This window comes from Silurus meridionalis, chromosome 18 (assembly GCF_014805685.1).
Source record: "Silurus meridionalis isolate SWU-2019-XX chromosome 18, ASM1480568v1, whole genome shotgun sequence".
Taxonomy (NCBI): domain Eukaryota; kingdom Metazoa; phylum Chordata; class Actinopteri; order Siluriformes; family Siluridae; genus Silurus; species Silurus meridionalis.
Genome location: NC_060901.1, coordinates 7,247,757 through 7,319,845, shown reverse-complemented (window position 1 = coordinate 7,319,845; position 72,089 = coordinate 7,247,757). Strand labels below are relative to the sequence as shown.

At 37.8% G+C, this 72,089-nt stretch overlaps 1 protein-coding gene across 3 annotated transcripts; it reads right to left on the bottom strand.

Moving 5' to 3' along the window:
• Nucleotides 1–33,238: 33,238 nt before the first annotated feature.
• Nucleotides 33,239–60,991, bottom strand: net1 (neuroepithelial cell transforming 1). 3 transcript variants are annotated; one of them, XM_046874206.1, is made up of 11 exons: nt 60,724–60,991; nt 51,095–51,161; nt 46,032–46,091; nt 36,983–37,258; nt 36,442–36,504; nt 36,233–36,329; nt 36,064–36,140; nt 35,724–35,981; nt 35,456–35,626; nt 35,141–35,327; nt 33,239–35,041 (listed from the first exon to the last, which is right to left on the bottom strand). In XM_046874206.1, the coding sequence occupies exons 1-11, from the start codon at nt 60,879–60,881 to the stop codon at nt 34,668–34,670; spliced, it is 1,788 nt and encodes a 595-aa protein (XP_046730162.1). In that variant the 5' UTR covers nt 60,882–60,991; the 3' UTR covers nt 33,239–34,667. The 3 variants fall into 3 exon arrangements, with proteins under 3 accessions (XP_046730162.1, XP_046730161.1, XP_046730163.1); XM_046874205.1 differs by lacking the exon at nt 60,724–60,991 and adding an exon at nt 58,711–58,978; XM_046874207.1 differs by lacking the exons at nt 46,032–46,091; nt 51,095–51,161; nt 60,724–60,991 and adding an exon at nt 39,550–39,870.
• Nucleotides 60,992–72,089: the final 11,098 nt, after the last annotated feature.

Sequence of the window (72,089 nt, the reverse complement as noted above, 5' to 3'; positions counted from 1 at the left end):
TGCAGCACAAAAGATTCTTTGAACAGCAGCCCAGAGGTTTAGACCTTTACTTTCAAGGCTAATGAACCTCCATGAATAAGTGCTTGTGCAAAGGGTTGTTGCAAGGACATAGAAGGAGAGAGTTAGACTGAGACCGAGAGACAGAATGCTGAGGGTTTATAGTTCTACTCGACTCAAAAATAGGTTTGGCGCAAAAAAAGACTTTTTTGCCCAGGGGTTTTTTTTTGCCAAGTCCAGATCGATTTACTGTAGACTTAAAAACAACAACATAAAATTATACGGTCTAAAGTTTGATAGAAAGGAAGGAAAACTCTTGAAGTCTGAGAGCTGCTCTCCTGACATGCTCTGGTTTCTGTTTGAGAACCAGCAAAAAAAAAAGCCCACCTCACTCTGCTTGACTGAGTGTGTACCCTAAAATAAACCAGGCTTCATGGGTGGCTCTGTGAAATCCCAGTTTGCTGTCCTTCCTCAGCATTACAGCCAAAAAGCTAACACTTCCTATGAATCCAGTTATAATGCATTTATAACATTTTCTAAAGCATACGTAATAATATACCATTGTTTATATACCATGAGCATGCATGTTTACTTTAGTTAGTTGTTATATCTAATAAATAAAAAAATAGATGTATAATTAGTTTTTGATTAAGTATGTAGTCATTGTCTAGTGGTTAGGATGAGGTCACAGCTGCGGCCCGGGTTCGATCCCCGTTCAGGGAACCAACCCCAGCCATTAGGGTTGCACAAGCCTTAGTGCCGGTCCCAAGCCCGGATAAATGGGGAGGGTTGCGTTAGGAAGGGCATCCAGCGTAAAAATATGCCAAATCAAACATGCGGATGGTCCGCTGTGGGCGACCCCTAATGGGAGAAGCTGAAAGTTTTTTATGTTGTCATATAGAATGTCTGGAATACATTTTTTTATAAATATGAAAACATTGCATGATTGCCTGTATTGAATATATGAATTCATAAAGTCAGATTGCACAGCAAATGTTATTAGTATGTTAATTATAACAGTTGTAGCTCAGTGATGAAGGCTTTGGTTACTGATTGGAATGGCCATCAGTCCATGCCCCAGTATCGGCAAGCTGCTACTCTTGGGACGGTGAGCAAGGCCCTTAACCCTCTGTGCTCGAGGGGCACTGTATCATGGCTGACCCTGTTCCCTGGCCCCAGCTTCCTGTCATTGCTGGGATATGCAAAGAAAGAATTTCACTGTGTTGTAATGTACAAGTGACTTATAAAAAGCAACTTTACCTTTGTATCTTAAATACTGTAACTTGGATTTTGGTCTAGCATGTTATATATATATATTTTTTTTATTTATTATTATTATTCAACAATGTACATAGTCAACAATGTACAAGTAGATAAGAAATATAACATGAAATGCAACCCACACTATACAGAGAAACAGTTACCAACCCAAAGTTAGTTAAATAAATAATCATAACTGTTTACAGATGTTTAACATTGTGGAACATCCACAGAACCCTGTTATCACTTTGTCCTTATGCCCTTTGTTTCTTTGAAGCTGATGAAAGACATTCTTTTAATTCTCATATTATTAGAATTATTGTGAACTCACCTTTGTAGTCTAAGTCCTTGGGAATTACTTATTAAATATAGAAACAATAATGCGTTAGAAAAAAGTGCCTTCAAATAAACCCCTAAGTCAGACTTTGTGTTACTAAGGTTGAAGTTGAAACCTCTGGCCTATTTCAAGTCAAGTGAAGTGGCCTTATTGTCATTTCAACCATATACAGTTGGAACAGTACACAGTAAAATGAAAACAGCATTCCTCGAAGACCATGGTGCTGCATAAACCTACACAGACCCACATGAGACTACACAGACCTACACAAGACTGTATAATGTGCACGTGTACAAGCAGTGCAAGTCTGTACAATAATTACTGAAACGTGACAATAAGTACGGTGAAGGAAAGTACAGCACACACCAGTACACAGTTCCAGTGTGAAATAAAATACAAAGATTTTATTCTGTAATAATAAATGCTGTAAATGTAAAAAGAAAAAAAAAATCAAAAACAAACCACAGCATACTAGTTAGCAACAAAAAATGTAGGTGGTCTGTATGGCATTGTATTTACAATGTTTAAGCAAACAAAAAAATGTAGGACAAAGATTAAGTGTGATCAGGTCAGGTGATTATAATCACCCTACATGGCATGATTCCCAATTTCTCTCGTTTCCAGCTTTCTGATTCTTCTGCATCCTTTTGGCGCATCACTGAGTCTGAGTCACTGGCTGGACTATTTAGGGTAAACAAATTGTGAGTGACCGGTTTAGCCATGTTGGGTAAACACTGAGTAAGAGACTGAGGCCGAGGGGGAGAGTGAGGTGGTTGAATGCAGGCAACAATAGTAGGTGTCAAAAAATGGCACCAGAGAAGCCTTGCTTGAAATAGAGCCTGAAAACTGATCCACACCTTTTCAAATGGTGCAAAGCAAATCGCACAAGCTGGAAAGAGACCCCTGGCAGACAGGTCATTATCCTTTTTGTCACTTATCAATGATGGATAAATGGTATCTATTTCAAATAGTGCGCTATAACTTCATCAAGTGCCCTCTATAAATAGATGGGCTTCAAACTTTGCCCAACACCAAGGATTATAATTATTTATTTATTTATTTTATGAGAAAAGAGTAAAGAATACGATTCTGTTTTACACCATAACCCAAAAAATCTTTACTAAAATATTCTTGCTATATATAGAAAATAAAATCCTTGGAGATAACAGTACAGGATTATCAGTGAAGCTACTGTATATACACACAAACAAATAAATAAAAAAAACTCATTTAACACCATGAACCATGGTACCACATAAGGCAGGGAAATTAGATGCACCTTTTGGCTCCCTACTAGACTCTTTCAAGCAGAGAGAAAGTCAAAGCAAAAGCAGACCTTCACTCACAGGTCTAAAAAACAACAGAAGCAGAAGACTTTTTGATTCCGAGTTGTTTCTGGGTCACTGGCCTGCTGGTTTTAAAGTGATTAGCCTCTGACCCTGAGAGATAAGAGGGACACTGTCACAGTTTGAAAACACAAACAGGACAGAAGATCGTGATGAATCATCTTTCTTAGTTCTGACTTGTTGATATGCATTTAGGAAAGACACAACAACAAGAAGTCACGGGTGACTATTGGATTTTCTCTGTGATTAGAGAAACAGCATGAAGTAAGAAATCTAAACAATTGGCTCAAATTATTTCTCATGTCAGTCCTTTATTTCAACCTGCAGTTAGGTTCAATTTATATGTGAAAGCATAAAAATTGTTTAGAGGATTTGTTTTTGCACAACATACAGGCAATAAACTGTATTCTGATTCGACATGCAAAAATGGAAATGCCTATTTGGTCAGATACAACCCCATGAAATGTGCTTTAAAAGCATTACAAAGTAAAATAAAGCTTGGAAAGAAGTCATAGTGAGTGAATCTACCCTCTAAATGATCTTACACTGCTAATCTGTTAATCCACTGTACAAACTACAAGCGTCATGAGCGACTTGTGAACACAGGATTAGACAGCCTGAGGCAAAAAGCTTAAAAAGCTTGACTATAAATATAATAGCATAAGAGTTTCATAAAATCCACAAAATCTGCAGATCTTTTCTGACCAGAGAACTCATTGCTCACTGAATTTAGAATTTAAATATCACAGAATCACATCAATAGATATCGTTTTGACACAAGCAGACTTTCAAATCCACCCATAAGCAACTCACAAGGTTGTACTTTCACCAAAACTGAATTGTGTGCAAGCTTTTGAATTATTGTTGTGCGGCACTAAGACACTGGTTTATATTTAAATGTTGCTACTACTATATTTATAAATGATTTAAAACTTTCTGATCATGACATGATGCCCAGATGAGCTTTATGTAAAAATACATATACACTTCAGTACTATAACCAATTGTGTTGAACTGATGGATTTAGAATGACACAATAATGAGAATCTATTATACTAATGGATCAATACATTTAAAATATGGAAACTGAGACACTTTGTATTAGTTTAATGCCATGTCGACTACACTAGTAACATATAAAAAGTTTTTCCCTTAGAAAAGTGCTAAAAGCCTCAGGACAAATAGTACAGATTATTTTAGGCTACACTATGAAAATTATGAATCTATTAAATTCTAAGCTCTGCATAAATGCTCAGTTACTGGTCATGGCTTCTGTTATACATTAAGCAGATGCTCTTTTTCTTTTTTCAGCACAGGTGTTGAAATTCTCATCCGTCATAATAGCAATGATGTTGTCTTCTAAGCATGCAGTAGACTAAACGGAGCAACAGAGAAATTTTAATACGATTGCATCATTAATACATCCGCAAATGTTCCCTGTTATATTTATAAAGAATTCCTGTACACCTAGAAATTTGTGCAGTTATTCAGTCAATCATGTGGCATGTCAGTGTTATGCATAAAACCATGCAGAATCAGATCAACACCTTGTTGATAATAGAGGAATATGGCCAGACTGTATTGAGCTGACAGGAAAACTAAACTTATATAAGCAATCTTTACCACCATAGTGAGCAGAAAAGCATCTCAGAATGCACAACATGCAACAACCTTGAGGTAGATGAGCTACGACAGCAGAAAAGTACAGTCAGGTCCATAATTATTGGGACATCGACACAATTCTAACATTTTTGGCTCTATACACCACCACAATGGATTTGAGTCACAAGTTGTGCTTTAACTGCAGACTGTCAGCTTTAATGTGAGGGCATTTACATCCAAATCCGGTGAACGGTGTAGGAATTACAACAGTTTGCATATGTGCCTCCCACTTTTTAGGGGACCAAAATTAATGGGCCAACTGGCTTCGCAGCTCTTCCATGGCTAGGTGTGTGTTATTGCCTCATTATACCAATTACAATTAAAAGATAAAAGGGTCCAGAGTTAATTTCAAGTGTGCTATTTGCATTTGGAATCTGTTGCTGTCAACTCTCCAAGATGAGATCCAAAGCGCCGTCACTAACAGTGAAGCAAGCCATCATTAGACTGAAAAAACAAAATAAACCCATCAGAGAGATAGCAAAACATTAGGCGTGGCCAAAACAACTGTTTGGAACATTCTTAAAAAGAATTAATGCACCGGTGAGCTCAGGTACACCAAAAGACCCGGAAGACCACGGAAAACAACTGTGGTGGATGACCGAAGAATTATTTTCCTGGTGAAGAAAACACCCTTCACAACAGTTGTCCAGATCAAGAACACTCTCCAGGAGGTAGGTGTATGTGTGTCAAAGTCAACAATCAAGAGAAGACTTCACCAGCGTGAATACAGAGGGTTCACCACAAGATGTAAACCATTGGTGAGCCTCAAAAACAGGAGGGCCAGATTAGAGTTTGCCAAACAACATCTAAAAAAGCCTCCACATTTCTGAAACAACATCCTATGGACAGATGAGACCAAGATCAACTTGTACCAGAGTGATGGGAAGAGAAGAGTATGGAGAAGGAAAGGAACTGCTCATGACCCTAAGCGTAACACCTCATCAGTAAAGCATGGTTGTAGTAGTGTCATGGCGTGGGCATGTATGGCTGCCAATGGAACTGGTTCTCTTGTATTTATTGATAATGTGACTGCTGACAAAAGCAGCAGAATGAATTCAGAAGTGTTTCGGGCAATATTATCTGCTCATATTCACCCAAATGCTTCAGAACTCATTGGACAGCACTTCACAGTGCAGATGGACAATGACCCAAAGCATACTGCAAAAGCAACCAAAGAGTTTTTTAAGGGAAAAAAGTGGAATGTTATGCAATGGCCAAGTCAATCACCTGACCTGGATCCGATTGAGCATGCATTTCACTTGCTGAAAACACAACTGAAGGGAAAATGCCCCAAGAACAAGCAGGAACTGAAGACAGTTGCAGTAGAGGCCTGGCAGAGCATCACCAGGGATGAAAACCAGCGTATGGTGATGTCTATGCGTTCCAGACTTCAGGCTGTAATTGACTATAAAGGATTTGCAACCAAGTATAAAAGAATTGAAAGTTTGATTCATAGTTATTATTCTGGCCCATTACTTTTGGTCCCTTAAAAAGTGGGAGGCACATTTGCAAACTGTTGTAATTGCTACACCAGTTACCGGATTTGGATGTAAATGTCTCAAATTAAAGCTGACAGTCTGCAGTTAAAGCACAACTTGTTCGTTTCATTTCAAATCCATTGTGGTGGTGTATAGAGCCAAAAATGTTAGAATTGTGTCGATGTCCCAATATTTATGGACCTGACTGTATATCAGTTTGCACTCATGTAAGGCTGAAACATGCACAGACTCACATACACCAGGCAATGTTATCCTAATCTTCAATTTACCAGTTTTCCTGAACCTGTGTCCACTCAGATTCCTAAAAATTCCATACAAAGCATGACTTGCAAAAAAAATGTATGTTGGCAAAAAACAATCAAAGTTAAATGAAGCACATTTTAGATCGTGATCATGGTCACGTATAACTTACAAGAGAAATCAAATATGCATAAGGCGGTTACTCAAATATACATAAATGTGATAGCACTTGATTGAGCAAAGGTTTGACAAGGCTGTGAACTGGGTGAAAGGCTGCTGACAATGTGTTGTATTAAACATTATGGATTATATAATAAAGTTGATTAAAATAAAAACGTTCTTATAATGAGGAAAAACTAAGTTAAGAAACTGAAAAAGGATTAGAAGAGATGGGCTAAGATGAGAATGACTTTGCTGAGTAATCTGGCAGTATGTGAAGAATGTGAAGAAAGAAAACAACGAGGCTTTTTGATATCTGGATATCACATGCTGCTTGAGAAACATGATATCACAGGCCTTAAAAAAAAGTGTAAGGTGTTAAGTATTATGAAAGAAAGATATGTTCTTGATAAAAATAATGAATTATTTCACATAAAAAATTAATTACTCTCGGTTTCAGTTAAAAGTCAATTAAATTAATCGGTATAATTACATTATATCACTTATCAGTGTTAAGTACACTAAAGAGCCTTTTACAAGGAGACGTTTGGTTCAAACACGGGTCTAATCAGCGTGTTCAGAAAGAGTGTGTGTTTACCGAAATACAAAAGTGTTTTGTGCAAGCAAACATTCACCCACAGGTGAGTGATGTCATCGTTCTCAGTGTGACTATGGTGAATGGGGATTAAGCGTTTTGTCGGTGTGTGTGCTGGTGTGTGACCTCACTGATTGGAGCCATACCTCAGTGCGTATCAGTTGCTCCCTCAGGAGAAAGAAAAATTCCACCTCATCACGCTATAGTGCCATATTTATCCCAAGTGGGGTTTTTCTCACATATTTCTCCAATCACACACACAGAGCACAACAGAATACACCAACATGCCTACTCACACTGTAGCACAAGAAAAACAGTGGAATGGAATGAGAGACACTGAGAAGTCATGTAACACAGATTTAAACACGCATAACCTATAGTAAAAAATATGGCTTATACCACATGGTTCTAAATTCCTGAATCTAATTGGTCAGAATGTATTGATTAAAACATTATTGGCAAATTGCTGTGAAATTAATCTTCAAATATTTTTTAAATAATGCTAGGTTTTATACTTTAATACGTACACCAGGGTACATAAGCCCTTACAATAAATACACACAAAATTATGTCAGTGTCTAGTAGCATTGTTCCTCATACACACAAACACTGTTAAAAAAAGAGTCTGGTACATTAGTGCTTTGTTGGTACCATGCTATGATGTTATTTATATATATATATATATATATATATATATATATATATATATATATATATATATATATATATATATATTTTTTTTTTATTTATTTATTAACCAAACAGCGAAATGGTCATTTTCTGTGTCGCCTTGTTATTGTTGACGAAATTTGAAACCCTTTTGTCAAGCACCCTTTTCGTGAGTAATTGCACTGCCACTAATCTGTTTAAACAGTCAGACAAAGGAACCACATTAATCCAAGCACCTAATGCACGCTGGATTTAACCCTAGGTTTTTGCTGCCTGTTAGGGCCTGTTCTTGTTTTTGAATACACAGTGCACAGTGAAATAAAAAACTTTTAATAGGCTATTTTTCAGAGATGACATAGACAGGGTGTGCAATTGTTGTGATCATGTGACATTAAGACACGTGGACATTGAATTTCCTCCTTATTCTCGTAAGGAGCCTGCATTAAAAGTCAGTGTTTTGCGTGAGTATGTGAGAGTCAGTGTGTCTGCGTGTGTAAAATACCACTCTGTCTAGCAATGACAGACTTCTTCCTTTCGATCTTTCGTTGTTTGTCTGTCATGTAGGTGTGAACGCTGAGTACAACATGAACTGCTCTGTATGAACTTCTCTTGCTCTATCACACCTAGACTCCCACACAAAGCTTATGCACGAAACCAGTCACACATTCTTAGCATCCTTATGAATTCCCACAGACTGAGTGGCTTAATAAATGTTCAGAAGTAAAATTCAGTTAATTTAAGCATATGATCTACTGTAATTTTTTTTTCCGGTTGTCATAAAACATTCCAGAGAATGTTGCTACAAGAAAATAATCACAGTCAATATCAACCTAATTATTTCCCCAACTCAAGAAGTGTTCATTTTCACTCAACAAGTCCCACAGTGGTAAAGTTGAAACTGATTACATTATTACATACAGCTTGTTCAATTTATTTACGAACAACACATTATACTGTTTAAACTGTTATATATATATATATATATATATATATATATATATATATATATATATATATATATATATATATATAAAACAGTGTAAATTAAGTTATAATATTTAATCAACACCTTGGTGCTGAACAAAGTGCAAGAGGCAATGTGCAAAATAGTAATAACATTTGAATTAACATAAAAATAGTAGAATATATAATATTATAAAAAAAAGTAGTGAATTGTAAGAACTTTATTATTCATCTTGAATCGAATAACGCATTCATCGTACAAGTCATTGTAAATTAGAGGTTACTATCAAAATTATAACCTCCTCTATTATAATGAGCACTTTCATATAAACCTGTGATTTTTTTCAGAGTAAGTACAGGATGATTTCTAGTGATTAATGAGTAATACATGTAAAACGAATAACTGAGAAGAAAATCTGATTGAACATTTCAGACCGTGAAGATTATGACTATGAAATGATGGTTCTTTTCTGATTATCTAGTCTTCAGGAACAAAGAGCTAAACTGTAAAATAAACTGAAAGCTTTACAAAGAAATGCGGGCGGATTCACGTCGCCTGTGTTTAGTTATATAGGCTCGTCTATAAGGGAATGTTATGTCTGGTGATTGGAGCTGACAAAAAAAAATCCACCCAACTGGTTCCTTGTTTCAGAAAACCGGTTTTGTTCTAACCAGGTCTTGTTTTTGATGACGTAAGCATGGGTATGAAGGCAAACACCGAAAATGCTGATTGTTGGATGGCAGACAGTAGAAAGATGAACTGATAACATTAAATTGTGTATGCTGGGGCTGAGAGAAAGGGGGATGCGGGGGATGTCCATTTAGATAGAAGGTTAGGTGACTATAGAGAACACATGTTCAGGCTGTGATGTCATGGCGACACTGAGACGAGCTCACTCTGAAATCCAATTGTGGGCTATTGTTGTCTGGGCAGTTAAAAAAAAACATGTACAGTATAAACGTTTTTAAAGAACTTTCTGGCTAGATACAAGCTAAATATGGCTTAATAGTGTCCTAAATTTTGTTCATGATAGTGTGCCACTCTGTTTTTCCACTCTCAACAAGTTCATTTATAGCTGACATGTAGCCTTTAAACCAGAAAGAACTCCAACCTACAATAAGCTTCTGTAATACCTGATATGGCCATGTAATTAAGACTAAGATATCTAGCCATGACCTGAAAAAGAGTACAGACACAAGGCATTTGCAGTTTGTAAAATTAATACAAGCCACATTTTTAAGCTGCAGTACTTATTTATTTATTTTTATTAATAATGGTTAAGTGTGTAAATATGTGTGTACAAGGTGCCCTGCAAGGTGATGTCATGCCCACTGTTCTCAGAATAGACCCTGCATCCACTACAATCCTGACTAGGATAACTATAGATAAGTGAATGTCATACATGTAGAGTCAAGTAACTAAAAAAAAACTGGTATCCAATGGTGCTATTAGTCATTAAAAATCAAATACGGCAGGAGTTGTGCTACACACCATCTAGCATAGGCCGTGTGTCAACACACTCCACCCTTTCACAAGTTTCACAATCTGTTCCCAAAGTAATTATAGTGAAAGACAGGCTTGAGAATGCAAATCAGTTCAGCTTTTTCGAACACACATTTCAAATGACGAAGGAAACAGAATACTGATTGTTCCATATTAATAAAAAATAAAAAAAATACATACACTACAAGCAAGCAGACGAGTTTTGGTTCTCACAGAATTCACTGAGTGAATTTTTTGAGAGGAAACAGAAGTGTTTAAACTAGCTAGCTCATATTTAGTGTTCTAGTAACATTAGCATTAGCAGTTGTTAACATAGCATAAAAAGGGGTGTTGGGCAGCTAACATTTACTTACACTTGCTAACACTCGCTTGGATGCCTCTTTTGTTACACTTGAAAGGTTTTTCTCTTTTGCCAGGTACTCAACAATTTTGAAAATGATGTTGATATGCTCAACAGATTTTATTTCTTATTCTTCTTGTGAATTCTGGATTAGAAGATGATGACAGGAAGCATATAATTACATCCTTAATTTCACAAATGCTTGGGCTGTGCTCCAAACCACATTATGGCAGCCGTTTTAAATAGTGTTCACAGTTACTTTTGTCACTATTATTGATCTGATTCTTTTTCTAATAAACAGAAACAGCATTCGTCTGTCACATATCCAGTTATTAAATTTTTGTTCACATATCTTGGCTTGTTAGGAGGTTGGAGCATCTCCGGAGCAGAGAAGGCTAAGGGCCTTACTAAAGGGCCCAACAATGGAGTCTTAGCAATGCTGGGGCTAGACCCAGGACTTCTGTTGTAACCTAGAGCTTTAACTATTTAGCCATTGCTCTTTTCTCAGTTTTGATAATCTCAACGTTTAGGTTGTAAAAGAATATAAATGCGCAAACCTGCTTTTTCTCAGTCACTCTTTACTACCTTACTTCTATTTCCACTGTGACTCTCTGCTAGCCTATGTTTATCCACTCCACAAATTATATTTAGTAATAACTAGCTCTAACAGAAAGGCTTTGCTCTTCTCCATAAATCACTCACACAATGTACCATAGAATCAGCAAAGTTCAGGGTAACTCTGGATCGCACATCTGCATCTTTCTCTTTTCTTCTCTCTTATTTTCTATCCATTATGCTCCCTTTCCTTAAGGGGAAAACAAAAGAGATAATTATAGGTTTAGTAGGTAAGAAGGAGGTCATGAAAAGGTAGTGGTGCTGACAGCAGGTTCATGTTCTTGTTTCCTGTTGCTGCTTGAAATATGTTGGCAGAGCGATGGTCCTGGGGGTGACAGATGTGAGACATTTTATCACGGTTTGTTTCAACACATCTGTCCTTCATTTGAAAATGACTCAAAGCAGAAATGCAGATGCAGGGACTCTGTTATTTGTTGAAAATAAGTTGCTTTTTTTAATCCATGCAGCTTGTTTGGTTGTACGGCACATTTTGCTTCAAAACATTTGAATCACTTTCTGTATTCTTACTTTTTCTTCTAAGAAATACATTTATTAGAAGGCTGATTCAAAAGTATACACTTTGGAAATAGTTTGCTCTTGTTACTTGTATTCTTGGGTTCTTGTAATGCCTATAAGTCCAAATATTAAATATGATTTTGCTAGCTAACACAATCAATGACATTAAATGAAAGAACCATTAGTAATTCTATTGAATTTGTTTGTGGATGTTTATCAGGTTATATTCATAATGCATTTTTGCATCTAATAAATTTAGATTAATTAAAAACCTATTCAGAATATTTAATTTGAACTCCTTGCAAAGCCACCACAGACTCCTAGTTGAGAAACCATGTTCTAACAACACCTCAGATTACCTCAGACAGTCTTCTTGTACACACATGGCCATATAATATAATTTCTAGTACGGTATTGGAGTACACTCAGTGCTAAGGTTAAGAAAAGTGTACACAGACTGGCAGGAGAAGCTAAAACCATGCTGCTCATGCTGCTCAGCCAGACAGGAAGTGCTTTAATCATGGCTGTTCTGTCAGGCTAAGTCTGAAAGCTGTGTTTTGTCTGAGTGCACTAACACACTCACCAGCTGTTACCACTACAGATGTATCTCAGTGTATAGACATGTGTATGGGTGTGTGCTAAAACATTACAGTAGATTGTTAGAGCAGATATCTCTCTCAAGTGCTTCCTACAGACCACTGTTATGTCTGAAATTAAGATACTCTCAGAGATAAGTGGCATTTATGCCCCTCGAGTGCTGTTAATTTAGCTAAGAAAGTCAAAAATAGTTCATATAAGACGCTTTTTTGTATTCTAAACAAAATAATATGTTTTGCCTTTTCTCAAACATATGCTTGAATGTAATGACAATAAAATAAAATAAAAAAATATACAGAGCCTTTTGATTGGACATATTTAGCAATACTAACTTTTTTCATTAAATAATAATACTGTATGTTAATCTTATTTTATAATTACATTTGATATTGAAAAACAACCTGAAAAGAAAAGTCGGTTCTCTCATATACCCCACCAGGCTCTTTTTTTTTTCTTTTTTTTATTTAGTAAGACAAAAGAAAATGTAGCTTGTTTGACATTCCCATGGCAGAAAACTTTATGGATGTATTACTGTTATAACAAGGGTTACATTGGAACCATTTTCCAAAAATCAATTTCTGCCTACAGAAATCCTTCCCATTTAAATAATTACAAACACTTTATGGACTGGATTCGTACGTGCCTTTTTAACATCCCACTCCACATTTAGTCCCCATTTGCTGATCTAATAATCTCCACTGAGAAGATTTTGCACAAGATTTTAAAGTGCGTTTCTGGGCATTTGTACTCATTCAGCAGAAAGGCTTTAGTAAAGTCATGTTCCATTTTTTCCCAAAGGTGTTCAGTAGGATTGAGGTCAGAGAGCTATAGCAGGCCACCCATTCTCTTCCACTCCAACCCTTGTACACCATTTTATTTAACTGCCTTCAGGCATCTTATGCAGTTGTGTGCATCTAATTTGTGGTAACAGTTTGGGAAAGAACCACATACAGTTAGCTGGAAAAATCAGGTGTCCCAATTTTTCCATATAGTGTATTAACCATACAAATCAATTTATAAGTGATTTATAGAAACACTAATGTTAGAGTGTTTAGCACATTAATTTAAGCACATTAACAAATTAATTTACTTGGCTGAGACTTTATTCTTTAATACCGCCTCCTCTTTTCTCAAATGGCTTCATTTTCTCCCATAGGCAGCTCATAGGTCTCCATGTTGGTTAATTCTTTTAAACAATGAGTATACTTTTCACAGGTATAACTCTGGGTTTAAACCAAATGTAGACAGTCACAACTATAAATAGTTTGAGCAATCCATCTTACAGGACACACCTGGGCAACAAGACACACCTGTCAGTCTTATGTTCCAAGTTTTTTAATGTTTTGATCACTTGATAAATGCATGGGTTCAAACAAATGCTATAATGTTTATATAACACATTGAGACATAAAAATCAAAAAAAGCTGAAACTGTTGAAGTGGTCTGAATATATACATGGATTAAAAGGGAAATCTTCAATATAAGCAGTATTTGGATAGTTATGTTTTTTTAAGAGTAACCAATCCCAGAAGATAAAATAATGTCTTGTTTAACAACGATTACACACAGACTTTGTTCTAAACTGTAGTAAATACTGGTCATTTACGAACATATTTACTGATGTTCAGAATGTTTAAAGAACATTTTAAACACCGACTCACACGTCCATATGTGGATAAAGACAGAGATAAAAGAGGAGTTGTTGACACATCTTTAAAAAATTAGATGAAACCAATGTGATAGTGTTTGCCTCGTCCTATCACACCTATGAACACACAGTGAACAGTAGTCTCTGTGTGTTTGCAGTTATCAGAGCATAGCTAAGCTCAGGGTGAAACAATACCGTACTGTGCCTTTGCTCAGCCTTGAGGGGTGCGACAGTTTGCTCAGTGATACTCAACAAACACTGTGCTGCCATAGAAACATAATCGACATGAACACCCTGAGAGAAAATAACACATTGCAAAAAAAGAAATAAAGACTTGCTAACAAAGTGTAATCATTCTTTACAATACTGAATAACCGACTCATGAGCAATATTGCCAGGACCGACTCTGGACACATTGTGACCTTGACCAGGATTAAGCACTTGATGTAGATATAAGTCAAAAGGCTCTGTATATGTAAGCATATACTATTCTAATGCTTAATATAAGTGGTGGACAGTAATGAAATGAATATGATTTGTTACTGTACTTAAGTAGCTTTTTCGCATATCTGTACTTTACTGTAGTGTTTCCATTTGAGGATACATTTACTTTAAGCTCACTACATTTCAAACATTTCAGTCGTTCTTTTTTATTTATGAGAATAAAAACGTAACTGGTAAAGCACACAGCAAGCCACCAATCAGGGTAGAGTGCACGCTCTGTTTAAACATTTTTTTTATTGCCGCTTGGTGGTATCTACTTATCACGTACATACAGTTCAGCATCAGTTCAACAGCAAGCAAAACATTTTGAGAGGAATAAATAAACAATCATAAATAAACACAACAATAAATGGTGATTGTTGAGTACTCACAATTTGTTCAACTGTTTTGTTCATTCCTATTTAAAATATGAATATTTTGCACATTATTATTTAATTATTATGTGAGTATTATATGTTAGTTTTCCAAACATTATTTTTTCCAGCAATCATTTAATGCAACAACATTTCAACAACAGATTTATCAATAGAGTACATTTACATTTCGTATAAAACCATAATACATTTTTATGCAGTAAAAGTAATTTTCTTTAAACTGGCCTTCAGGTATTATAGTGTTTTATAAGCTTAACAAAAGATATGACAAAAACGTTTTCTTTGATCAGTAGACAACAAGAATGAAAGGCAAAACAGAGCTTTTCCAGCAATCATCTTGTGTTTTAATAGGATATGTTTAAATAATATTAGATTGTGAACAATATTGGAACATATTTGTATAATTGTGTAATAACTGTATTTGGTTCTTCCCTAAATTGTTCCTGTCATTTTTTTTCTAGGAGACACAAACCTGTTCCAGCATGACAATGTGCACAAAGCACAAAGCACAGCTCCATGAAGATATGGTTTACGTAGTTTGGAGTGGAAGATCTTGAATGGCTTGCTATACAGCTTTGACCTCAACCCTACTGAGCACTGACTGCACCTTAGGTATCTTCACAACACCTACATCGGTTCCTAACATCATTATAGCTGAATGAGCAAAAATCTCCACAAAAACACTCCAATGTTCTTGTCTAGTCAATGCTCTTCTCCCCATGTTCCATCTAGTGGAACCTCTTCCCAGAAGAGTGAAGGTTATTAACACAGCAAATAGGGACTAAATGTGGAATGTGATGTTTAAATCACATACAAATCTTATTGTTTAAGTCTCCACAACCTTTTGTCTATAGAGTGTAGTGAGAAATACATTATTATACTAGCAAACTTGTGTTCAGCTACAGCTGTTGGTAATACCGACCTTTATTTAGAGATATTGAACAATATTGTACATATTTTATCATTGTAGTGTAGATTAAGTACTTTGTCTGAACACAAAGGTATTTGTGACATCTGACCACTTATTTTAACATAATTCATTTATATAACCATTTTTAGCTCTATAATTCTTTTGTTTTGTAAAACTGCTTTTAGACAATGTGCATTGTGAAAAGTGCTATAAAAATAAACTTGAACTTGAACTTGAATTACTGAGGTCAGTGTTCTTAGTGTACGTTTTGAGCAAACATGACTGCAGTGAAGTCATTCACAGGTTTTTATGCACTATGCTATGAGTATACAACTTTCATCAACTCTAGCTGGAACGTCAGCTTCCTTATCCAATAAATGTACAGTTTATTTAACATCACTTCTAAGTGTCATAAAGCAGCAGCAGGAAGCAGAACACAGATAAACTGTGCTTCATTCTAATCATGTTTTTCTCTCACTGTAAATTCCAAAGTCATGAATCCATTAGGTGGACTTCCCTTTGAGGGTATGTTGGCATGTGACTGTTCCAGTGATAAGCTGATAGCTGTCCATGTTTAATACGTCATTCTACTACTCTTGGTGTTTGCACTTTATTTTGTACAAACATTAACTTTGACCGCCATTAGTCAGAATTCTAGTTGTTCGTAAGAAATCCTATACGGATGGATATGGATATCCGTTTCTAATTAGAAGTGATAGAATAGTGTAATGAGGTATATTAATGTATGACTGGTTGATTACTTTCTTATAACAGCCTTTATTTAAATGTTTTGTTCTTTTTTTACCGCAGCAGCTTGTCTGTTTTTTATATCTTTACATACCCATTAAAGAATGGCAGAGCATATTTTTGTACTTTTTTAGATACATTTACAGCTGCGAAAAGGCCACAAAAAAGTCACTTATGTAAAAACAAATACAATCTTTGTTGATAAGAAAAGAAATGCCAGCTTCTCATTATACTGAGAAACCAGAAGGCATAAAATCCTCAGCCCTGAAAACTGTTCCACATCAGACCACTTACTGATTGATACTGACACTGGAGACTCCTTACAAAAAGCTTCACCATATCAACCATTTATTTCCTTGTTAAATAACAGCACATTTTTCAGATACGTTTGTTATAAGCTTTTATGACATCTGTCATAAAAGTGCCCATGAATGAACTCTAGAAAAAAAAACGTATTAATCAACACTCTCTGACTAATCAGATACAAGTATTCAGCAGTGCTGTGGTATATGCAATTGTGGAACTACTGGAAAAATGGAATCTTATTGCCAGCATACTGGGTTCTTCTTTTTTATTGGAAAAGTTTGAGGAAATCATGCAACTCCCTGCTTTCAAATGAAACAATAATAAAACCTAATGACCATGACTTCATGTAATAAGTGAAATTAAATTATTCACTAGAAATCATGTTGTTTTATGGACATACCTGACCCCACTGGGTAATTTCTTAATAATCCCACAGTTATGTTCATTTGGCGAGTGGTTTCAGCTGGATGGATGTATTTGATTGGATGGCACCATACCTTCATTGTTCCTCTGAGGAAAAGGTTATTTCTTTTAGGAAAAGCTCTACTGCATCATGTCGAGGAATGTTTTTACACTGAGACGAGACACCCCAGATCTCCATGCTTATTGAAATGGTCTCAGGGGCTGAAATTTCATTCCTATATTGTGTATGTAAGCTGTTAGATCCTCTTAGTGTGAATATAAGCAGATAGAATTATCTGAGCTAAAACTGGAATTGGAGAGTCTACAGTCTGCAGAATGAGGATCAGACAGTGCAATTGTTCCATTACTCAACTTTTTCTTTGTGTCTGTTATTTAGTCCAAGTTGAAGACTGGAAATAGACATACACGTATTTAAACTATAAAACAGAACTGAGACTAATAGATGAGCTGCATAATCAAATCATAACTCGGTGAGAATATGATACTGATGGGCTATTTTTCTCCCTCTTTTGTTGGCTTTGTTGTTTTCGTATTATATTCACTTCACAAAAGTTAAAGACTTTACATGTTCAGTTATTTCTTTTCTTCATTTCATTTATTTTAGCAAGGTAAATGAGATCTTTCTTTCTTTCTTTCTTTCTTTCTTTCTTTCTTTCTTTCTTTCTTTCTTTCTTTCTTTCTTTCTTTCTTTCTTTCTTTCTTTCTTTCTTTCTTCTTTCTTTCTTTCAGAAGAGGCCATGCAGTAGGTAATGGGTTTTTTTTTATGTAGTAGCACTGTAATGCTGCAGAGATTCCATGTGTTCTGGATATTTGGCAAAAGAAACAGGAAAGAAAAATGCAAAACTGATTGTTTTGCACAAAATGTTTTAAACGAGTTAGTTACATAATGATCTCATCTTTTATTCAGTATCACCTCAGGGCTCTCTGTGTTCAGGTGATTTTGGTTATTTCGAGGCGCACTTGGCAAATGTGCGTTTACTTTTTTACATGGACGCATTTCTAACCGATGAATGGGAGATTTTTATGAGTACATTCTGAGCTCTACATGAACATCAGCCAATCTTTTTTTGCTTTCTGCTTCATTTAATTATATACAAAGAACCAAATAAGAAACAGACCAAAACTATCAGTATTGCTAAGATTTTGCATAAATGCACTAATAGACAAAATACAGTGGAACCTCGGGTTACGAGCGCCCCTGGATACGTAAAATTCAGGTTAAGAGTCGCAATTCATAAAAAATGTTGCCTCTAGTTACGTGAAATTTTTTAGGATACGAGCGTTGCGCACGGAAAAATCGCAGGCAGGTTAGTTTTTTTACGTATCGCCACGTGCTCTCGCTGCGCTCTCGTGCAGCACATACACATCCGCTTGTCGCTCTAACAGTGTGGAATTACTGAACTTTAAATACTGTACGTATTCCTATCACCAGGCCGCCAACAAAGTAGCCTGATGCAGAAGGTGGAAAGAAGAAAAAAGTTATCACTGTGGAAATGAAGAAGGAGATAATCGAGAAACACTGCGATGGAAATGCATGTTGTTGATATAGCAAGCCATTATAACAGGTCAACATCCACTATCTGCACAATACTAAAAAATAAGGATAAAATAGTTGATCTAGATACTGCAAGAGGTGTTACGATGAATGTTTCGTTGAAGCAACGTCCACGCGCTCTCGAAGAAGTGGAAAAGTTGCTTCTCATTTGGATAACCGTTTTTTTAAGAAACACTTTTTGGTTGTCCAGAACGACCATCAAGTTTCTATTCATTCTTATGGGAAAATTTGTATCGGGATACGAGCTTTTCAGGTTAAGAGTAAAGTGATGGAACCAATTAAACTCGTAACCCGAGGTTCCACTGTATGTTTTAAACCCATTTTATAACATTTAATTTTAAAGTCAAATAAAGTGGTGAGCATCTTATCCCCCTGCCTACTGACTGTGATACTCTGGGAGTCTGTGAAGCTGAAGTGGAACGTAAAAGTAAGGAGAAATAAACGCTCTGTCATCCATGTTTGTTTGTGGGCTGGCAGCAGCTGGCCTTCTCCACTTGAGTGTTCTAGCTGCTGGGTTTACATTGTGTCAGGCTCAGTGATGGAGGAGGGAATATAAATAGCAGTCCTGAAGAGTGTTAGCTAACTGTTGCTTCTCTGCACTGCCAGGGTTAAGCTGGGCAAAGTCTGCACATTCTCCACTAACAACACTCATCATACACACACTGCAGTGCTGCTAATCATACACACGTCAATATCCCTGTTCATCATACACACTCTTTACTACCCCTGCTCATCATACACACTGTTTTCTACCCCTGCTCATCATACACACTCTTTTCTACCCCTGCCCATTATACACACTCTTTTCTACCCCTGCTCATCATACACACTCTTTACTACCCCTGCTCATCATACACACTGTTTTCTACCCCTGCTCATCATACACACTCTTTACTACCCTTGGTCCTTATCATACACACTCTAATACACACAATAACTGTGTAATACCTCACCATGTTTATCATACACCACCTGCATTATTAAACTTATCATGCAGCTATGATGCTTCCTGCATTCATTTTCATTTTTTATTCTGTAGATTATTAAGGAGTGTCATCTTTCACTTTGACCTTCTATCTAAAATATTATCTATTTTTAAAAAAGGCTTGGAAATGTAGATAGGACCTTTTTTTCTTTATTAATAGATTTATCTATGTTCTTATTTATGTGGCTGGAAAAGAAAACCTCTTCTTTCCTTTTTTAAAGAGGTCATGCTGAAGTTGAGCTGGGCTGAGACATAAGTTTGTGTTAGACATGCTCATCAGCTTGGCTCTGATTTAATCATGACTCAGTGGGTTGAATAAGTTGAGAGCTGCCTAAAGGCCGTGGCTCTGTTCCAGTTTTTAAACCTCTCACACGCAACCATGACCAGACCCTTCATCATTCGCTCAGCGTTACCTGCACGGCCAAGCACGGACAACCTCTGGGAGTGGTAGAAATGTGTGCAAAGATTTCCCACCCTTTAAATTTTTAATGCTGGGTTTGCAGTCTCTAAATCCATCCATCTCTCACTTTTTTCTTAGATCATCCCCTTATCTGTTCTGCTGAGAAAAATAAAGGGAAATCCCAGTAATAAATCCTCTATCTTCCGATTGCTGATATGGAGGCTTCGAATAAAACACTCCCAAAGACCAAAACCTTTAGAGCATAGAAGATAAGGCTACACCAAAATATAATGTCTGCTGCTAGCACATTTCCCTCAAACACACAGACAAAGAAAGACACAAAGTGTAGAATGAGTGAGTCGTCCCCGTCCCCCTCCTCCACACACACACATACACACCGAATCAAACAGGCAAATTTGATGACTCTACACATTTAATGGGTGTAATTATAGTCTTCATAACACAATATACACACACAGAGGTTTTATCCACAGCTGAAACACAGGCACACTCAGTGTTCTGATATGCACGTGTACAGGGCCTGGGGCTGTTGAAACATGCACTATATTTTCACAGGTCTAAAATCCTCAGGTGTGTGTGAGTAAGCCTTCGTATAGTCATGGCCTTATCCATCACTCGGCCTAAATTATCAGTTTATTTCAACATGTGCAAGATGATCTCTTTCTCTGATTCTAGATTATCAGAAAACTACCCACATAAAAAAAAAAAATCCAACATGCTAAATTCCACTAATAAACAAATTTCTAACCCTGTCCATCCTCGTCACTCCCAGTGAAAATCTCAACATCTTCAGCTCTGCTACCTCCACCTCCTCCTCCTTACCTAAACTCCTCCACCTTCACCACCAATTCTCCCTGCAATCGCACCACTCTATTCACCTCCCTCTTATTCACACACATGTACTCTGTCTTACTCCTACTGACTTTCATTCCCCTTCTCTCCAGCATGTACCTCCACCGTTCCAGGCTCTTCTCAACCTGCTTCCAACTCTCACCACAAATCACAATATAATCAGCCATCAACCTGTCCATCACCACTACAAACAGAGAAGAGTTCAGAGCTGATCTTTGATGCAATCCAACCGCCACCTTGAACCAGTCTGTTTGTCGTTCTTACTACACCTTGAACCAGTCTGTCATTCCTACTGCACATATATCTGTGTGCTTTGCTCCAGACTCAAATGGTGGCTGTATGGCAAATCCAGTTTTTCCAAAACCGTAGATAGATAGATTGTTAGCTTTACATTTATATGATACACAGGGTCAGAGCCTCTCCCAGGGAACACACTGCAGGGCACAATTCTGCACACACTCCCATTCAAACACTACAGACAATTTGAAAATACCAATCAGGACTCAAACCTCCCATCCTCAGACATGCAAGGTAAACTGCTAACCACTAAGCCACCATGCCCACAGAGATGAATGTATTAGTTAGTTACAAACAGTAGCAAGATTACTTAATCACAATATCCAAATCCTCTAGAAGATAATTTTAGTATCATGTACATGGGAACTGGTGGCTTAGTGGTTAAGAGTATATATCCCGACATTTCCATGCCATAGTTGGCGCTTATAGCAAGAACTTTAACCCTTAATGTTGTTTAGGATAACAGCTTTATCTAAATGAGTTAGAGAATGGTCTAAACATTCTTCTTCTACCTTCTAAATAGGCAGTTTAATCATTGGCACAAGCCAAAAGACTTCTTTTGGCTCTCCTAATAGGACAAATCATATGTCTAAGCGATGTACTGTGTAATGTGTGGCTTGATTGAGTTAAAAGATTTATATTTGTTTTGCCTTGTTGGAAATATAATGATAAGAGCTCATTCCTTTCCTCTGTCTCTGCAACAATACACACAGTTTCTTTTATTACAAGTGAATTACACTAATTAACCCTATGATTTTTGTGCATATGGTATATACACAGCTTCATGCCAGTTTCAGTTTTGGGATGAAATTATGCCAGGTATTTTCTAGGGTTTCTCCGTAACAGGACAAGTTGCATTTTTTGTTGTATTTAGCCTGGTGATTAAAGTAAGAACTATGATTGTACCATGTGACATAAGTGACAAACACTTGCTAAGTGACAAACACAAGACAAATGCTTATTTTAAAACATGTTAAGCACCAAAACTGATTAAATACTTTTAAGTAAGCAGAAAATTTTCTTAGTATTAGGTTTCTCTATTTGTTCTATGAAAGTATTCAGGTTTGGCTGATGGGGGGGTTTAGCAAATGCTCCTACAGCACTGCTGCAACATATAATTTTTGTAGCATGTACAGCTCAACCTTCTTACAGAATAAATAATCCACTAAATGTAGTAGGAACATTCTTCGTCAGCTGACAACTCGATTTCACAGGCGCCAGTAGGATTTGAGCTGGTTAATGCTCTGGGCTCCTTTCTCTGAATTCTAACTCTTCCAGATAATTTTATGCTTCATTGTCCTCATGGATGATGATGATCCCTGCATCCCTTTGCTTTTACAGTTGTGTCAGGTTTGGAGTGTGGAAAGCTTTGGGCAGGGTGGATCTTGTCTCTGTATTTTGACAAAGAACAGGAGCGTCTGACATGTTAGAGGTTGTAAGAGACACTAAAGAAGACACACAGAGAGAGGATTAAGACCTGCTGAGTCGGCCGTGGAGCAGTGCAGGCTTGTCTTTCAGTGGCCCAGGCAGGTCAGGAACACATAATTGGAGTTTTGGGACGGCATGCTCTCTCTTTCATGCTCTCTGCATGAGGACGCTAGGCTGGAAAAGATTCAGCTTCTCTTTACGGAACAGAGCTTTTCACTGTCTCCAGCAGGGAATACAAAGCTCTAAGAAATGCTTTGAAAAACAATTCAAACCTGCTGCTCGGGAATCCTATAAACGTCCTCCTCAATGTCTTTATTTGAGATTCCGATCTTCCAGGCATGAGATTGTATCTAGACCCAAAATACACTTTTGGTGTATTTAGGAGGAGAGTGTAGACTTAAATAACTTCATACTAAATTGCATGGTCTAATTCTGGAGAAGTGTGGCCATCGTGCATAGAAAAAGAGCCTCTGGCATTGGACTAAGATGCATCTTTCGAGAGGCAGACACTCTGGAGTCAATAGACACTGAGGTCGGTCTCTGGGGTCACAGACAGAACAATGGGACACAGGCTTTGCTGTCAACTTTTAACATCTTAAATAAACATTTTGTTCCTATGAAAAGGAAGAGACTCCTTTACAGGAAAATAACCACCAGGGGTGCATGTGTATATTTTGGACCGTATCCAATCAGTGATCAAACTGTTACTCCACCCAGACAATGGCTTTCCCCTTGTCTTTCTTTCAACACAATGGCAAACCCGAATGCACCATTGCTCCATCATAGATCTTCCTCTCATAGATCTTTATCTCATTCCCCTCTAATGATGAACCTAAGACAATTCAAATGACAGCAGAATTTAAAGGAATTTAAAAGGAAAAACTACAATAGGGAGGATATATTCAAGAATAGGACTGGGTGGTCTGCTAAACAGTCTGGATTGTGACAGAGCTTACTCGCCATTTAGCGGACCTTATGGCGCGTCTCAGATCGCATAACCCTCACTGTGTGTCTTGAGTGTGGGGGTGTGTGTGAAGTTTGAGCCAGAAATGCATTAGGACAGTGCTGTGTATATAAAGATCATGGTATAAACGCTTGCAGCTGTACATCAGAGGCTCGTCTCTGTCTTGTTTATGAGACCTTGGTCCAAACCTGGTTCCTCCTCAAACACACACATACACGGCAATGTTACTGATGCTGGGGTCTTAAATACAGTCAGACACATTAGTACACATACTAGCATAAAGTTCCAGGAGGGACGATGGGTTCAGAAGGAGGTTGAGGATGTCCAAAACATTGTTGCATGGGACAAATATATATAAACCAGTCAGTTTCTGAGTTAATAGCTGGGTGTATTGTAACCTGGTCCAAAGCGGCAATTGAGAAATTGTGTTCAAATAACAGAAACTCTTAAAAATTGAATGAGTAAGAAACAATAAAAACTAGATTGTATAATATAATTTGGGATGTGAGATTTATCAGCATAGTCATGTATTTTTTCAATTATATATAAAATATGGTTACATACAGTATCTTTACTATTCTCATGTTAAATAAGAATATGTTCCTTGTGCTGATTAATTCAGATTAATCCAAAGAGCATAAAAAAACACTAAGATTGTCATTTTTAATCAATCTCTGTGGAAGTTGAGGATGGTGTCCAAAATATGAACATACAAAAAAATGAACACACACATATATATAAACACACTCACTTCCATTTTGTCTCTTTCAGTTCTTGGCTCCATAACAATATCTAAAAGTTTCTTTCAACACGGATTGATTTTTGGACTCGCACAGTAACACAGACTCACGTCCGCATCTTATCAGCACTATCCGGCTCCATCCGGATCAGCCTGCATGCATCTCATTTACAGCAAATCGCTGTTAAGCTTCACAGAGCGATGACACCGCGCACTGAGAGAGAGAGAACACCCCTTGTGTGAATAGCAGTGCTTGATCATGCAGTTTTTATTCTGTGGAACACTGTGTGTTGTACACATTGGCAGCACTTTAGAAACCACAGATGTTGAGCAGACCATTTTCTTTGACACGCACTCTCTTACATCTCGGTGTTGTTTAACACAACTGGAATAGCCATATAATATGTTACATAAGTCCAAATTGGATTTTTACACTAAATGTGTATAACAGATTGAAGGTATTTGCTGCTAAATGATTAGGTCAGAAGGTATTGATTCTTGTTTTTTTTTTACACCAGCAGCTCGCACAAAATTGCTGCCTGTAAGTATGTTGCATGTTAATGCACTTGTTCCGATAATTATTCCTGTAGTATCAGCTCATTAATAGAGACCTTCTATGGTAGAAATTCCACTTAAAGTAGGTTCCAACAATGCGAAGAAAAACATCAAATCATCAATATGGTGAAGTGTTCTGCATGGACATTACTCAACATTACTCAAGGAATCTTAAGTGTCAGCATTTGGGTCTAGAGTTTTCTAGGTTAGGAAAATCTTCAGTACAGAGGAGGTGCTTTCTGGGATCTTATGAATATGACAAATTTGGTTTCTTTTTGGCATTCTCATTTCAAGAGAGAAAAAAAAGCTAAAAACTGTTGATATGTGCTGCAGTGTACACAAAAAAAGAGAATTCAGTCATTTTATAAGCTGGAACTATAGACACTTGTAGTTGTCAATATTATCTGGTTGTGTGTGATTTCTTAGTTGTGGAAAAAGCAGAAGGATACTGAGAGTCTCTATGTAAATGGAGTCTGGTGAAAAGGAAAGTTTCTCTTTCACAAAGATTTTCTTAGATATAAGCAGATACTCATACATTTGGCCTAGTACACACAGTACATGCGTCTCTCTCTCTATTTATCTACTATCTGTATTTTTTATTTTTTTTGACACTGTGGTTTCAATAACATTGATGATAAAGACGGGGAATTCTGTAGGACAGTAATTAACAACAAATCAAAGTGGCCCATGAAGACAGATTATTCTCCTCTCACATAAAATCTATTTTATTATTATTTTTAATTCTTTTGTATTATTCTCTCGTTTTGATTGATTTTATCCAACTCCCACCCACCAGTCAGCTCTCCCCTGGCATCACATGACACCTACCAACCAGAGAGGGTTTGGGCTTCTTGAAGACACCTTAATCTGTGAAAAACATTCATGTCATGCAACACATTCAGACAAAAATTATCTACCCTTTTTAGCATAGATGTGTTTTTAGAAGTCCGTGTTTGGTTTGTGCTGTTGTGATTGAGAGTCTGCTAATCCTTCCCAGAGAACATGGCCTATTTTGACATTTTGGACTCTTTTTGAAACCATTAGCATTTAAAATCTTAATTTTCAGTCGACAGGTTATATATCTCCTGAGGCCCTTACAGTTACATTTAATCCTTCCTGCTGATCTCTTTCTCTCTGTCTCTTTCCTCTCTGTCAAACTGCATACACTCTGTCCTTCACTCTTTGTCTCTGCTCAATTCATAAGGCTTTAAATTCACTAGCCAGCTGAGATAGGCATTTGGGCCTCTGAATTCTTACAATCACTACAATAAATCTACACAACCATTGTTAAAGAAGAGAAGAGGAAAATAACAAAAATATTATTTTGCCATTTTTAAGTGTTTCAAAATATTTTGTATACATGCAAGACTTCTGTTGTACAGTTGTAATTGAAAGCTGTGTGGCGTTCTGTGAAAAAACAGGATTCACTTTTCTTACCCCTGAAACTGTACAGTTTTGCACAGTGTATACCAAATGCAATTTCAAGTAGTGACATTTTTTGCTCATTTGATTATGGTTGCCATTCATTACGGAAATTGAGTCCTTCATAGAGATCAGACATGATGTCAATGAGATCTTGAGTTGGATTTATTTGCTTGTGACCGAATATGGTGCTTGAGGAAGGATCCTTCCAAATTTTGTTCCCAAAATATTAAACAATAGCAGTGTTTAAAGATACAAATACCATTTGGTATTTATTATGTAATAAAACATTCATGGATTGCTGAAAAAAGAATCAACAATGGGGTGGTGTGATTTGGCCTGATGCAATATGGATTTAGTGTTACCACCCTGTTGTTGATTATTTTCCTGTAACAACAGAGCACATGTTTTATTCCTTACAAAACTAATAATCAGGAGATTAATAATAAAAAAAGAGACACTTACAGAGAGACAGGCAGACACATATACAGTGTGTACAAGGCCGACTGCTCCAGGCACTGCACACTGTGTGTGGTACATAGGAGCTTCTTTCTACAGCTGCGAAACAGGAGCAAGGGCAGACACTCGAGCCAAACTCTCCTTATCACCAAACACCAAACCCCACTCACTCAAAACATCTCAGCCTCATGGACCCTACAGGCTTACAGGCAGGAAATGAAAGCTCTGCTTTTGGTTATTAAAAATTGAACAACGAAAGCTAAAAGACGTGCAAAACTGCACGCTCATTTTGTTGATTCTCAGGGCCAGAAAAATAAAGCTTATAATTATACTGAGACATGGGCCAAGAGTATTAGAGGGAGCTTTTGGAATAAGACTGGTACATCACACAGGCCAAGCCGGAGGGTTCACTGAGGTCTGAGTTGATATATGGCTTCCCTGATGGACTGCATATGCCTAGCAGAAATTTATGAACGTGATGGCATTAAAGCAAAACATAGATTTTAGCGGCAATCAATTAGAATCCATTTATAGACTCGTATTTTTACTACTGTTACCAACAACAGGCCGAAGGTGTGGGAACGTAACCTAGGTTTACGTCTCAGTCCACACTTGGAGACTAAACATTAAGAAATCAAGTCACTTTTATAGACTAAGCATTATTATAGCCAGGACCTTTTGTGCTTGGACCACCAACTGATAGCACACTTTAATAACCAAATACAGTACATTCCAATGGCAACATGAACATATTTAGCTCTGTGTGAAGCATTAAGTGGGTGGCAAGATGCTCACACCCCTTTTACTTGTATTTAGCTATATGAGCTAATGTCATGATTGTTTACTAATTTACAATGTAGTAAGTGGTTCAAGGGGCCATCACATTGGTGCAACAGGTAGACAATAGACAGTATTCTTCAGGATCTCTGGTATGAATCTGAGATCTGTACTATCTTTGTGAAGTTTTGCATGTCGTCTGTGTTTATGTGGGTTTCCTCCAGGTTCTCCGGTTTTCTCCCACTGTCTAAAAAACACTTTTGTAGGTGGATTGGCTGCACTGGGGCTTTGAAAAATGTGTAAATGGTTCACCTTGATCTACTGCTAATGATTGTAAAAGTAAGCAGAGAAAATCCATCTTACCCATTGTAAACTCTGCTCACCTGATGATTGGTAAATTTTTGTGGCTCATAGTCCACAGCTTCTTCTTGAAGATTGATGTCATTCTTCCGAGTTCTTGTATATTTTGCCCTAAATCCTAGTTGCCTCTGCTAGGAGGTCATGTTTTGGGTGTAGACAGAGCCTTCAACATGATAATGACCCTAAACAAAGATACCTATCAACACACAGAATGTTTAGAGGAGGAAAGGAAAGGAATTAGTGTTTAACCATGGCTATCTCAGTGTCTGAATTTGAATTAATCTGAAAATCTGGTTTACACAATTTTTTGATAAAGTGTTCAAAATCCTGTAAAAGTGTTTCTAAACTCTTTTGACTTTTTCAGGAAGATATTCAGAAAGCAATCTCTTCCAGTAATCCCACAATTACAGGAAACACCCAGTAATTGTAGAATGCCAATAGTTTTTAAACGTATTGTCTCTTAAAGCTGAGCATTATCACTCTATGTATGTTGTTCTTATATTATTATGAGGTTAATCGCTGGTATTTTTGGAGTTACTTGAATAATTTTTAAATATTTACTTGTAATTAGTACAAAATGACTCGTTTTAGTTCTGCCCAATTACAAGTGGATCACATAATAGCTATTGTCTATAAATAGTGGTCACTTTTTTTAGACTGTAAGATTTTATCCTGATGTTTTGGATATAATTAGATACAGTTAAGGCATAAATAAACAGCTTCCAGTTAATCTAAAATAACCGAATAGGGCAAATAAAAAATTATCTTTTCATTTGTAAATTACAGGCAATAACAGGGGATGGGATACGGGTCAGAGAGGAAAGTGCAAGGAAATTCCTGTATTTGCGGTGTAAGGGCCAAATAAGTGCCGAGAACAAATTGATTCATAACGTCCAAAACATGACATAAAAAAAAAATCATGTCTTTTCCAGTTTTGCAAAGGTTTTGCAATCTGATACGGTGTATGTCATATTTCTTCATCACATTTTGCTTGCCAAAGGTTTGGAGCAGATACATAATATACAAAACATGTTGGATGTCCCTGTTTTTCGCAATTTCTGTCTTAACGTTCTACTTTCTAAGAGTGTAAAAGAACTGGCATGAATACAAACAGTGACAAAAGGGGATCCACAAGCATAAAGTTCTTACTAACAATTTTTAATACAAGATCTAAGTTCACATTAAACATAATGTCTAACCTCCACACAGTGTGTTTTGGAAACTTTTTGCATTTTGCCTCAAAATTTGACCTTGGGAGGGTTAAATGGTAATATCCCTATCCAATATTTATGGTTTAGATCATAAAAGAGAAATCCATCCTTCTTCCCTGCTAATTTATTTACTGGCTGTGTCACCTTAAAGTTAAAAACAAAGTGGACAATCTGTCAATTTGTAAGGATTTGTGTGCGAGAGACAGTGTCTATGAGGGGGAAAACCAGCTGTTAATGCTAGTCATCTTCCATCTCTGATATTCGATGAATGGAAGATGCTATTGTGTCACCTGGCCTACAAATGGAAAGAACAGGAACAAGAGGTGTAATTAAACTGTCAACATATCAAAACTAATATCTTAGTCTTGGCTTGAGGGGGCAAACCAGACATAAAACTGTAAATCTTCTACGATCAAACCAGTTCTTATCTAAGATCTGATCAGGATAAACCTTTTTGAACAGAGGATGTGGTTAAGCAGAAATGCCGGTTTTCATCAGTTGTGCAAGTTTATATTTAATTGTAAAGGGTGTTGTATCGTTAGATTCCTGAAAATGCACATTGAGCATTTCATCTGGATGTATTGTTCATAATGATTCTTTGGGTCCAGATCAGTTTCAATTTGTAAAAGTGGAGATTGAAACACAGCATGTGGTTTCTCCAACACCCATGAAAACTTGACCTGCTGCTCATACTAAATCATATAGTGGCTGTTCACATTCAGAGGAAAGTAAGGGAGGAACTACTTGTACTCCGGGCCTTAACTGTGGCATCATCGAAATTGAACTTGTGATCCTCTTTAGGTAGGGTGAATGATGTCTCTTGCATCATTTCCCAGCCCAGGTCACACTAGGTGGATCCAGAGTCTATTCCAGTTACCCTGGGAATGAGGTGGATGCCAGGCCATCACAAAGCATTGTACACACACACATTTGAACCTAGGTGGGAAATTAGAGTCAGCATTTTACCCTTTGCTTTTATGAGATGTGTTGTTTAAATGTTTGGGAGAGAAGTCACTTCTGAAGTGTCACCTTCTTTCTAGTTGACTTTTAATAAATTCCTATCCCTCCCTTTATCTTTACTAGTTCTATTCTCACAACTCCCTATCTCCTCCCTATTGAATAACCCCTGCCTAAGAATAAGGCCTGTATATCCAGCACAAAGCAGAAGGTTCCTAGAATTCCAGACAAGTTCTTAGAGTTCTTTAGTTCTTAATATATTTTAATAAAATACACATTTAATGAATCAATTAAACTGGTAAATGAATGACTTTGCAAGTCTTAAATGCAAAAGACCCATCAGCTGTGCTTTGGGTAGGGAAGAATCTCTTCCAAAAGTGGTTCTGTTAGGAAAATTCTCTAATATGAGAGAGAGATTCTACCACCCCTATGTTGTAGAAACTTAACGATTCATGTCAAAGGACAAGCTGAAGAACCCTTGAATGTTCTAGTTTTAACCTTTGTATTATATTATTTCAATGTTTAACAAAGGCCACCAGATTATTTTAATCCACCAAGGTATAAATAGGAGGTTCTATGTTTGTTTATTCATTAATTTTTCATTATTTGCTACTTTATACTGATCATTGAATTCATTATCTCTCTGGGTGTTTCGTTTTTTTCCAACAACTAGCTGATGGAATTGCTCATAGAGTTTTCGACTACACAAATTTTCCTTAATGGTTCTTGTAAAAGAGGTTCTAAGTTTCTGCAACAAATGCTTAGGCTTGTTTTTAATTGATTTATGGCTTCAAAAGATTTGACTGGTTCTCCTGTACATCGCTTTAGAATGAATATTTAGGGAGTTCAGAGTGTTACTAATCGTAAAAGCTGACAGGTCTTGACTTTGTCATGTCTTCAGTACTCAGTGTTGTACAATGGCACTCACTGCCAGTTCTGTTTGACTTCCATAACAGATAATACGTTTTTTTTTCTTTGTGCAGGAGACCACAATGGCAAGTGTGTTCATTTATGAAGCTGTCATTGTTGAAAAGCGTCCAGTGCTGGAGCTGTTATTTATTCCAGAATAGATTAGAGCTTCATTAATGTAAAAAGCCTACAGGGGGGGCGGGCATGTGGGCAAAAAAACATGATTGCAGCGTCAAAGAATTCTCTTATTACTGCTCACGACAGACATGAGGCAATTTCCATATAAACTCTTTGGGCCCCTGAAAACCCACCACTGCCAACCTTACAGGGACCAATTAGAGCCAAGCCAGTTGAGCTGCTGACCTCACGGATGTGAATATGTTTACAGCAAAGGGCTTCCAAGCGTCGTTCCAGCGTATGAGCTCATCCGGTTATGGCTAGGCCGAGCTAGAACAGATCACATTCTTCAGGTTGATCGTAAATGTTCACGCATAAAGCCGTGCTGATGGATCACCTTGCGAGTAACAAAACGCTGGGTGCTCGATAGAGCCTGCACCGAGACGGTGGGTCTGAGTGAGTCATGAAACTTGCCATATGTTACAGAGGGGACGGATAGAAGGAGATTAACACCGATTTAAATAGCGCCAGAGAGTAACATCCTGGAAGGAGAGATAAATGAATGAATTTGTTTAATAGACACTTTTTCTTTATACAGCTGCCAGACAGCATACTGTAAGATACTGCAAATGTGTTGAGCTACACAAGAGGAATGTGTAGAGGAATCGCGGTATAATAGATGCTTCAACACCGTGCAAAAAGTGTAATGGCATTTATAGCAAATATTAGAATGAGAGCTCAGCATGCATAATAATCACATTATTTAGTGAGGATGGATTGTAGATTACCGTGCTTTCAAATGATGGCTGGTTCTAAGTCGATGTTTGCTGAAGAACTCAGAACATATCCATTCATCTTTAGCTTTTGAGATAAAACCAAATGTGAATAAATGATTCAAAGTGAACAGGTAATGTGTTTTAAATGGACACATACAGTTACGAATAGGAGATGTTTTCATTTCTTGTCAGAAAGGTTAATGAGTTGACTTTTGGACTTGCATTCCACAAGACAAAGCAAAAACTGTGTTGTGTGACCAGAAGAATTTCTTAAGTGAATGGTTAGGAGAAGTTTGTGGAAAAAACAATGACAGCATTACTTGTTCATTTGCAGCATTCGTTTTTCTTCCTGATCGGGGTCAAAGTGATTTGAACTAGGGTAATATTTTGTGTCTTCTTCTTCTTCTTCCGGCTTTTCCCCTTAGGGGTTGCCACGCGGATCATCCGTCATCATACACCCCCTGTCCTCTACATCAGCCTCTTTCAATCCAACTAGCTGCATGTCTTCCCTCACCAAATCCATAAACCTCCTTCCTATATATAAAAATACAGTAATCCACTGCTTTACCGTGGTTCAAATCTCCCCAGTTTATCATGTAATTGCATTTGCTACAAAACTAATTTGTTTCAAGCAAAAATCTTCGTCAAAATTTACATTTGATTTGCAAGCGAAAATCCGATATACAAGCAACGTTTTTGATTAAAGTTAAACAAAAAGGAGAGTCAAGTGAATTAAAAAAGTTAATCTAAAAAGTGGAAGTTTACTGAGAGCTGCGATTCGGTTGACAGTCTTCCCAAAATCATAATGGAAGGAAAGTCTCCTTCCAAAAAATAATCCTCCTCCATACCTCATCTCAGTCTCAAATCTTCTCAAAAGGTACAGTAAAGTGCACATTTATTTATTTTAAATTGATCAGTTATAATTGTATTACTGTATATTGTACTGTATACTTTTCTATTTATATGAAGATTTGTAGGCGTCTGGAACACAATCTCAATTTACATTATTTCTTAATGGAAAAAAACAAAGTAATCAATAAAAATTTATAAAAATGGGTTGAAATTTCCTCCTCCTTGATTTGATTGTAGGTCATAGATTGTAGACTGGATATGCTGGCTAGACCCCATATCACATCACACCTGGTTCCAAAAGTGGAGATATTCTGGATGTTGGATGTGGGTGTAGGGGCTGCCCTAAGGTGTTTTTTTTTTTTCTTTTCAATAAAGAAAAGGCAAGACCCAGTTTTCAGATGCATATCTTACACAGATCTTTATTGTCCCTTTAACTATGTTCTCTTTATACAGTGAACAAATTTACAAGCTCTCATCAAACATCAACACATTTTTGTCTTTTATACAAACAACTTTTGATGCCTTTTTTTCTACCTAACATTCACTTTTACCTTTCTTTCTACATGCTTTTTATCGTTCCTAGTAAACTACGTTCATTGGCTTTTCACCAATCCATCAGACATTTGTGCTTCGTTCAGGACACTAAGATGGAACACAACCAAAAGCTGTGATGAAGCTCAGTATCAAGAATCAAAGACACAATATTCTCTCACTGCATTTCAAACAAACGCTCTTATAAACAACATATCTAAAGCCCTCTTACAACATGCAAGTTCCTTGCCTGAGATTTCCACAAACTCTTCTATTTATACAAGCATTTACACGCCATTGTACAAGTAATGCTCCATGCAAGATGCTACATTGAAAATGTATCTGGAAGTTAGCTTTCTTAAAAAAAAAAAAAAAAAAAAAAAAAAAGAAAAGAAAAGAAAAAAAAGCCAACATGGCTCAGTTTCAATTTTACATGAGTAAAATAATACCACATATCCTGATCTTTGTGATTAGTAGATCTTAGTGTCTCAAATCACAATTTGACTGATTTCTTTTGGTTTTCAAGAACAAATGGATTTCAATGAATTCTGTTTTGTGTACAATCCATACAGCAAAGTGTCAAGCTGATAAAACATCATACTGATTTAAAAGGATTATGCTGAAATTCAACCCCCTCAGTAGACTTATATTCTGATCATTTCTTTTCTTACAGCTGTTTTTTTCCCCCTTATTGTATTTTTGCATACACAGTTTTTTTCAGCTAAAAGCTACAGTGCTGTTTCTATAAAAAAATAAAAATACAAATAATAATAAAAAAGAGCTACAGTAATTTTCTGATTTCTGGGAATATATATATATATATATATATATATATATATATATATATATATATATATATATATATATATATATATATATATACACACACATACACACACACATACATATACATATATACACATACATATATATATATATATATACATATATAACATTTAATTACAAACCAAGTAATAATAATAGTAATATTATACTAAGAGTAAACAGGGCTTGTGTGGTCATGTTCCGTCTCATACTGGTCACTGAGTGAAAGCGTGTGCATGTGTGTAAAACACTTCTCAACATAACCTTTCCCCTGGTCTGGATTTGCGCCCTGTGGTTCGGTTTCGGAGTGTGTAGGGGGAAATTGAAGGGGATATAGCTGCCATTGAGGACAGTAAAAAAAAAAAAAAAAAAAAAAACACTGCCGTAGAACCTCAGGGTTCCAACACACACACATAAATACAAAGTTTGCTCGGGACAAGCTTATAGTCCATGTAGAGCGCACTCTACACCATGGTTTCCTTCCTCTTGCCCAAAGAGCAGAGTATACGCTTGTCCTTTTTAGATTTTCTTGGCGATCCAGATGATGTCGACGATGAGGATGAGGACGAGGACGATGTCGAGATGGTGGAAGGTGTGGGGCTGGGAGGCTCCTGGCTTTGAGGCTGATTCTCGTCCGTCTCCTCCATGTGGACGATTGCGGAGGCCGTGGAGGAACGGCGATCACAGCAAGTGTCGCTGGAAGCGTCGGTCTGGATAACGGACATGGCACTACGCAGGCAATTGAGCCACTGCTGCTTGTGGAAGATGTCGTTGACTTGAAGCGTGTGTGACTGACCCTGAGTGGCGTCCTGGAAACGCACACGGAAGATGTTCTTGGCTGCAAACAGACAGTGTTGTGTTAAAAAATAATCATGTTTATATCAGTCAATTATTATGTCAGCGCATATAAAACAGAAAAAACACACGCAAAGCTCACCTTTATCCGAGTTGCTGAAAGCCCCCCTGAATGAGCCGCCCATGCGCACGTCTCCGTCCTGCAGGTCCTCCAGGACGAGGTCTTGCACAGGAATGGGCTGCCGGTACACCTGGAAACACTGGCGTTCGTTCCGCATCACGGGTCGCGTGAGGACCAGAACTTCAGTGAACAGGAACACGTGCAGTTTCTACAGAAACATAAGAAGGCTTGGTTTAATGACCGAACGATTCAAGGGCTAAAGTGTAATTCAACAGATTAGATTTGATTAGTGAGCGATAAGCTTTTCTAGTGCAGAGGGAAACGTGCGGGACTCACCGTGCCGCTCTTGTGACGTAGCTCGCCATGGCACAGCAGGCTCTTGCACTGCTCTAAGCGTGGATCTTTCTGCCTGTCGTCTAAGTACTCCAGTTTATCGATGTAGTACTGGCACTCGGACTCGCCTTTCTTCATGTTAATGTCGGTCAGCACACCCTGAATAATTCTGACCTGCAGATGTGAAAGACACAACGTCATTCCAGAGTTCATTTCTCATTTTCAGATAACCTGTGTGTGTTTGGGCGAATCTTTTTCCGAGGATACTCACAGCTTCTTCCAGGCTGCCAGTGTCTGGGTGTTCAGGTGGGGTGTGTCGGAGGATCTCTCTCAACAGGAGCGGGTATTTGACCAGCCGTGAACGGGGGATGTCGAGAAAGCTCCAGAGATCGAGCTTCCTGCTGAAGGGTGACTCAAGACAGCGCTGCAGGAAGTCCTGAACTTTTGGGTCCTGCTTTTTCTGGTCCAGCAGGGCTTTTGCTGCCAGCTGGTTGCTGCAGTATGCTCGGTATGCATTGAGTCTGGGCAGCTGCAAGAGGTAATACAGGGTCATCAATACAGAGTCTCACACACATGATTTTATAAACAAAAAAGGGAATGAGAAATCTTACCCAGTTGACTACAATCTGGCCGATCTCTCGGACTGTCCCGTCAGGGCCGGTCGCTCTGGCCAGCTGTGCCAACAGATCTGATGGAGCAAAGAAGTTGTTAGGTGCACTGAATGTCAGATGCAAAAAACAAAGCCACGGCTAGATGAGAGAAATGGATTTCTGTATTCACCTTCATGAAGTGGGATGTAAGCATCCAGATCTCCGAAGATGGCAGTCAACTCCTCTTCAGACATGATTGATAGTTTTAACATTGGGTCATGGTATGCCTGTAAATAAATAAAAAAAAAGCAGTCTTTGATCAGTCCATGCTAACATTATTCGGTGTTCTGAAAGTACAGTTGCCATTCCCACAAGTGCTAATCCACAATGAGTACCGACCTTGCGGGCAAGCTGAAGGTCCTCAATCAGGTCCTGCTCTCCTCGAGACAGCTCAAATATAGCCTGCGCAATTACAAATCAACACAAGGTGTTACTTTAAAAACATGTGGTACATTTAATGTCAAAACAACCCTAAATGATTCACATGAAACTTTTTTTTCCCTTGCAGATACACAACGTTTGCTTTAATGGCTGACTGGAAAAACTAGAATTCTCCGAGAGGCAAAAGTGCCACAGCACCAGAACTCTATTAGTTTAGTGGGGTGATGCACAGATTTTTTTATTCATTTGAGACTATTTCCAGTCTTCTCAGCCAGAGTACACACCACAATGAATTCAGGAGCCCCAAAAAAAAAAAAAAAAAAAAAACCCCAAGAAAAAAGTAAACCAGAAGAAAAAGAAAAGCATCCAAGCCTAAGGCCCTTAGGGTTTAATAAGTCAGTGCAGTCTGATTTAATAGTGTCTCACTAGGAGACATGGTAAATTTACTCGTCTGGGATGTATGCTGCAATCTGTTTTCTCTAGCTCTTGCTATACGCACCTCTTGTCTTTTTATCTCCTTCATGGAGAAAGCGCCTTTTTGGTGCACGTCCAGAGTTTCAGACCAAAGGGTGCTGTTACGCCGTTTGGGGGGTGTGGGTGCCGCCGCCTTGCTGCCTGCCTTGTGCTGGGGCACGCCCGGAGAGCGCCCGTCGCCCCGCAGTGAAGCCTGCAGAGTCTGACCGAAGCGCCGGACGGCCCCATTCTTCGCGGGAGAGATGAGGTTCGCCAGCGAGGTGACTCGGCCCAGAGGCCGTACGCGCTTAGTACTGGGTTCCTGCACAAGACAGACGGGGGAAAAAAAATTATAAATACATTAACGGTTGACTTGCTTTTGACACAAATACAAAATGAGTCTCTGAAATCGGCAAAAGAAGCCACGACTAGTCACGGGACATGTTCCCCAGAATCCACTAGCTATGAGAGAAGGGGGGAGCAAAAGGGAAGATTATTGAGGGGTGGATTTTGGGTCAGACTGGCTGGCGTTTCCTTGGCTGCAAAACTGCAGAGGCAACAGCTGTTGGACACATCATGCGGGACTCCCCTCAGTATGAAAGAAGTACAATGACCTCTTTCTGCCTGCAGCTATGGAGTTCAAGAGGTCTAGGGGCATGTGTGGAATGTACAAGACCCCTGTCTCAGCTGTCTCACTCTGACACACATTCAAGAAAGTGGTCTCGCACATGTTCTAACTGCCATGTTTATCTATTTTATTCATTTGGTTGTCTTGTCGAATTTATTTTCAAAGGGAATTACGAACTGCTCTGAAAATGTATGTCTGGAGCGAGCAGGGGGAAAAGACAGGATTGTGTGCTTTTCTGCCCCACCCCCACGGTGACCGTCTATCGTTCTTTCTGTACTCCTTTCTAACGCTTCAGTGTGGATGAATGCCTCGTGTTGAGACAGGCCCTGAAGCCCTATTGCGTGAGAGGGAGAAGCACACCTGAACCCCTTGTACAAACAAAGTTCCAGCCCCAAAGCCATAACGACTGGGACTTGAGCCAAACTGTACAAACCAGAGCAACAAAAAAAAAAAAAAAAAATCAAAGTAAAACAAACCTGACAAGGTGATTTCACACTGGCAAACCCAGCAGGATTACTATACACTATAATCACAGTTCTGAAACACTCATGGGCTTCAGGGGCTGAAAAAAACCACCATGCTTAAAACTTAAAAGCATGATACAGACAAATGACTGTGTGTAGTCTGTTTAAATGTACTATTAAATATGGATGCCTGGTTTTCAGTCCAGAAAAAAAGAGAGAGAAAAAAAAAAAAAAGAATGAGACTTCAGTTTGGCACAGCAAAGCTGATGAACAGATCCACCATTCAGACTCGAACTGCTTCAGACAGCTGCAGAGCAGATCTAGTTTACATTAACAGGATGCTGTCTGAGGTTAAGTTATACTGTGCTAACCAAGACCACCAAACGGCAATTTAATCAAACTGAGACCAAGTAACTTATCTCTGCTGGGGACAATAAAGGTGGGAGACCACAAAGTGATTGTCTTCCAGCAAAAAAAGCTGATGGACAATAAGGGGTTAATAAAAAAAACAAAAAAGAATCAATTAATCCTGCAGTCTGATGTGTTACTTTATTTTGATATGTTTAATTACATTTGACTGAACTCCATATTTTTTCTGAATTAAGTCATCTTACACAAACCACGGCCAATGACATCACATGTTTGCGATACACAGCACACAGAGTGTAACATGCAGGCAGACTGATTGGGGATACTATTTCTGGTTTGCTGACTGGGATAGAACTGCTCGGAGAGGAAGTTTTAGCAGGCACTGGACTCACAATGCCCTCAATCTAGATTGCATACTGTGGTTCAGATTGTGGTGGTGTTGGGGCAGCACAGTGGGGGGAATTCCCTGGCTCCCCTGGTGATCCACCACTGAGGAACTGCTGATTAAACAAAAAGTTGGGGGTCGACTTGTGAAATCGTTCGAGCTTCTACGTTTCACAGGTTTTCTCTGCAGTTTTTCACAAATTCTAAAATGCCTCATTCACATTTTTCTTTTTTTTTTTCGACTTCCCATTCAGCTTTCCTGTCAGCTTTACCAGTTCTTGTTTTTCACTTCCGAATCAAATCATAAAGAGGAAGATGCGTTTAAAAGAAATTGGTCGTTTCAAATCCTGGTTCCCTGTGATGTTTGCCCGGGGGGGGGGAGACAGGCACACCTAGGCCATGGACTGCAGTAACTCTTAACTTGTGGAATGCTTTTATTCTCCATGTGTGTGCAGTCATGCAGCCCTGGAGGCCTCACCAGAGTCTGCTTTACCTGCTCTTCAGGTCTGTAGTAGTTCATTATAAATGCCTGTTCAGGCACATCAGCTTATCATGGGTTACATTTAAAGCAATACCACTCAAAACAACCATCTAAATCCTCTAAAGGATGACCTTTGTACTCCTTGGCAGTACGTATACACCTTAGAGAAACACACCTGTAGTGGCTGCTAGGGCAAAGTTCTCCTCGTACTGATAACATTGTAAGCAAAAATAAATAAATTACGCAGCATTAAAATCGCATGCCATTTGTATCAATTTCAAGCTCACCTCAAGTTCTTTGCACACTTGATTCTGATAGTCTATTTTCTGTAGAGTCCGTTTGATGGGCACCACACCAGGTTCATCGTAAGCCACCATTTCTTTCAATAAAATCCACTGGTAATGGTCTGCTATTCCCAAGGGTTATCCACAGAATGTAATCCACAAATAAGTTATAAAAAAAATTATAAGAATAAATACAATTTCAGGGAAAGTTGCTTTTAAAAAAAAAATCCTTTGTACTTCATTGTTCGCCTCGGTGGCGCTGCCTGACTTCTAAGAGCGCACACGGTGTGCTGCAACAAGCTCCAACTTTGTTCTGTTGGATGTGGGAGGGAGGGAACTCAAATACTCAGAGTTGGTGTGGAGGGTGGGACCAGAAAGTAAACCACACCCATTTTAAAACAGTAAGGGGTGGGAATAAGCAAAGTAACTTAAAACGGTCAAGCCCTCCAGAGTCTACTGTGTCCGATTTTTCCCAAAATCACACAGGATTAGCAAATGTCCTCAAACATTTTCATACAGAAGTCACTGCGTCACTTCAGTGCATGCCTTCATAAGGCGGTTTACCAGAATGTCCACATTTGCTATGAAAAATAACACCAGATATGTTCGGTTATTTCCACTAAGAATGTGATCAAATTTATGTTTTATTGCAAGTAAAAAAATTCCACGAAATTGCACCATTTTGGCCCTTTCCAAATAGTTAACATCGAATGTACCAGAAAACAAAGTGTTTGAAGCACGAGTTTGTGCATGAAGATGATGAAAAACTCATGCCATCAGTATTTGTATGTTGTAGCACTGTAGGAGAATTAATTTCTAAATGACTCTGCAATTAACATATATATATAAAAAAAAAAACATGGTTATAAAAAATTCACACTGTGTCAACTGGTTCTATTGCAACAACCAAAAGGAATTTTCCTTAAGCTTTCTGACTAAAGACACATTCAGGATAATAAAAATAAAAATAAATAAATAAAAGGATATTGTAAGATGGTGAGAGTGAGAGTGAGGCCTGTGTGGATAAAAGTGGATTGGAACAGCAGTCTCTGTGAAGTTGTAGAGATGAGAGTCTGTACTGAAGCAGGGGTCGTTATCAGGTATGGGGGAAGGGAGAGATGATCAATAGAAATACTAATCATAGGTATGCTACACCAAACATGGTTCATGGGTCTCTCTCTCTCTCTCTCTCTCTATTGATTAAAGAAACAGGAATCGGTCTAAGTGTAACGAAGTTTCAAAGTACAAAATCGAGAAACTAAACCAGACCACACCAAAACCAAAGCAGTGACTTAGATTAAGTACACAAAAGGGAATCAGCACTTTATCTCCATCTAAAATGGAGGGCATAATTGACCCCTGAGGTGTGCTGCACAAATAATCTAAGCCTTTAGGTTTAGTTTTTGCTGTTTATTCTTTCCGTATAAAGCCAGGGCTCAAAGGTTCAGCTGCGCAAATGGACCGTCGCATTGTTCGTGCGAAGGCTTGGTGCTAAACCGGTGTAAATAAGGCTTGTGGATGTGTCCTGAGCAAATGGAGAAACTGTAGCTTAGTGTTCGCTCAGCCTGCTGTGTCAATAGTGAAGTGTGAAAGCTGGTGTTTGCATGTGAAGCTACTCAGGGGGTTGGGTTTTTTTTTTTTTTTTTTTAAACAGAGAGAAGGTTCTTGGCTAAGAATGCATCAATTTGTTCTTGTTTGTGTCACCATTTTACATTAAGCACATGACTAAGTAGATTCTACAACCTAGGGTTAGTGCAAATTTGTGTCTCAAGTCAATAACAGAACGATAAAGCCTCCAGGAACAGAATAGCAATAATTACATGACGGGACTGTTTTGACGAGAGGTGTGACGTACATTTTGGACAGCAGGCAGGGCCGAACCTGCAGCGTGACCTGTTCTCTGCCTCCTGTGGAGTAACACCCAGACAGCTGGAGAAATAGGTGTGAAACACAAACAGGTCGTCTCTCCAGAACGCCTACTCCACACTTCACACGCATGATTGAGTCACCACAGTTGAGCCTGGCAGGACCAGACAAAGCTACCTGGTTCAAATCTTGGGCATTTGCCATATAGCTAATTAGTCCACCCTAATTATTACAATTTGTCAAACTAAATTATGATTGGACTATAGCAGGTCATGGTTCAACAAAAAGAAACACTATTTTAGTCTGATATGGTTAACCATAAAAATTGCACATGTGGCATTTATGTGCACTTTTTTAATTATTAAAAAGTCAGTCATTTCTGCTCCCTGCATGAGTGCAGCTCTGGCTAAGCTGCTATAATGCATACATTTATGAAACTACATGATTAGGAAAAATATTATGGCTTATTAATGTATTCTGCGTTGTCTAAACTTTGCAGTGTGTAAATAAGAGAAAAAGCACAAAGCTCGAGAGTCTTGCCTCTGTAAAGTTGAGCTGAATGCTGCCCTCTTCTGGTGGCAAAAATATTTCCCTGACTATTTTGTTTGTCGGGGAAAAAGAAAAAGAATAAAAAAGAAAAAATAGGTGAAATGGATCGGTTTTCCGATGCACCAGGTATAGTCATTTCTCTGATCGTGCTGCTTTACAGCTGCACACCTGAGACATCTGATTTCAGTGCTAATGATTCACACATTACCTCAGTGAAGTCTGACCCCATAATATAACAAGCATGCTGAAAACAAACACTGCATAACCATGGTGAAGTAACAGCACTAGTCATAGAGGAGTGGGGATCCTACGCATGGTCTAGGAGGACACCTGCTTACAGACATGACTGTATCTAACCCACACAGGTCGAGCAGACAGGTTGAGACCATGTGCAATATGGTCACTGGGCAAGTCTGTACAGTAGGGGGGCTTACTGTGTAAAATACAGAGTAGCTTATATTTTATTTTTGCTCGTAATCTACATCAATATTCTTTCTCTTGAATGTTTCTCCACACTTTGTAGCGCACAGCTTCAATTCTAAAACAAGTTACACACTACACAAGTCTGAAACAGGTTACACGGGTAATTGCTGAGCATTTTGTTTAGGTACTTTCTCATTTCTGATTAGTCGTGCCTACGCCATCCGGTCGCTGTGAAAGTGAAAGCAAACACACCCTGTAAATTGGAAATGCATGGATAAAGAGGAACAGGAACTAAGTCATTTTATAATATATATTTATGCATTGTTTGAATAATACCAGAATCTTGGACTTGGTTAGGTTGAGGTTTAGAGACTAGGAATTAATGGTTAATACAAAATTTTGGCCAAAAAATAAATAAATATATCTGACATGCATGCAGTAATGAAGTAGAAGTAAATGTAATTCGTTACTGTACTAAAGTAATTTTTTTTGTGCATCTGTACTTTACTGAAGAATATATAAATTGGGGGACTTCACTACATTTCAAGTCAAATACCTTTTTACTCAACTACTTTTTGTAAAATCAGTCGTTCCTTTTTATTTATGAGTGGATAAAAACGTAACTGGTCAACCACCTCCCAGGGTCGAGCGCTTGCGCCTTTAACGCGTTTCACTTCCACTTGATGGTTTCTACTTATCAAGAACCTACAGTTCAACAGCAAGCAGAACATTTTGAGACGATTATAAAATGATGGAAGAATCTTCTGACTCGAACTCGCCACAACACCCGTGGCCTTAATTGCGTGATTTATTGGAGTAGTTGAAAAGAAGGTTTTAGGCTCATGAAAATTTTAATAGATATCAGTGTTTTACTCATTAATATTCTATTAATAGATCTGTGTGCTGATAGTAACAAAGTCTATTCACATAAGTTGTTTAAGCACAAGTCGTGTGAAACAAATGATAATAGGAACATTAAAGACAATAAATGAAAGTACTTTGAATTATTGAAGAAATAAAAGAAATTGTGATTTTTTTTGTGGCTTTTTGAGATTTGAATTAAAAGAAAAAGAAGCTTCTTTTTAGAAAGGATCTAAATTCTTGGACAATTTTCTCAAACCTACACATAATCTCTGGACTGTGGACATGACTTTCTTTTTCACTTTACACTAGACGATCGATTACTCAGTAGTGGAAATTCTTTGCGTAAGAAAAAGTGTGTGTTTGGTTTGGTGTGTTTGTACATACTGGTCTCTGACAAATACACAAACAAAAAACTTACACTTTCTTGCCCCTGCATGCTCACGCTTGTTATTAACAGTAACTCACTACACAGGAAAGAATGCATTTCTATACTCAGTCATTTGTTAGGAAGTTGTTTGAGTTTCCAAGTGGATCTATCTTCATTTCCGGCCGATTGTATCTGATTTGTCAAGATGCTGAGTGTTTTACAGGAATATAAAAATTTCTGACTCATTGAAATGAACAGTTTTAAAATTGATAAATTGAAAGCAAAGAATCTGCGCTTTCTCTCTCTCTCTCGCTCATGAGCTCAGCATGTGGGGGATTAAAATACAACAGTGTCTTCAAGCTAATCATTACAGATGTTAGAAGGTGATACTAAAGGGTAGAGAAAAAAAATCTGCAATAGGGGTCCTTATCCACCCCGTCCTCCCCCTTCCACAGGAAGCTTTTGCGCATATGAGTGAGTGTGGTGTTGCGTTTGAGAAATGGGTGGGGTTGGGGATGGTCTGCATCTTGCTGCGGTGTGAGACAGTAACCACAAGACTGAAGTGAAAAGAGCAGATGTGCACTTTACACAGAAGTAGAGGTTTCAGTCATGGTGTGTGGTTTAATTGTACACTGAAACACAGTTCATCGAGGGTATCAAATTGAGGGAAATTGGGATTCTTTACTGTTTTAACATGATGGCATAATTAAGGCTAATGAAACCTGTCAAAAGGGAGGTATAAGTACAAGGAGTCCCTTATTACGAAAAGGAACCAATTTGAAGAATTTAAAATAATGAATAAAAATGAAAAAAAAACTAAAAACCCAGTAACATCAGGTTTACAGACAAAATAAGCAGGTCTGAGAAAGAGATGATTATGGTGGCATGATATAAAACACAGTGTGTGTGTGCATGAGGCAGAAATGCTGCTACTTATTGTCATGACTGTTACTGTCGTGTATAAAGATAGTTACTGCTGTGTGTGTGTATAAAGAAATAATCCATCCCTGTCGAATGTTACAGAAAAAGTAAATAAAGAATGACAGTGCAGGGGGAAAAAATAACAATGAACTGCCAACAAAACAGATCTGCGCATCACATTTTCCTATTTTGCCATATTTAGCTTAACAAAAAAAAAAAATGCACACATGCATATAAAGCCATACACAGTGAAAAACCATGTGACATTTGCATTCATGGAAAAAAGTCTACAGATTTTAGTTTAATTTAAATTTTTTTTATGTCATTTGTACTTGTACTCAAATCTACCTGTCTTGCTTGCTTCAGCAAACGAGATTTAAATTTTAGGATTGACTTTCTTTAATCTATCATTATGTAAAAATCGCCTACATTATATATAAAAAAAGAAAGAAAGAAAAGCACACCAGTACCATCTCTATCGTGATCTTATATTAAAGCGATTTTCAGTGCAGATGACCAAGGTCTAAGTGTAATGCTTTTCCTTTGCCTGACAGGCGTTTTATTTTAATAGTTTATTTAGTTCCAGTTAAAAGACTCATTATTGTAATAAATAGCTCTGGGTTGTGTCTGAATAAGATGATTTACTTGGGTGATTTATTTCTTTGTTCACGAATGAGTGTTGTTCAGGTCATTGATGTGTATTAGAAGATGTATCAAGGCATTAATGGGTTTCATACCACTGTCTTATAGTGTCCCCTAACTATCACCAATTGACAATAGTATCGCTCTTAGCTTTAGAAGGGTGTAGACTGCTGTGGCAGTGACTATGGAAAGTAAAGAACAGGGTGTGGACAAAAATACTGTGAACATAATGTCTACACACGCATGGTAAAATGGCGGCATAAATCAAGATAGATGGTTGGATAAATGGATGAAAAGATAAATATAATCTCATTATATACCAACTGATACCAACAACCAGTAGCTAGATGCTAGAATTGTCAGCTTTAGATAGATAGATAGATAGATAGATAGATAGATAGATAGATAGATAGATAGACAGACAGACAGACAGACCGACCTGATACCAACAACCAGCAACTATTCGCTAGCATTAAGTCATCTTATTCTTTACTTAATTGTCTGAGAAAGAATTGCTTACATAGCCTGTAAATTTATCTGACAAGATATTACCTAATTTGAAACCAGGTGTGCATGTACTCTGTTGACAGCAGTGAAGATACTGACTGAATTCTTGTAACGCGAAATCGCCTTAATAAACAAGACATGAGTTTATTTTAGTTTTTGGAGCACCAGGGAACTGGAGGAACGTTGTCTCATTTCACTGTGTACTGCATCAGCTATATATGGTTGAAATGAAAATAAAAGCTTCTTGATTTGACTAACACATAATAATTGGCCATTTTAAAGGTGCTGATGCCACATTTTTGCCAGACATTTTAAATGCCCAACTTGATAATACACACAAACTCACCTTAAAATCAAAGCTGCATAGACTGACTGCATCTTCCTCTTTATCCCTGCGTTTCCGTTTCTGTAGAGAGACAAAAAGCTGTTACAATTCGATAACCACAGGCTCTGTAATTGAAAGCAGAAATGTTCTCGCTGGCCAACAAACAAAAAGCATTTCCTCAATACACATGCTCACCAAACACTATGACTGTGAAAAGAAGCAAGGCTGGTCTCTCTCTCATTCATTCATTCGCTGCCTGCTGCTTCAGACACGGTGGCCTGAAGGATGGGTGGTTGCTTAAAGCATATGTTACTGTGGTTTACAATGTCCCACAAGGAGGCCCATCAAAACTCAGGAAGGCCATCATTACCCCCAGGACACTTAAGCATCTGCATGTGTAAATGTGAAGATGTGTGTGGTGAGGCTCAGCGAGTAAAGCGTGTAACCTGCATTGTGTGTGCGCGCAAGCTCGCAGTTCACTGCAGGAAGTCAATTCACAAACTAGTAACAAAAAGACATGCGCTTTAATGTGCTTTATTGGTGTCAATTTCCAGATTTACCACTGTAGTTCCAATAAAATATAACTGTACATGATAGTGGAAGAGTTGGATGATCTGGAAGTTAAGTCTGACTAAAGAAGCTGCTCGGATAAATAGTGACCGTTTCGATCCAACCAGATCCATAACTATTATAACTGGACACAACTATAAAATAAAGCTTATCTCAAATGTTTTATGTTTAAAAAAAAAAAAAACTATAACTTGAGGAAACAACTATAATCTAGACAATAACATTTCTATAAACACTCCTAACATGAAGCGGAGTTATACTGAGATTTTCATGATTCTATGCAAATCAACAAATGCAAAAAAATTCACTTGAACAATTGAACAATTAGCTCAGATCAATCCCATGCCATGTTTGATTCCATGTTCAATTTTCACACGTGCAAGTTCCATCCCAACTTGCAGTTAGTTCTCATTTAGTGTTTAGACGGAAGTAGCAGAGATCTTTGTTGCCCCTGGTGATTTTTTAACTGGTTATCACACAAGCCAAAGTATAGCTTATTAGTATAAATGTGTTACTACAACATATAGTATAAACTGTGATACATATTTATAGATTTAGTAAAAACGGGAGCTTTGAGGATGGATTCGGACTGTAGTTAATGTCAACAGTCTGCTACACTGACTCAGGACCTACAGTTTGCTTCTGATCACCATCACATATCTGCAATAAATGGACATTCGGTGCAACGCAGATGAGGATGGGTTCCCTCTTAAATCTGGTTCCTTTCAAGGTTTCTTCCTTATGCCACCTCAAGGAGTTTTTCCTTCCCACAGTTGCCACCGGCTCGTTTATCAGGGACAAACTTACACTTATAAAGAACATACACATTTTTTATCACCACATTATCTGTGTAAAGCTGCTTTGAGACAATGTTCATTGCTAAAAGCGCTATACAAATAAAAATGAATTGAATTGAATTGAATAGATGTCCCACAAAAAGCAACGAATGCCAGTGCGATGACAACAGTGATGCGGGTAAGAGCTACTCAGCCTACCTTTAATTAGGCATTCAGTGTTAACTGCTCTGTAATGTGACCGCAATTAGATGGGATAAATGACATGCTCATTTAGAAAAATCCCCATTCGGAGACAACAGGGAGAATCAATCAGGCCTTTGATGAAAAGGCTTAGCTTGTACTTAGAAAAGGTTAGATAAGCATGAAGAAGGTTATTTGCAGTCCAAATAAACAGAAACCAGCATTGAACATCTTTAATGAGGAGGGGCCATGATGTTATCTGGGTGAGAGTCCACAGATTTCTTAACGCTAAGAACAGTCTTTATTGCTGCATACCATTTCAACTCTTTACCATATTGCTGACTAGAACAGTGATATAACTATGTTTAAAAAATCTCTAACCTTAAATGGTTTTCCCAGGTCTACTTTCAACCTGAGTTTAATCAGAAACCCTACCATAACAAAAAGCAGTTACACACTGTACAGACTATGGAAAAGAAATAGAGGGAGATCAGTGCTGTGGACTGCCAGACTAAAATGGAAAGGAAAACAGTGCAGAGTGCCCTGTGGTCTGAATATACAACATGCCTGATGGGTATTTTCACAGCAACATCTGCTGACAGAAGATATTCGGACATCCCCTCCCTTCCTAAAACGTCTAGGATTGGACACGGTTTGTTTTTTTATTTCGATTTTCCACACACACACTCTGAACGTGGTGAGGAAAGAGATAACAAAGGAACAGTTGGAAATTCTCCACAGATACAGAAATATTTAGGCTACATATGAAGACTAGTCTAAACTTTGCTCATTAATAGGGAATAACTCCCACCTCACCTCCCACGCCGGCAATCGGTATCAGGTTTAATTGAACCGCCCTTGGAAAAAACAAACAAACAAAAAAAAAGGTTATCTTCTCACTCGTCTCAGCAACACCCCATGTTCATATTGCTGAAAAATCCAAGGGAGAAATAATGGAGACAGCAAATATCATGTAATTGAGACAGCTTCACCAAGTTGTGGCAGAGACTCAGTGCAGCTAATAAGTTTTGATGTTGATGATGGCTGGTGGATGAGAATTAGAAAGAAAATGGGGAGAAAAAAAAAGGGAGAAAAAAAAAACCCTTGTTTTAGCTTTCGAGACAGTGACAGCCAATCTTCTGGTAATTTGGGGAAAATCTTCAGGAAAACTCAACTGTCCAAGGAAACCAGTGAGAACACTACTTTTTTGTAATTTTTTGTGTATGTATTTGCCCTGAGGCTTCCCAACTTGCTTTAACTCGGGCAATGGAAGTACGCCCACATCAAACACCTTTTCCCACCTTCACCATGGCACAAAATTCGATGATAAAAAAAAAAAAAAAAAAAACTTAGAGATGAGGTGATTGTTAAACTTGTGCATCTTTTACTTCGATAAGCTTTTGAAGGCGAGATAATAAAGCGCCAACTGGAACCTTAATAAGCTCCATGTGTTCATCTAATGAGCTAATGCCTGTACGTGTTCTGGGGGATACCTTTATATCAAAGCAATCATTTGGCACAGGATAAAGAACCTGCTTCTCTTCCTCTCCCTCTGATTCGCCTCAGAGGAATGACGCCTCAAATTTCACTTGCCTTCATAAACAGTGGAATTCACCCGGCCTCTTTATTTCCTCTTTAATCAGGCCTCTTGCGCTCTGTTCTCAATCAGACACCAGTTTACATTTACTTCAAATGGCACTTAACTGATCCAGGAGGAATAGGCGCTTTGTAAATTCTCTTATGACTGTGAGAGGCAGAGCTGGACAAAGGAAAGCTTGAGGTATCGTAGGATCAGATGTTTATCTGAGGCAGCTGGGCCACAGACACGCAAAGGCATTCGACCTCGTATGAAAGGATTAACCTTGTCTAATGGAGTAGTCGCTAAAGGGCGGTGCTAATGTACAACAAATAAAGTAAATCTTTTCCGAAAGAAGCTTCAGTGACTCGGCTTTTGCCCTTTTTCACCATCGATTCAAAATATCTGTGCATACGGGTATCAAGTTGTTCAAAAGCTCAGTATGTTCCATTCTTTAAATTAAAACTTAGAACCACCAAAAAACAATGGTGTCAAATTGAACACCACACACAAAAAAGATCAATAAAGCCCCATCATAACAGATTTATGCTCATTAATAAAGTGACACCAATAAAGTTCCACCCCAAGTTTTTCCTTGGACTCAACTCAACAAGATCATGATCTATTTTGTTTCGTATGAGGTCATTACTGAAGCATGTGATGGATTTGCCCAGAGTTAAATCACACAATTCTTCCCGACTGTTTAGCTCCTCATTAGTAAAACCGTAGTTTATAATAATTTATACTGTTTATATTCATGGATCTCAACGTGAGGTCTATAATGCAGAGCCTTGGGGCTTTTTTTTATTTTGTTTAATTACAGTTTTATAAACTCATCATTAATCAAAGACAAATCTATAAATAATGTCAACTGAATCTAATGATTTTAAATAAACTGGGTTCCATGTGTAGAAATTTGAACTTAAATAAAAAGAAAAAATTAAAACCTGCTCCTATTTGCTAATGTACAACAGCTAGTTCTAGTCCACATCTGAGGGGTTGAGCAGAGTTCCAAAAATGTCTTATTTACTAAAACCTCAACGGGACAGTTTACCCTGTGCACCCATGTTAAGCATGTAAAATTCCACTTCTCCTAACCATTCCAATAAAACCATTACTACGGCAGAGTTACCGACATCATCAGCACACATGGCCATTGAAGATGTTCATTAATAACGTCTCATTTGAAACATGAAAGGGAAAAGAAAGACGGGAAAGCCAATTTTACTGGATGCTCTTTTTATGAGAATGTACAAATTGTTTTTGTTCCTTTAAGAGTCTCATGAGCATCGTTAGGTTTAAAGAGTAGCAAACATGGCAACAATATCAGTCATACTGTAATTCTCAAGTCATAAAACATGGCTCAGTGTATAAATATGATATGGATGGGCATTCCTGAGAAAGAAAGAAAATAGTTATCAAAATAGGCAGTTTCTAATTAATTGGAATCCTAAATGACTGCTCCCTAACCTCTGACTCACAAGTTCTCTGGAACAGCTGATGACTGACCTGTTAAAGGCTCTAATGGCTTTCTGCAGTGTTCCAAAGTTCAATACTGTGCAATGTACAAAACCCGAAATCCTTGTTAACTTAAAAAGCATACATTTTGGAACCGTAACACACACACACACACACACACACACAGGCTTGAGAGTTTAGTCTGTGACCTGCATTTGAGGATGAACAGAACTAGACTGTCAACAGCGTTGATGGCCAGGGTCACAACACAGGACAGGAAGAGCCACTCTGAACACACACACACCCCCAAGCCCTATGTTTGATGTTTGATGAGAAGTGAAATCACTTTTATCCACAAAAAACATGTCCCCCAGCTTTCTGGGTTTATATCCATTAAAAATACCACACGCATAAAAAGCAAAAACTTCTAAGTGGAATGTCAGCTATACCTGAGAAGAGACATTCTATTGAACTCGTACTATTTAAAACGATTATGTACTTACCAAAGTGAAGTCCCACTGAGGGCCGGGGGTGGGAAAGACAAAAGAACTTCCTCTTCTCAATGAAGGCCTACAGCAAACACAGAGAGTCATAAAATAAGGACAATTGTCAAAACACAAAGTGCTTTAAAAGTAGAGGTGACAGATAATAGATTTTACCGATACGTAGGTTGGATCTTACCAATTACTAACCAACTATTTCATGACCAATAGCTTTTAGGATAGATAATGGACAAAAATAAATAAACAAATAAATAAATAACGCGAAACAGTACTGAACCTTATGATAAAAAAACAAACAAAAAACTGAACTGAATCATGAAAACTTGGTAAATTAAATAAATATGAATATATTAATTATACAAAAAAAATAATAAAAAAATTAATTATAAATGATAATATAGAGCTCTCTGTGCACCGTGTCGAAAACAAACAGCACGTGGTTTCACTGATTCGCCTCTAGAGGCCGCTCTCATAATGACAGCGAACTTCCTCAGCCACTCAGCAAGGATGCTACATGGAAAAACTTGATGTGGTTTTTTGACGATAGGTTGAGCAATTTACTATCAGTGCTGATTAATTGGAAAAACTGTCAACTTCTATTTAAAAGTACAAGCAATTTCAAAGTTTCATTAAAACTCAATGTCAAAAAAAAAAAAAAGAGCGTCTCTGAGAAGTTCTTGGGCAGCACAAAAAAAACCCATTATATTAACAGAATATCAGAGAATCTTTACTAGCGTGGTTGTATTAACCTTACACAATTCATATATTATACATGACACCTGTCAATCACCTCAGGCCTCTTTGACCAACATGAATACCTGGCCACATTTATGCTCATCGACAAAAAACAAATTCCCACAGCTATGCTTAAAACTCTAGTGGAAAGCCTTACCAGAAGAATAGAGACTATAATAACTGAAAAGCAGAGACTAAATCTATAATGAGAGCTCAAACATTTGTTCATATTTAGATACAAATGTGAGGCAGGAACTTGTCTGTCATCCATTATTACATTTTGTAGGTTTCTGGGTGACAAAACCAGGAAAGTGTATCACATTGGAGCTTTTACTTACCCTATTTGATAGCTAACAAATGTGGTGTTCTATTCACACACAAGTCATGCATCGGCACTCCTCTAGTTCTATAACTTCTATAAATGATTAAGGCTATGTTTACACTAATCCGGATATTTGAAATGTGCGGCAATGACTAAAACGGCATCATCGAGCATTCGTTGACGGAAAACGCTCGGTGTGAACAGAAGGCCAAAACGGAGAGAAAAAGAGATGAACAAAAACGTATTCAGTGTGGACACGGCCTTAAGCTCACTGGCCGCAATGTGGTACATGTAGCTGTATTAAAACACACGTGTTACGTACCACACCCCGAGCCTAGTGTAGCGCTGTTTTCTGTGATGCTGCATCTTCAGCTGATGGTGCTGCAAACGCAAGCAGACAGCGGCAAAACTACCAAACATAAGCAGTCACACCAACTCTAACCAAAATCTCTAGCGTCTGCACTCATTCAGAGGATCCAGCGCACTCCCTCTTCTCTGAGGGCAATTCCCTCTCAAGAAGCAGTGCAGCTCTTTCTTTATTTGGGGACTGGTAACAGCTGTGAGTGTGGGGTCATGTTGACACAGATAACGAGTCCTTTTTCAGCTGCACAGGTGAAAACCCCCCTCTCAAACACACTCGTGTTCATCTGCTAATCTGCAATGTGGTGAGTCTGAGTGCCTTTAACCACTCAGTGACAATCTGAGTGGATCACTTACACCACAGTGGTCATATTGATTTTTTTTTTTCTTTTCAGATAAAAACTAGTGCTTGGGAACAGACGCAATGTCTAACATTATCTATGCAAACCTACATTCAAGACAAACGGGGAAAGAAATTGCCCTTTGTAACTACTTTTCGTCACAACCTTCGCACTACTGCGATAAAACGGTTGTATGGTCGATTCATTTAATTTCCTTAGCTAATTACAAGATAATTAACCAGGACACTACAGCCAGCACAAAAGATATAAATATAGAACACTGGGCATTGTTTTACTGACAACTGACAACCAAATTGCCCCATTAAACTCCCTATATGGTTATATACATGGATGGTATGTTAAGTGTACACAAGTTAATTACATTTTATAATTTGGTGCAAAGATTTTTAGGGCTATATAAAATATAAAAATTAAATATATAAAATAGGAATAGCTAAAAAGAAGAAAAGGAAGCGGCAAAGCTTCTCGATAAATAGCATTCATCTACTTTATACGCTGACAAATTGTGCAAAACTAAGATTTGCTTTATAAGTAGTATAAATAATCATTCCACTTTTACCCATTGATAGCTGATTAGGTCGAACGATGGCGGAGTAAACATCTTATCTACACTTCTCTGACTTTTAAAGGCGCATGAGCACTTTGGCATTCGTAACATTCTGAATCGAACGGTTCACTCAAGGGACACGACACTTGTCTTCCTTCAGCTGCTATTCGCGCATCCATTTGTTATTGCTGCACACGGGGAATGTGGCCACAGCTAACAGAGAGATGTAGGCAGTCAGGGTGGTCTATAAAACCCTTTTAGAGCTTAACGATTCACGTTAGCATTGTTCTCTTGGTCCTCTCTTCGGTCTGTAGTTGCTTGAGCTACAGTCTCTCCACACACAACTTAAAAAAACAACAACTCTATATTAACTTTACAGTCAAGCAGCAATGCAAAAGAAAACAGAGGATGTGACCCGAGACATTTAAGAAGCAGAAGAAAAAGCAGGTGCTGTTCTTTATCACTGTGTCCAAAACCCACACTGGTCAGCTGAATCCTCTTGTACAGACCTGTATTTACGCGAGATGTGCATCACTCTTGAACATTGTTTTTGAGAAAAAGGTGAGCTCATTTTTAGTGTATGAGTGTAGGTGTGATGTGGGGATCATATCACTGTAGCATAAAAGGTTAGAAGATTTGAGAAAGAGAACGTGATATGGGTGAGAGAAAAATAAAAGAATGAGCGGTAATTGCCTTAAGGCTGAGAAGAATGCCAACGTGAATGCCGGATTATGGTTACCAATTGATCACAGGAAATAAAATGCAAGCCCAAACTATGTATGTCTGTGATGCATGCCTGATGTGAGAAAAGCAAACAATGAAGTCTCAGTATATAATCGCTCGCATTGGAATGATGCTTCGCAGACCAGGGACATCTCTTTTCGCAAATATATTTGTCTCTACATTGGAAAACAAGTGCACAGAGAGACAATGAAAGAAACAAGAAGCTCCCTCAGCACCAGTTTGCTTAGCTACATTATCTGTTCCTGTCCACCTCCTTTGCTGATTCTAAATGGTCCTGGTCAAAAATCCTAAAGGTCAGCAGTGCAGAATCATGAAAATGCTTCTGATGGTTAATAATGTGACCTTGGTGTTTCAAAAATCCTAAATCGGGAGCAGCGCGATAGAGTGACTCTTCCGTAGCTCATGTGACTGACTGCCACTGCCTGTTGCAATACAAATATCAGCAGAGGTGTGACATTAACAAATCATTAGGATTATACTGATAATGGCTACAAATCTGTCCACGGTCAATAATTCACATGCAGGGAGTAAGTTACGATGGTTTAACTTAAGATTTTTCGATCGATGATAGCGATATGACAAAATTGCAAATGTTTTTTTTTTGCGTTTCAGGTGTTTTTTCAGTTTTATTTCATCTCTCTCCTTCTTATCAGGATAACTTGATACCAGAATTTTGCAGGTATACTGCACATCCCTACTCTGTAGCTATGTAATTAACTAGCTATCTAGGCTATACGGCCAAAAATATGTTGACACCTGTCCAGTAAAACTAGTGGGGAAAAAAGTTTTTCCACTAGATTTTTTGCTAATTTTGCCACAAGAGTATAGATGAGGTCAGGCACTGTTGTCCAACGAGAAGGCCTGGGGTGATGGCAATGCTTCATTAAGCTTTCATGGCGCTTGCTTTGCGCATAGGGGCAGGTTTGGGCCTCTATAAAGTTATTCTATACAATTTTGTGCTTCCTACTTTATGATATTTAAGAAAGACCTACATGTTGCAGGGATCTGTGCTGGCTGAACTTTCTTCACTTTAAAGCTGAAACTATTTTTTCATTGAGGTTGCTTTGTTCACGGGAGCATTGCCATGCATTCTTTCGGTTGCCCGCTGGGTTAGCTAACATAAATCATTGCTATATACGACCTCGGGTAAATAAATGATACTGAACCAACAATCCCTTGCTGAACATTTTGATAAAATAGTATATATAGAAAAGAAAACTCTCCAAAACCCATCCACCCTTCCTCCCACAGACTGTCAAACACACACTTGAATAAACTGTCAATCTCACTGGTTAGAAAGCACAACAGAACAATGCTATATTTCACACAGACTACCGCTTACATCATCCTTTTCATGCCCACACAAATGCCATGGGCCATTTCTGACAGACATGAACCTCAAAGCCAGAATGACAAGCCTAAATCAATAGAAGATGAAACCTTATTAAATATTATCTGTAGGGTAATCTGTACCGACAGCCTGCCTCTATTCTACTGCTCTGTACCTAGAAATAATATGAGACTGTGTGGAAAAGTTTCCTCATGCGTGTTGTCTCTGTGTGTTTAAAAGCAAAGCTTATCAAACATGAACAGCATAAAGCCCAAGAATGCAAGTTATAGATTAGAGTAGTACTTAACAGAGGTCGATTGTTGATTGCTGGAACTATAGGGTAATGGCAAAAATCCATAATGATAGTTTTTCCGGCTTGCGTCACGGACCGCCTGAGAAGGTCCGCCATCATTACGAGAGCGGCCTCTAGAGGCAAATCGCTGACGCCACGTGCTGTTTGTTTTTACATGAGACTGCTATATTTTATATAGTTTTACAACTTGATTATACAATCATATTTGTTATTAATATATTCATATCATTTAGCACATTTTCATTCAGTTCATTTCATTTCTTACTGTAATAAAGTAATAAAGAAAATATTTTACATAAAGTGTTTGTATTTTTTTTTTTTTATTAAAACTATCCATCAGTTGACCTCTACTACACAAGAAATACAGTTGCTATTTGTAGATAAATGATGATGAAATGGTGTTAGTCACTGAAAAGCCTCTGGGGAGTGTGTGTGTAAGTAGGGATAGGGTTGGCAAAGTTCTATGTTTTTGAACCTTCTAAAGAAAGTATTGTGTAGCTGGGAATACACTCGTCATTAGGATCTCATCAGTGTATAAAAAGCTTGTTAGAAGCTCTGACTAATAAACAATCAATCATTTACCTCATAGTGCTTTAAGATCATTTCATCTGAAATCTTACTTATGTTGTGTGTACAAAATAACAACAATTAATAAAGAAATCAACCTTCTCCACTTTTTTTTTTGGAAATCTCCCAAAAGTTCTATTCTTGATTCTGTTGTGTTTTTCTTAAAATAACAAAACTAAGTTTTCTTTATCTTAATTGTAAGACTTTCATGACAACAGAGTTCAAGTTGTGAGTGTGATTTATTTTTCTTCTGATGTCTGTGGTTCTGTTCAGCCACGGTGCTCCCTTTAACAACAGCAAGGCCATATTACCTACTGCAGTTTATCAGCAGTACATGACAGAATGGTAAATGTCTAACTTTGGTAGTAAAAGTAGAGGCTATTAAATATAGTTCACTTTTTCCAGGGAAGCAGAAAGTTCCCAGAGAAGCAGAAAGTTCCCGGACAAGTCCTTTGCTAGTAACTTCTTGATTTTATTTTACACTGTGACAGTGACAGCCTGGTGTGATACATCCATGTATGGCTCAGAAATGTGGAGATTCTTCTCTGAAGATCTGTTGGCTGTATGTGTAAAAGTTGTAACCCTGTGTGCAACGTGGAACCTTTTGGCCAGCATGTGGTTAGTCTACATAATGCTTCTGGTGTTGATAGGATGTGTGAATCTACAGCTTCATCCCATTATCACCACTTCAAACCATTCTGCATGTATTTCTGATGACAGGTGAGGGTGCGAGAAATGGCTAAATAAAACCAGACAGTGATTAAATGTTAGCTTTTCCTGTTATGGTCTGCAGGTTTTTGTTTGAGTCGAATTTTGAAATGTTACAGTTCCTTACGTAATATGGGCTTTATAAGCATTCAGTAAAAGTAAAGTAAAAGTAAAGGCGAGTGCAAACACGAAGTCCTGGGGAAGCTATGCACTTATGCCATGAATTGTTTTTTGTTTCGTTTTCCAGAGAACCGCACCATTGATGTCAAAGGATGTCTCCTTTTCAGTCACCTAACCACTTCCTGTTTTTTTCCCCAAATAGCAGAATGTTGAAAACCACTCTTCATGGGTGTCCAAGTTAGTTTTGAGTTACTTTTTGTTAATTAATGTTCTCCTATGTAGCACCTTGTTCCTGTGGGAAAGTTGTTCCGTCGTATGCATACCATCAAAGGTTAAAATAACAAACACCTACTTAACTTTTTTTTTTTTAAATCATGTTGACTGATTGCTGATATAAACATGTTGGAGGCAGGGATTTTAATATCTCACAATGTCTGGGATATTCTGTAAATACTTTTTTGATTGGTGCATCAATGTGGCGCTGTACTAAGAGCATGCTCGAACAGGATAATAGGCCGCTTTAAATTTGGTTTTTCCGACAAGTAAAATGTAAATCCTGTTTGCAGTTTTTTTTTTTTAACCTTTATTGATAAAAAAAAAAATTTTTTATACACTTTCTTCTATATCTTTGCACGATGTTCTATACATAATAGCTTTAAAATGCTATGTTGAATGTTATGGAAATGTTTTACGACTATCTGGTGTCATCGCCGTTCAGCCCCAAGCCCCCTTGGACCTTGCTCAAGGGCCCCAGAATGGCCCCTTGGCGATAATGGAGCTTAAACCCGCAACCTTCTGGTCAGTAACAAAAGGTTTAACCACAGAGTTACCAACTACACTAAGGACTCGTGGGAAAGGGCTCATGGAAAAGACTAAATAAAGGCTTGCAAAAGGAAACCAGCATTCAGAGTGAGTTCCAGTGTAAACCTGCCCAATGTCTGGCTCACAACTGAAGCAGCTTTGATTTGATTTTCATGCTGAAGACATTGTATTAGTGTGTACGCAGCTCCACCGCGTGGCCAACAGAGGAATTACACAAGTCTGCAACCTGCCACCATTTAAAAAAAGTGAAAAAATCTTACACTTTAATTTTTAATGCTGCATAACCATATATGTTCAGCTTATTTCTCATTCGCTGCTTTTTTGTCTCTTTTTACTGTCGGCTCTACTGTAAACAAATGAAGCTTTAATCAGAAAATGGTCAAATAACGCGTATTGTGATTAGAAGTACTACATAAGCGTGAAATATACGTAGATCACCAGATGACGATCAAAGAATACATCAAAATCACAAAAAAATATATATCTTTTATAATTTATTTTAATAAATATATTTAAAAATGAGCACATGACTTCGAATAGCGTGCAAACCAATTTCCGTATTCAGTCATTACTTTATGGGGAATACTCATATACCCTAAACACACAGGAAATTGTTGTTTTGATTCAAAACCGGATGAAAAGCACGGTGAAATATCCCGCTCAGAGATCCGCCATGTTCTGCTCACCGTCGGCTGTTGTTGTTGCTGCTGCTGCTTCCTGGGGGTGAAGAATCCGGCGCGGCGAAACTCGATTTTCTCTTACAGCTCGCTTTCCTTTTCGGCCTCTCGTTTGTCACCTCCGGCACAGATACTTGTGTTTCCGGTGTTTCCGATGTTTCCTCCATTATTAACCCGAACCGAAGATGAGCTGTAATGCAAACTATATAGTGCTATTTATATAGATGAAATGTTAACGGGGGGGAAATGTGTGAAGCTAAGTGAATATGGCCGCGGTGTGTTTGAATATGGCGGAAGCTTGAATTGTAACCAATCAGAAAGAGAATAGGGGGCAGTTGTTAAGATACGGGTTCGACTGGGCGGGGTTAGGGTGAAGGCGGTTGTTCTAGTTGCAGTAGAGAAGCGCCATTGTTTTAACCGACATTGTGGTGTTAGAATAAGATAAGATAAAGCTTTATTTGTTCCACCGTGGGGAAATTTCCATTGTACAGCAGCATAAAATGTGCAATTTATGAAGCAGATGAAAAAATATTAACAAAAAAAAAGTACAAACAAATTGCATTTGGATATTTCACAACAATTAAATTATTGTTATTGCACTGTTTAACAATTTACAGTTTTTAGTATTAACAATGTATATTAGTTATTAGATTACTTTTTTCTTAAGTGAACTTGCATTCTTTTAGAATAAAAAACAAACCAAATCGTTTATCTTAGAAGTAGAAAAAATAAGTAAAAACTATAAGCAAATACAAATTGCTGCCATCTGCTGGTTACAAAGAGTTTATTCAGAAATAATAAACTGAACCCTGAACTGAAGAAAATCTACAGTTATTTACATTTATGGCATTTGGCAGACATCCTTATCCAGAGTGACTTATATCTGCGCAGTTGAGGGTTAAGGGACCAGCAGCTTGGTGGTGCTGGGATTTAAACTTGTGTCGTTCTGATCCAGATGCCTCAATAACTGAGCATTTTTATTCATTATTTTATATATTTATTCATTTTAGCCATGAAAATGCTCAAAAAAACACAAAATCTTGTTTAAATAGCAGCTATATTTTGGTGATAGCTCAGAGGTTAAGGCATTGGACTCTGTATCAAAAGGTCACAAGATCAAATCCCAGCACCACCAATCTGGCATCACCAATGCCACTGCTGGGCCCTTGAGCAACAACTGCTCACTTGTAAGTTGCTCTGGATAACGGTGTCTCTCAAATGCCATAAATGTAAAACACTAAGGTCAGTTATTGAATCTGTTATTTAAATTTTCTCGTTAATTTTTCAGTACCCACTCTATCCCAATCAAACCTAGAGCAGATCTATGCTCTAGATCTATGATCTATCCAACAAACACAAGCATAATATTTTCTGTTGAGATCGCTTTTGAATATTAACATTACAAATTGTCATATATAACAGAGTACACGGCTGAGGGAAAGTGGTAGATCAGTGCTTAAGATGCTGGGCTTCTGATCAGAAGGTCATGAGTTCAAATCCCACCCCACCACTGAGGTGCCACTGCTAGGCCATTGAGCAAGGCCCTTAACCTTCAACTTCTCAGTTGTATGAATGAGGTAATTGTAAGTTACTTTGGATATGGGCATCTGCTAAATGCTGTAAATGTACTTGACTGAATGGTAAATGTCTGACTTCAGTTAGTAAAAACAGAGGCCATTAAATATAGTTTACTGTTCCCAGACAAGTTCTTTACTAGCAGTGTCTGGATATTATCCCACAGCATTTCTACTGCACATACTTATGTATTCTATGTAAAGATATCATTTCAGACATCCTGGAAAAGTTACAGCTTGGTGTTGATACATCTATGTATAGATATGTAGAGATTAATCTTGAGTAAAGTTGGCTGTATGCGTAAAAGTGGTAACCCTTTGTGTAATGTCTAACTTTTCTGACAACGTGTGGGTACCCTAAACACACAGGAAATTGTTGTTTTGATTCAAAACCGGATGAAAAGCACGGTGAAATATCCCGCTCAGAGATCCGCCATGTTCTGCTCACCGTCGGCTGTTGTTGTTGCTGCTGCTGCTTCCTGGGGGTGAAGAATCCGGCGCGGCGAAACTCGATTTTCTCTTACAGCTCGCTTTCCTTTTCGGCCTCTCGTTTGTCACCTCCGGCACAGATACTTGTGTTTCCGGTGTTTCCGATGTTTCCTCCATTATTAACCCGAACCGAAGATGAGCTGTAATGCAAACTATATAGTGCTATTTATATAGATGAAATGTTAACGGGGGGGAAATGTGTGAAGCTAAGTGAATATGGCCGCGGTGTGTTTGAATATGGCGGAAGCTTGAATTGTAACCAATCAGAAAGAGAATAGGGGGCAGTTGTTAAGATACGGGTTCGACTGGGCGGGGTTAGGGTGAAGGCGGTTGTTCTAGTTGCAGTAGAGAAGCGCCATTGTTTTAACCGACATTGTGGTGTTAGAATAAGATAAGATAAAGCTTTATTTGTTCCACCGTGGGGAAATTTCCATTGTACAGCAGCATAAAATGTGCAATTTATGAAGCAGATGAAAAAATATTAACAAAAAAAAAGTACAAACAAATTGCATTTGGATATTTCACAACAATTAAATTATTGTTATTGCACTGTTTAACAATTTACAGTTTTTAGTATTAACAATGTATATTAGTTATTAGATTACTTTTTTTCTTAAGTGAACTTGCATTCTTTTAGAATAAAAAAACAAACCAAATCGTTTATCTTAGAAGTAGAAAAAAATAAGTAAAAACTATAAGCAAATACAAATTGCTGCCATCTGCTGGTTACAAAGAGTTTATTCAGAAATAATAAACTGAACCCTGAACTGAAGAAAATCTACAGTTATTTACATTTATGGCATTTGGCAGACATCCTTATCCAGAGTGACTTATATCTGCGCAGTTGAGGGTTAAGGGACCAGCAGCTTGGTGGTGCTGGGATTTAAACTTGTGTCGTTCTGATCCAGATGCCTCAATAACTGAGCATTTTTATTCATTATTTTATATATTTATTCATTTTAGCCATGAAAATGCTCAAAAAACACAAAATCTTGTTTAAATAGCAGCTATATTTTGGTGATAGCTCAGAGGTTAAGGCATTGGACTCTGTATCAAAAGGTCACAAGATCAAATCCCAGCACCACCAATCTGGCATCACCAATGCCACTGCTGGGCCCTTGAGCAACAACTGCTCACTTGTAAGTTGCTCTGGATAACGGTGTCTCTCAAATGCCATAAATGTAAAACACTAAGGTCAGTTATTGAATCTGGTTTTCTCGTTAATTTTTCAGTACCCACTCTATCCCAATCAAACCTAGAGCAGATCTATGCTCTAGATCTATGATCTATCCAACAAACACAAGCATACTATTTTCTGTTGAGATCGCTTTTGAATATTAACATTACAAATTGTCATATATAACAGAGTACACGGCTGAGGGAAAGTGGTAGATCAGTGCTTAAGATGCTGGGCTTCTGATCAGAAGGTCATGAGTTCAAATCCCACCCCACCACTGAGGTGCCACTGCTAGGCCATTGAGCAAGGCCCTTAACCTTCAACTTCTCAGTTGTATGAATGAGGTAATTGTAAGTTACTTTGGATATGGGCATCTGCTAAATGCTGTAAATGTACTTGACTGAATGGTAAATGTCTGACTTCAGTTAGTAAAAACAGAGGCCATTAAATATAGTTTACTGTTCCCAGACAAGTTCTTTACTAGCAGTGTCTGGATATTATCCCACAGCATTTCTACTGCACATACTTATGTATTCTATGTAAAGATATCATTTCAGACATCCTGGAAAAGTTACAGCTTGGTGTTGATACATCTATGTATAGATATGTAGAGATTAATCTTGAGTAAAGTTGGCTGTATGCGTAAAAGTGGTAACCCTTTGTGTAATGTCTAACTTTTCTGACAACGTGTGGGTAGCCTATATACTGTTTCTGTTGCTGACAGAAGGCATGAATCTAGAGATTCATACATCATTCCATTCTGCATTTATTTCTTACGACAGGTGGGGCGCCAAAATGCGCAAAATGAAACCTGACAGTGATGTTTGCTATTCTTGCTAGAATTATGTACCAGAAAATATACATTTGAAGTAAATTATTAATTTCTTTTATGTATTTTAGATTAATAAGTAAGGTTAAGTTTGCTAAATCATCCGCTCCAGTGTCCATAGTTTGATCCTAGCAACCGATTGTGCAGTATCTGCGCAGTTGAGGGTTAAGGGACCAGCAGCTTGGTGGTGCTGGGATTTAAACTTGTGTCGTTCTGATCCAGATGCCTCAATAACTGAGCATTTTTATTCATTATTTTATATATTTATTCATTTTAGCCATGAAAATGCTCAAAAACACAAAATCTTGTTTAAATAGCAGCTATATTTTGGTGATAGCTCAGAGGTTAAGGCATTGGACTCTGTATCAAAAGGTCACAAGATCAAATCCCAGCACCACCAATCTGGCATCACCAATGCCACTGCTGGGCCCTTGAGCAACAACTGCTCACTTGTAAGTTGCTCTGGATAACGGTGTCTCTCAAATGCCATAAATGTAAAACACTAAGGTCAGTTATTGAATCTGTTATTTAAATTTTCTCGTTAATTTTTCAGTACCCACTCTATCCCAATCAAACCTAGAGCAGATCTATGCTCTAGATCTATGATCTATCCAACAAACACAAGCATACTATTTTCTGTTGAGATCGCTTTTGAATATTAACATTACAAATTGTCATATATAACAGAGTACACGGCTGAGGAAAGTGGTAGATCAGTGCTTAAGATGCTGGGCTTCTGATCAGAAGGTCATGAGTTCAAATCCCACCCCACCACTGAGGTGCCACTGCTAGGCCATTGAGCAAGGCCCTTAACCTTCAACTTCTCAGTTGTATGAATGAGGTAATTGTAAGTTACTTTGGATATGGGCATCTGCTAAATGCTGTAAATGTACTTGACTGAATGGTAAATGTCTGACTTCAGTTAGTAAAAACAGAGGCCATTAAATATAGTTTACTGTTCCCAGACAAGTTCTTTACTAGCAGTGTCTGGATATTATCCCACAGCATTTCTACTGCACATACTTATGTATTCTATGTAAAGATATCATTTCAGACATCCTGGAAAAGTTACAGCTTGGTGTTGATACATCTATGTATAGATATGTAGAGATTAATCTTGAGTAAAGTTGGCTGTATGCGTAAAAGTGGTAACCCTTTGTGTAATGTCTAACTTTTCTGACAACGTGTGGGTAGCCTATATACTGTTTCTGTTGCTGACAGAAGGCATGAATCTAGAGATTCATACATCATTCCATTCTGCATTTATTTCTTACGACAGGTGGGGGCGCCAAAATGCGCAAAAATGAAACCTGACAGTGATGTTTGCTATTCTTGCTAGAATTATGTACCAGAAAATATACATTTGAAGTAAATTATTAATTTCTTTTATGTATTTTAGATTAATAAGTAAGGTTAAGTTTGCTAAATCATCCGCTCCAGTGTCCATAGTTTGATCCTAGCAACCGATTGTGCAGTATCTGTGCAGAGTTTCGGGTGTTGTCTCCAGGTTCGCTTGCGCTTTCTTTGGATTTTCCGGTTTCTTTTCACATTCACATTCCAGTGTCTGGGCTGGTTATAATAAATTGCTCTGTCTGTCTGTCTGTCTGTCTGTCTGTCTGTGTGTGTGTACACGGTGCTCTGCAATGGACTGGCATCTAATCCATGATATTCCCATTAACCAGTTTTCCAACAATGACTCCAATTGAATCCTATCCAGAATAAAGCATTTAGAATAAGTGAATTAAATGCATTTTCTATTCTCTTTGTGTTGCATATATTGGTGTTAGGTGATATGCCAATATGATGTTATTTCACTTCAAATGCCAATCAAGCAGCATCTTTCCCTATAACCAATAATCTTTCATTGGTTCACTCATCCAAGAATCAGGTTTGGCAGAGAACGTAATACTCTTGGACACTTACATGTGATAGAAACTAAAAAACTTTATTCAGTCTTTAAATGTTTACCAGCAAAAAACCTTCATAAAAACAGTACGAAAAAATAGAGGGCAGAAACCGGCATGACACATTTCACTTGATTTCAAACCCACACAATACAGATTTTTTTTACCCACAATATATTATTAACATCAATTGAGCAAACAACAGCCACCATTACAATATTACAAATATAAAACGAGAAGACATTTTAATTATACGTTTGACTGAGCAGCTTAGACTAATAAAGCATGAAGTATTCCCACAGGCATAACTCATAACAAATGAGCTGCTCTCTAAAGATTTATTTCAGGACATTCAAACGTGCCCACTGGAATAAACGTGTTCTGCGTCAGCACTCCTGGTGTGGCTCCAATAAACTATTCCACCACAGCACATTGTTCCTTGGCGTGGGGAGACACTGCTAAAGAAAATCTCACAAAAATTGTCAATAAAAATGTCGATTAAAATGTCTAAACCTCATATTTTAATCATGAAAATGGACCTTTTATACAATTATGAATCACACTAATAAATATTAATATTGGCTATATGGGTATGGGGTATTTTAATGTGTATTTAAGTATTTATAATTTCATACATTTGCATAGAAAAACAGAGGGCAAAGCAGAAGAATTTATTTCTGAACACTTTTTTTTCAGTGAATAAATCAATATGGAATTGCAAAACGTTAGAACATTCAATGTAAAGATAAACATTTTGTAGCCTATTTATATTATATGGCCGAAGGTTTGACGACACCTGACTATCACACTCATAACTACTTGTGAATCATCTCTTTCAGATGAAGTCCGCCTTGTTAACTGTTATAATATCTGATCTTCTGAAAAGACTTATTAGATTTTGGATCTTCATTTAGCCACATGAGCATTTAGTGAAGTCAGATACTGATGTTGAGGAGATCTTGGGTGCATTTGGTATTCTAGTTCATCCCATTGGTCTTCATTAGGGTAGAGGTCCAGGCTCTGAGCAGGACACTTAAGTTCTTCTACTTCAAACTTGGCCATTTATGTCTTCACAGAGCTTGATTTGGCACTCCACTGAAGGGAAGTATTACAGCTACAGGTGAAGTCTTAGCGCTCTTTTCGTCCAGTGTTCTGAGACTTAGATTGTTCTGTTCTGTTCTCAGATTCTGTGACCATCGTATACTGTGACCATAGAGGGCGCTGTTGCTAAAATGTAGCTTGTCTAGAGAAGTTCCCACATCCACTCGCGAACCGCTGCCACAATATTATTCTGAATATGTAGCCAAACTAGAAGTATGGCTTCCTTTTATAAAGTATAAGTTGTATTTAAATGCCTGATTAACACTTAAACCGGTCTTTAAAAGTATGAAAGTCTACATAAATAATCTATGAATATAGTGTTTATGAAGGCAGGATTAACATGACAAGACAATTATATCTTAATTCACAGCAAGTTAAACATTTAAAACCAAAGTGTTGCAAATAAACTTTAAAACCTACCAACTTATTATTTGGTTGGACACATTTTTGATTGTCCAGGAGATTTCTGACTGCTCCATCAGCAAGCCCCAAGCAAGAATAGCGTATGCTTCCATTAATTTCCCATTTTAAAATATTAAGGAAGTGTTGCAAGAAGGAATACTTTTCACCACATTTAATTTTCACCACATGTCTCAAAGTCTTGCACACTATCAGGTCTATCTGGAGAAACAAAAAATTTATCTACAGAGGAAGCACGCAAGAATAAAAAGAGCAGAATATAAAATTAAATTACTGGAGCATGAATTCAACATTGGCTCGCTGTTGTTTATTCTTTTTCTGTGAGTCAAGGCAATAAATTTGGGCATATCTCTTTTTTGGCAGAACAAAGACATATTCAGAATAGCAAAACGGCAAACTACATGAAAAGTAATACTTGAACCGCTCTTGAGAGCTTTAAACCTGATTTACATCTTTATTAATAATCATCAAAAAAGTTGCCTTGAGCGTGTCTCTAGTTCAGCTGATGTTGAAGTGGGAAAATCATTTTGCTTCATCTTTAATTAAAATGAAACAATTTTTTTTTCTTTATCAATTTTGTAATGTTTTAATGGGAATTGTATTGGTTTCCAATGGAAACAATACAACAAATGATATATGACAACTTTGGGAACTTAGATCACATTGGTGTCTTCTGGATACCATTAGGAATCACTGGGGCATCATTAAGCATTCAGATTACAATAGGGTTCTACAAAAGTTACTTTGGTTAAATGATGATTTCATGATGTACACAAACAATGCATAATGGAAACCAGTTGGAAACTGTTTTAATGGTTTCTTGGAAGCTACTATTTCTGAGAGTTTCTATTGTCCTATTTTTCAAAAGGGTTCAAATTTATTCTCTTATTTACTGCTGAGCTTCAAATACTAATACAGACTAATAGTACAAAATTCATCATTTTGACTGGTCGGAAGGCAAATTGTAATTTGAAATAAATGCAAACCTTCTAATATGTTGCCATTTCTATAGTAACAGCTTGTTCACAAGTACTTATATGGTGGATGCACCACATAACAGATTTTAAACTGTTTAAAGATGCTTATTTAGCATCTAATGTTAGTGCTTCGGGAAAAGCATTAACTGTAAATTGTCCAGCATGAGAACATCTATAGAAGAGAGTGCATTGACATTTTGCATTAACAAAGAGCTCCATTTTGAGGCAAAAGAAACAGAGTGTGATGATGGAATAAATGTTTATAGCTGTAGTAACATAACCAGTATCAGCTTGTTTCATGCATGTTCCCCAACAGTCAGCATTATCAGAATTCAAATTCATATGGTTGGATAAGTATTAAATACTCTAAAGTGCTTTATATCTTTTATATGGCAGCAGATTGCACACAATATTTTTCTGTTCACTGCTGAAAAAAATTGAAAGCTTCAAGGATACTGTACAGAATATAATCCAATTCATGTATAGACATTTATAAAACATTTATAGCACAATGAAACAGACATTTTCATTTGAGCGTAGGTGGACAGGTGGCTTAGGCATGTATAAACCTGAACATTCAATCCATGGAAACCCACTTGCAGGAACACAGACACTACCTTCTCACATAGGAAACTGAAGAACTTGTCCCCAGGTATTATAACCGATTTCAAATGGTGCTAGAAGATAGTGCAGACTCTAAGCACCAGAGGAAATCAGTCATCGTTTTGTGGGGGTGAGAGTGGAAAGGAGAGGGACGCTTCCAGCAGTCCACACAGCTCAGTTTAGAAAAACCAACTAATACTGAGGAGCAGAGAAGCTACACTTTTCATCATTTATTAAACTGTAACGGATGAATGGATGGACCTGTAACCGAAGACACAATCTGGATTTTTTTGTGTTGCGTACATCTTGTTGTTCATAAATGTATAGCAACACTTACAGCCGTTGCTTGTGTTCTGATGAGTAACCGCAATATCCAAATTATAAATACAGGTAGTCCCCAACTTACTATGGGGATGAGTTCCGATGACCCCATCAGACTTGAAAATACTGTAAGTTAAAACATGGCCTAGCCTCCCCAGAAGCCTTAAACAGTGCTCAAATTGAGTCATGTCTTATTGAGGGTCCCCAGTTGTTGTGTTATTCATATATTTTTACTAAAATAATTTTGGGGACCCCCCCCAAACTGTTTTACTTGTCATGGGGGGGTGTCCCCATAATCCCCCCCTCCAAATTTGAGCACTGGTCTTAAAGAATGGTGATCAGTACGGGTTAGTATACCGTAATTTGTTAATAAATGAGCAAATTACAGTATAAAATTGAGCAAAATGGCAATTTGCAGTACTGTATAAACTTTACAGTGTACATGTATGTGACTGCCGGGCCACAGTGCTTAAAAAGGAGAGAAAAGAGCTACTATTGGTCTTTGAAACATCAAAAACACAGAATAAATATGCGTTCTAACACCGAGACAACGGAGGTCTGTCGACTGCTGGTGAGAGTAAGGCATTCCACAAGGTGGGAGATGTGCACATCGTGTATCGTACCGCGTATACACTGCTACGTTTGATTGGCGTGCGAAAATTACAATATTTTTAATGTTGTCGCATCGCTATCGTAAGACAGAAAAATCATTGAACCATAGTAACTGTACAGTTTAACATGTTAATAATGTAATCAGTGTGAAACTGCTTGTTTAATGCTTGTTTACACGGTATTTACCAGCCAAATGCAATCATTCCAAGCTGTATATTACATATGTCTACATCTATTTAAATAGGTAATGTATAACAGGATGAGATGAAACCAGAGTTATAAGTTTTCTTCCATTTTTGTGTGTCAAACAGGAAATGACAACTTAATGCAGGAACTAAAGCTGTCAGTGGGGAACTTAGGAAACATCTGACTGCAAATGCAAGAGGAAGGGTCCAAGATAACATCTAAATGAAATGGTCGGATTTGTCATAAATTTATGCTTTACAGCTAATTTTCACAGAATTGGAAAATGCCTCAGTTAAAAAAAAAATGTAAATGCTTCAGTGTCACTTTGGTGTGTACCATTTGTTGCTGAAATCACAGCTCCATGTCACACAAACAAACAGAAAATTAGTGGCCACCTGTTGCTTTGTTACTCTCTATTGTGAATATAGGGTTACTGTTCTAAGAAGTCTTGCATTGAAGTGATTAGTGTATAAAATCTTTGTTCGGGTTTCATCTTCTTCGCCACTCCCCAGCTGCCATTCTTCTTCAGGAACACTGATTTCAAATGGTGCTAGACACTGGGTAGAACACATCTAAACCACCATGTGAAACCAGCATCCGGGAGAAGGTTAGTCCTCTGTGGCCCTTGCACGTTGTATGGAAATGCCCAGGCTGAAAAAGAACTCCACAGGAAAGGGAGATAAATGCTGTGATAACAGCTGGTTCAGTTTGAGAGGAAGTGGCTGCTCCTGTTAAAATAAATAAGACCAGCACAGTAACCATCCACCAAACTGGGTTTTGGTCAGGATGACGGTACAACTTTGCATGACCAGCGATGCGAGGTGGAGTGCAGGCTCTCTGGCACTGTGCACTCTGTTTATCTGTGTGTAAATTGGCTCTGAAAAATCACTGCATGACAGAGTTGTGGGAGGATGACGTCAGGACCTTTTAGAGGGCGACTGCTCGGAGTCAGAAAATATGAGTCACGGGTTCTCTAAACACTGTAGAGAGATGATCGGGTCGATGTACTCACCTGAACTTTAATCAGCTGCTGGTGAGCTTGCTGGCCTTCTATTTTTTCTCAATCTAATCACACATACAAATCATTTTTGTATTTGCTTTGACAGCTAGTCAGTGTAAACTTTTCGAGCGCCGTTTACAGCTAAATGTAAAGCCTACAGTCTTTTTATGTGAAACTAGGTCTCTGTGGGGTGCACGCATTTCTGAAATCCGGTATCTGAACTACACCTAATTATTATTGCATGCTCCACTCCACTCTAGTCCGTTATGCTCTTTTCCTGTCCAATCCATCACATACAACATGCACCAGAAAATGCCTCTAGCAGACTTCAAAAACTGCAACCCTGTGAACACCGATGCTTTTTGATTTGAAGCTGATTAAATATATAAAAGAAGAAAAAATAGACATCGTCACCAAACATAATTGGTGTAAAGTGTTAAATCCTTAATGAGCAAACTAGACTGGAAAATATCAAGAACAACTCCTTAATACAACACATAGTGGGTCATAGTGGGAAACACGGGATGGGTTTCATGAATTCATTTTCAATTAAATGAAATGTTATATGTATAGCATTTTAACCAATAGACATTGCAACTAATATATATATATATATATATATATATGTATGTGTGTGTGTGTGTGTGTGTGTGTGTGTGTGTGTGTGTGTGTGTAAATATAAATTTAAGCATCATAATTTGGTCTCTATAAGTTTATCTTTAGGTTTTTAACTTCTTGTTCTACTGATATGTGAATGGTGCAGAATAATGTCAAAAAAAATCAAAAATTGTCAGTAAAACCAGGATAGAATAGTTGATTGATCAAGTTTTAGCCAGTAGTTGTTTAGACTGATTTCTGTCAAACTGATACATGAATAAAGCTGTTGACTTGCTTGTGACCACAGGTGTGGCACCGAAATAAGTTTTGCCACCCTCAGTTTCACCTCTACCTTAGACCACTCTAAATGAATCACATAGAGGATGTTGTACACATTTTAAACAAGTAACTTCTTATTAAGTAGCTTTGAAGCCATTAAAATTATAAAAAAAAAAAACTTTAAAGTTAAAGTAATCTGTAAATAATTATTTGGTGCCACCATTTTTGTATACAAACCTGCATTGGTATAAAACAAATGCACGCAGGTCTGTGGGCAAACACAAGAGGGCAGTGTTTGTGTTAAACTAGAAAAAGCATTTTTTTGTGGAAACACACCCACACACATGCATACATGCACATGTTCTAGGCTACGATCATGTGTACAATTATGCGTGTGTGAAAAGCCCACTATGGAAGTATGGTTCCCTTTACCCAGTCACTCTAGTTCCTCTTCCATTCTTTCTCAGGAAGTAGCAGGAAACCCCCCCCAAAAAAGACACATTCATAGACACATGCTCAAAAAACACTACCAGTGATGACATCAGCTGCTTTCTGCTTTCTCCTTTTTCAGACGGGTTTGGATGGTTCAGCTGGCGTTTACATAACCTTTATGTGCCTCTTTCCACACATGGTCATCCAGGTTTCCAGCAAGGATGGGTAAACTCTTTCCGTTTTCACTCCCTCTGAATGACGTGGCTCCTGGAAGGCCAGCGTTTCACCCAGGTTCAGTGCTTTCCCATCCGACTGTCTCGGTAGAGCCACGCTTCATGCTTTATGCTCAGACGAGAGTTTGTGTCTGTGCAGTGGCAGTCAGGTGGTAAACAGAAGTGAGGGAGGGAGAGAGGGAGGGGTGATACGTATCTAAAATGGACAGATGTAAAAACAGAAAAACAAAATATGAGCGAAGAAAAGAGTGGACATATGAAAACTAAGACAGACTGTGTAAAGAGATAAACAATATTATTTGGTGTTTAAGTAATGAAAAAAACATAACGGGATATGCTCTTTTGGGTAAAAACTTAATGTTGGGATGGTTTTATGTACTGGGAATTTCTTATTCTTTTAGAAAAGACCATTTTAATCTGTTCAATGTCATGGAATGCTCACAAAACCATTTACTGCAATCCCAACTGTCTGACTTGAAGTTAATGAACGCATAGCTTTACCAAGAGCTGTTACTATAGCAACAATACAGTATAATAACAAGTACGTTAACATAAACAGTACCGTCAGAGAATATAAAAAATGAATCAACACCTTCTGACCAATCAGATTTGCAGATTGAACAGAGCTGAAGTAAACAGAAACAGTCATCAAAG

What these genes read in the sequence shown, in the direction of transcription:
- net1 (XM_046874206.1), bottom strand. Translation starts at nt 60,881, where the DNA reads ATGGAGGAAACATCGGAAACACCGGAAACACAAGTATCTGTGCCGGAG. An exon ending in TATGCAGCTTTGATTTTAAG is followed by an intron (nt 37,259 to 46,031) that starts GTGAGTTTGTGT and finishes TGTCTTGTGCAG; the next exon opens with GAACCCAGTACTAAGCGCGT. An exon ending in TTTCAGCAACTCGGATAAAG is followed by an intron (nt 35,042 to 35,140) that starts GTGAGCTTTGCG and finishes GTCTGTTTGCAG; the next exon opens with CCAAGAACATCTTCCGTGTG.